Source organism: Portunus trituberculatus, chromosome 21, assembly GCF_017591435.1.
Source record: "Portunus trituberculatus isolate SZX2019 chromosome 21, ASM1759143v1, whole genome shotgun sequence".
In the NCBI taxonomy this organism is placed as follows: domain Eukaryota; kingdom Metazoa; phylum Arthropoda; class Malacostraca; order Decapoda; family Portunidae; genus Portunus; species Portunus trituberculatus.
Genome location: NC_059275.1, coordinates 5,352,403 through 5,419,374, shown reverse-complemented (window position 1 = coordinate 5,419,374; position 66,972 = coordinate 5,352,403). Strand labels below are relative to the sequence as shown.

The window sequence follows — 66,972 nt, the reverse complement described above, 5'->3', positions numbered from 1 at the left end:
CTCTCTCTCTCTCTCTCTCTCTCTCTCTCTCTCTCTCTCTCTTTAAAAATTTCACTGCGCAAAAGAAAAAAAAACAGAAAAAAAGACGAAATTTCTGAGAGAAAACTTTAAAGAAAACAAAGAAACAAAAAGTGGACAGAAGAGAGAAAGAAAGAATAAGAGAGATTGAAGATAAATGAAGGAAAAGGAGAGGAACAGATAATTTGAAAGTATCAGTGATAAATGCAAGAGAGTGGTAGATAACATAAGCGTTTGTACGTGGTATTGATATTATTAGAAGTAGTAGTAGTAGTAGTAATAGTAGTAGTAGTAGTAGAAGTAATAGTAGATATAATAGTAGTAGTAGTAGTAGTAGTAGATGTAGTAGTAGATATAGTATTAGTATTATCGTTAGTAGTAGTAGTAGTTATTGTAAAAGTAATTGTAAAAGTAGTATTGATAGTAATAGCAGTAGTAACAGCAATAGTACCAGAAGCAGCAGTAGTAGTAGTAGTAGTAGTAGTAGTAGTAAATATAAACTTTTGATGGAGAAAATACAAATGGAAAGAAATTGTTTTGCGCAAACTATAAAAAGAGACGAAAAAAGAGGAGGAGGAGGAGGAGGAGGAGGAGGAGGAGGAAGAGGAGGAGAGGGAGGGGAAGAGGAGGAGGAGGAAGGGAAGAGGAGTTTCTGCTACTGATGGCGGGGAAGGAAGAAAAAATAAAGCTGGAGGGGAGAGAGAGAGAGAGAGAGTACAAAATGGTGCAGGATGGAGAAGATCAAAATGAATGAAAATAGAGAATGGATAATAGAAAGTGTGGGATAGGAAGAGGAAACAAAGAATAACAAAGATAAATGAATAAGATAAATGAAACAAAAGAAAGAAAGTGAAAAGGAAGAACACCAAATTATGAAAAATGAAGAGAAAAATAAGAAGTAGGATTTGGAAGAGGAAGGGGAAGAGGAAGAGGAAAGAAGAAGAAGAAGGAGAAAAAGAAGAAGAAAAAGAAAGAAGACAAATGGACATAATGTAAATGAAGAAGACTGGAAAGAGAAGCGAGGAGGAAAAAGAGGAGAAGGAAGAAGACAAGAAGGAAGAGGAGAAGGAGGTGGAGGAGGAGGAGAAGAAAGAAGACAAATGGCTACAAATGTGAAGGAAGAACTATTTAAAGATTGAGCGGAAAAAAAAATGAAGAATGAAGATGGAGAGAAAAAAAAAAAAGAAGTTGTAGAATAAGGAGGAGGAGGAGGAGGAGGAGGAGGAGGAGGAGGTGCTTAAAGGGTGACTGGTGTAAACAATAGAAGGAAGTGCTTAAAGGGTGACTGGTGTAAACAATAGAAGGAAGTGATTATTGTGTGTGTGTGTGTGTGTGTGTGTGTGTGTGTGTGTGTGTGTGTGTGTGTGTGTGTGTGTGTGTGTGTTCTTTAGGTTAACTGTAAATTTATTTGATATGCTCTATGCTATTTCAACTTTACTTTTTACTATTTGTCTGTTTGTTGTATTTTATTATTGTTTTATTGAGCTTTATAATCATTTTTTCGTGTGTTGTTTTTTATTGTACTTGTTTATTTATTTATTTATTTGTTTTTTTTTTTATATCTTTAACCTTCTTCACATATTTATTCATTCATCTTTGTTTATTCCGTTTTTATTTCATCTGTGTATATTTGCATGCCTTTCACCATTTATCTATTTCTGTTTATCTCTGTCTGTCTGTCTGTCTGTCAATCTATCTATCCGTCTCTTTCTCAATGTATCTTTTTGTCTGTTCTTTACATTTCTTCACATACTATTGAAATTTCCTTCTCGTTATAGTAAAACACACACACACACACACACACACACACACACACACACACACACACACACACACACACACACACACACACACACACACACACACACACACACACACACAGTCACATTTTTTCCCCAGTGACTGTATCAAGAAGGAAATGCTTTCTCTCTCTCTCTCTCTCTCTCTCTCTCTCTCTCTCTCTCTCTCTCTCTCCGTCCAATACGTTCATTTCTTCCCATGAGAGAGAGAGAGAGAGAGAGAGAGAGAGAGAGAGAGAGAGAGAGAGAGAGAGATGGGAAGAGTTGCAGAATGGGAAAATAACGGAAAAGGAGAAGGAAGAGGAAGAGGAGAATGAGATATTGAAGAATAGATGAGAAAAATTGAGCAAGTGAAAAGAGAAGGAAAGAAAGAAGGAAGAAATGCTGAAAAGAGACAGACAATAATGGAAATGGGCAAAACAATGGAGAGATAATCAAAATGAATCACTGTGCGCTCTCTCTCTCTCTCTCTCTCTCTCTCTCTCTCTCTCTCTCTCTCTCTCTCTCTCTCTCTCTCTCTCTCTTACAAAGACTGTGAGAGAAAAAAGAGGGAGAGAAAAAGAAAAGAGAATAATAGGAAATGAAGAGAGGGATTAGGAAGAAGTAGAAAAGAAGAAGAAGAAGAAGAAGAAGATAGAGAGGAATGGAAGGAAGAGAAAGAGGTGAAGAAAGGATGAATAAATGAGTAATAAGAAAACAAGAAACGGAGGCGTTAGAATTAAAAAAAAAAAAAGGATAGAAGGAGAAAGAATGGGATAGAAAGAAGAAGAAGAAGAAGAAGAAGAAGAAGAGGGGGAGAGAAGTGGAGGGGGAGGAGAAGAGGGAGGGGAAGGCTCATGACGTCAGCTGATCAATTCCTGGGTGGACCAGATGGAGGGGCGGCTCTCCCCTCCCCATTCTTCCTCCCCTTATTTTTCCTTCTCCCTCTTCCCCTCCTTGTGTTTGCCTTATTGTATCTACTTCATCTCCCCTTTTCTCTTTCTCCCTCTCTCCCCTTTTATTTTGTCTCCCATATCTCATTCCCCTGCCTCCATCCTCTCCTCCCTCCTGGCTCTCCTTATTCACCTCTCCCTTCCCCTTCTGTCCATCTCTCCCTCCCCTACTCCCTCCCTCCTTCCTTACTTCTTTCTCTCCCTCCCTTTTTCTTTCCTCCTTCTACCCTTCTCAGAATAGTTGTCTCCTCTTTCCCCTCATTTTCCTCAGCAATTTCCTTTCCCCTCTCTCTGTTTGTTCCCTCGTCTCTCTCTCTCTCTCTCTCTCTCTCTCAACCTTTCGTTCTTTTCTTTTCTTCTTTTCTTCTATCCCTACTCTTTCTTTCTCTTTTACACTCTGTTAACGTTATCTCTCTTATTCTTCCTTTATCTCTTATTCTTTCTTTTTTTCTTGTTACGTTCTTTCCTCCATTATCTTTCTGCCTTTTCGTTTTCCTTCTTTGCCTTCCTTCTCTTCCTCTTCCTATTTTATATATTTTTTTCTATCTTGCACGTTTCATGATTTCTTTTAATTTACCCCCCTCCTCTCTCTCTCTCTCTCTCTCTCTCTCTCTCTCTCTCTCTCTCTCTCTCTCTCTCTCTCTCTCTCTCTCTCTCTCTCATTTGTCATATAAGTGTTCAATTAATAAATAAATAAATCTACTTATAGTTGAATTTTCTTTTACCTCTGAATTTTTATTAGTTTATTTAATTGATGTTCATTTAGAAAGCTAGCTACTCTCTCTCTCTCTCTCTCTCTCTCTCTCTCTCTCTCTCTCTCTCTCTCTCTCTCTCTCTCTCTCTCTCTCTCTCTCTCTCTCTCTCTCTCTCTCTCTCTCAACAGTCCTCAGTGCCTCTCTCACCACCGTGGCGAACGCTCCCACTCTCCCACGCTCTCTCTCCCTCTCTCCCACAATGTTCCACCACCCCCCATCGCCTCCCTGATCCCCCTTCACTCTCCCCTCTCCCCCTGACCTGCCCCACCTCTTGGATTCTGCATCAGGGTGTCCAAGAAATGCAGAGAGGGGGCGCAAGTGTATGTGTGCTGAAGGGGTGAGTGAAGGACGAGGAGAGCGAGAAGGAAGGAGAGGTAGTGTGTTAAAGATTGGGACATGGTGAAGGAAGAGGAGGAAAGGAGGAGGAAGTAAAGGACGAGGAGTAGGAGGAGGAGGAGGAGGAGAAGGTGGTGGTGGTGATGGAGATAAAGGAAAGAGTGATAAAGAGTGGAGAGGTAATACTCGAGAAGTGGTGAAGGAAGAGGAGGAAGTGAAGGAGGTAGTGAAGGAAGGAAGTGAAGGAGAGAAGGGATGACTAGGAGTGAAGGAGGAGATAATGAAATAAAAATAGACAATGATGAAGGAGGAGGGGAAAAAAATGATGGATAAAAGAATGAAGGAAGACCATCATAGTATTCTTTCGTGTCCTTTTTTTTCCTTCACATTTTTCTTTAGTAGTGAATGAAAGAAGAAATGAAGGAAGAAAATATGAGGAGAGAAAAATGAAATAAACAGAAGAAGGAAGCTAATTAAAGAGGAGGAAGGGAAGAAGGAAATGCAAGAAAGGATAACTAAATGAAGGAAGAAGGAAAAAAATGAAGGAAATAAACAGTGAACTCTATATTTTTCTTGTTTTTTTCATGTTTCCTTTGATGTAAAATAAAGAATAAGTAAAAAAAGATAGAAATATGAAGTGATGAAGGAAAGAAGAAAGAAAAGAAGGAAGGAAAGAAGACTATTATGAATCATATCTTTTCTTCGTTGGAGTGAGTGAAGGAACATGAGGTGACTGAAGTAAAGAAAATATAGAGAGAAGGAAAATGAAGGAAAAAATGTAGGAAAATGCACGTACATGTATTTTCCCGTCTTATTTTTCCTTCATTTTAATTAAAGAAGAAATAAAATCATGAAGATAGGAAGGAGAGATACAAATTTGCGGTGAATGAAGGAACTGAAGGAAAATAGAATAGAGAATGAAACGATGAATGAAAGAAATGAAGGAAGGAAGGAAATTATTTTGTGAATTGCTTGAGAGAGAGAGAGAGAGAGAGAGAGAGAGAGAATGATTCACTAAGGAATTATTTTGCGGTGTCTACGTCGATACTCTCCCTCTCTCTCTCTCTCTCTCTCTCTCTCTCTCTCTCTCTCTCTCTCACGTTCCTGGCTACTTTCTACAGCACTGACCAAACCAGACACTTTCAAATTACTGTGTAGAAAAAAGAAAGCAAGAAAAGAGAAAGAAAGAAAGAAAAACAAGATATTTATGTTTCCCCAACCCGTCAAAAAAATTGCTGTAAAAAAACAAATAGAAAACGAATTGTAATCTTAATGTGAAAAAAAACAGGAATTTATTGAGTGTATTTATCTATTTATCTATCTATACTGCTGGTTGTGGTGGTGGTTGCGGTGGTGATGGTGGTTGCGGCGGTGATGGTGGTGGACATCAGCTGATTGTTGTTGACATTTTGACTCCTCCCTAGAACTCGATCCCTCTCACTCTCTTCCTCTCCTTCTCACATTTCCTCTCCCTTACTCTCCCTCCTTCCTCTCTCTCTCTCTCTTTTCTCTCCCTTCCTGCTCTCTTACGTCACTTCCTCCTCTCCTTTCCCTTTTCCCTTCTCTTCTCAATCTTCCATATTCTCTCTCTCTCTCTCTCTCTCTCTCTCTCTCTCTCTCTCTCTCTCTCTCTCTTCAATTATTCATTTTCTCCTTTCTCTTCTCTTTGTGTATTTTCTTCCCTTTTTTTGTCTCCTCTCTTCACCTTTCATCTTCCATTTTTCTCCTTCCTCTTTCGTAATTTTTATCTATCTTCATCCTCCTTTTCACTTCTTCCTCTTTAATATTCTATTTTTCCCTCTTTCTCTCTCTGTATAGTATATGTGCCTTTAATCTCCTCCTCCTCCTCCTCTCCTCCTCCTCCTCCTCCTCCTCCTCCTCCTCCTCGTATTTCCCTATGCAGACTGTTGCGTGTTATTGATTCTATTTTATTTATATCTCATTTATTTTAATTTCTCTACATTCTTTCTCTCATTCCTCGTTTCATCTGTCTATCTGTCTCTCTATTTGTCTGTCTGTTTGTTCACTTCATCTCCATCTTCATTAGTGTTTTCATGTTTATTTTTCCTCCATTCTATTGCCTTATCCCTCCTCTCCCTCCCCTTCTTCTTCCTCTTCCTCCTCTTTCTCCTCCTCCTCCCCCCACTCCTGGTTTCACCGTTCAATATGGAAGGAGATGGAGGTAAGGAGGAGGGACTGGAGGAAAGAGAGATGAGAAGCACTCCTTCCTCCATTGTTATCAATTTCCTCTTGGTTGCCTCCTGCCGTCTGGTCTTCTCCTCCTCTTCTTCCTCCTCCATCTTCTCCTTGACTTCATCTTCCGTGTCTCCACATATGCTTTTATCTTCCTCTTTCTTTTTCTTATCTTTCAATTTTTTTCTCTTTTGTATTTAGTTAAGTTCTTTCCACCTTTTCTGCTATAGTACTTTCCTTGTTTATTAACTTCTCCTCTGCCTCCTCCTCCTCCTCCTCCTCCTCCTCCTCCTCCTCCTCCTCGTATTCATCTCTCGCCTCCCCCTCTTCCTCTCACTAACTCAGTTTGCCTTTAATTCATTCATAAGCCCCTCCCACCCTCCCTTCCTCCTCCTCGTCGTCCTCCTCCTCCCACCTTCAATATGACACACCAGCCACCCGCTAGTGTTGGCAACGATGCTCCCTGCTTACTGGAGGCCGGCTCTCTGCTGCACGGGTGAGTTGGTAACACTGGTCATCTCTGTGGACTTTTGCATTTTTCTTTCATTTCGTTACTTTTTTCGCATCTATCTTGTCTTTTTTCGTACTCACAGTAATTGAGTTTCCTTTTTTTCTTATTTTCTTTTTCCTTTTATTTTTTTTACCTGGGGAACTGATGGTGTGTCCTGTAGTTTTGTCTCTTTTTTTTTTTTTTTTTTTACCCTACTCGTGTTTCGTTTTAGTCTACTGGATGAGTAACTGAGTGATGTGATGTGAGAATGCCCCGTGTGATGCTGCGTGCGGTGGTGTGGTGTGGTGGTGGTATAGTGTGATAGAAGAGTGTTGTGTGATACTGTGCCATTAACGTAGTGTGGTGTTTGGTGTGGTGTGGTGTGGTGAGTGGTGGTGTGGTGTGTGGTGGTGAGGTGTTTGGTGTGTAGTGGTCAAGTAGTGTTGTGTGGTGTGGGAGTGTGGTAGATCTAAATGTGGTAGTGTAGGAACAGTGGTGTTGTGTTGTGGTGGTGTGTGGTGTGAGGCGTGGAGGTTGTGTCTAGTCTGGAATGGTGATGTATGGTGGTGGTGGTGGTGGTGTGTGTGTGTGTGTGTGTGTGTGTGTGTGTGTGTGTGTGTTGTGGTTATGCACTGAATAATATGGAAATTAATTATGCCATATAGTTTTTTATTCATTCATTTTTTTGTATAATGTAAGAGAAACTGTTGTTTTTGTTGTTATTATTATTATTGTTATTATTATTTTCACGTTTAATATTGATGTTTTGTTGTCGCCATTGTAGTAGTAGTGATAGTAGTGATAGTAGTAGTAGTAGTAGTAGTAGTAGTAGTAGAGTCATAGTAATTTACATCATCAGCTCTATCATGACAGTCACCAGCATATTCATCATCAGAGTCACCATCATATTATCACCACCACCATCACCATCACATGACATCTACACATGAATGGCGTTATTGATTTTGTAATTAGTAGTACCGGCGCTACGATCGCTCAAACTGATTACCCATTAAAAGTATAGAACTGGAAAAAAAGAAGTTAGTTTGCTGGCACTAATTTCCCGCGCTGGCCACATGAGGATAACGAGCACCGCCGACCCGAGCATTGTAGACATTTATATTTGATTACGTATTACTAAAAAGTTTGAATTAGAATAAATGCATAGTAAAACAGGAATTAGTTGACGCATCCATACATTATATCGTAAAAAAAAAAAAAAGAAAACTCATAAAAGAATTACCTTATCATCACGAATTGTTTTGGGAATTGAGCTTTTGGTGGGAAAAGAAAAGAGTGAAAAGGTGAAGGTCATAAAACTTAATATTCTCGTTCTGTGGATTTCTTATTTTAATGATATCAATAGAAAAATTAATACGAAGTGAGTAATAAATCACGTAACATTATGAACATTATACTTGGATGGTTACCGAAACAATTGGATGAATGAATGTGTATTGAATGATGTTAAGATAGAATTATATTTACATAACCAGAAAACTGTCATCCTGAAATATAAATGTAAAGAAAATACTACACAAATATACCGAAAAGAAAAAGAAAATGTGTAGCGTTCAACTTACTCAAAAAGATTCCATAAAAAGTGTCAAAAGAAAATGAGTATACAATAAATATTAATCGCGAAATATTACTGAAACTCAACTTCCAAAACTTCCAAAACAAATAAACAAATAATTAGAAAGTGCAGGATATCAAAATGCGAAATATTTGGACACTGCCACAAAACTCGTAACGTACAATTGAAAAATATACGTAAAACAAACTAGAGATGAACGAAACAATTTGGGACGTAACACATCACGAAACATTACGAAAATCACACAATAACCAGTACAACCGAACGAATGAATATAATAAAAAAAATACACTATTAAAACCCGAAATATTTTGGCATGTACAATAAATAATCTCAAAACTCGTATCGCACAATTCAAAAATATATACATTACAAAATATCAAGAGAGAGAGAGAGAGAGAGAGAGAGAGAGAGAGAGAGAGAGACGAAACAATTTGGGAAGTGACGGACCGGCCTGCTAATTAGTCCTCTCGTGTCCGCTTAATTCGGCAAGAGAGCGAAACTTTGTGAAAATAATAGTTCATCGTTAAATATACGTGTGTGTGACAAATATTTTAAGTACTACGAATATTTTTTAGGCAGGGCGATGAGTGGTGGAACTTTTAGGCACGTATCTCATTTAAATCAAGGCAAAAAAATGTAATGACGCAATGAAATAACAACGTAACTAGGAACACGACAAGCGAACGAAGCAAAAAGGAGAGAAGCGAGGAAAAGTGAGGAGCTAAAGTGATTAGTGTGACGAAGGGAGGGAAAAGGGAAAAGCGAAAACAGAATAAAGTGAAAGGAAACAAAATAGAAAAGGGAAAACGAAATAAGAATTTTTAAATGTTGAGAGAAGAGACCGGCAGACAGAAACGTCGACGGAAAAGATGAAAATAGGTAGGAAAGGAAAGGAATAAACAGAAATGCACACAGTAGGAAATAAATAGATAGGAACATCTAAGAGAAAGAAATGATTGAAACATATAAGAGAAAGAAACGATTGAAGCATATGAGGAAAGAAATTATTGAAACAGGTAAGAGGTAAAAAAAAAAAAAAAGATTATTGAAACATAAGGGAGAGAAATTATTGAAACATATAAAGGAAAGAGATGGAAACATGTAAGAGAGAGAGAGAAATAGATTGAAACATATAAGGGAAAGAAATAGATTAAATACACGTAAGAAAGAAGAGAATAGATAAATCAGAACATTATCGCAAACAAAGGCATCGTAGAAAAAAAAACGTAAAAAAAGCACAACTATTGTAAAAAAAATAAGTTACCATAAAAAACAATCGTAGAAAAACATATATATAAAAAAGAATTTGCAATAGATAGATAAAATAAATAGGAATATCGCAAAGGAAGAGTGAAAAATAGAAAATCGTAAAAAACAACTATTGTAAAAAAAAATAAGGTACCGTTGAAACAACTATCACATAAAAACATAACAATCGCATAACACAATAGTTCCAGGAGTATCGCAAAGAGTGAAAAATAGTTAGTGAAAAGTGAACAATATGAAAAAAACTAAAAAAAAAAAAAACTGAACACGTAGGTACAAACAATCTCGCAGTGAACGATTCCTTCTACAGGTGGAAGATCAGGTAACTAGGTAATTACGTCTGTCTATCTACCTTTTATGAATATCTTGGCGCAGGTGAGACGAGTAGCAAGTGTGCATGTCTCCCCCCTCTCCCCCATCATCCCTCCTGTTACCTCCTCTCTCCTTTTTCTCCTCTCTTCTTGACTTTCCTCCTTACCCTTTACCCCTTTCCTTCTTCCACTCTCCTCTCTATTCATTTTCCTTCATCTCTTTCCTCCCTTTAACTTCATTTATGTTTCCATCACATCCCTTTTATCCCTGTTCTTCCTCCTCTTTCTCCTCTTTGTTCCCTCCTTTCAGTTTTCCCTCTTTCCTTTTTTTCATTTTCCCTTCTCTTTGTTCCCTTTCTATCCTTTCTCCTTTACATACCTCTCTCTCTCTCTCTCTCTCTCTCTCTCTCTCTCTCTCTCTCTCTCTCTCTCTCTCTCTCTCTCTCTCTCTCTCTCTCTCTGCATTATTATTCATCTCTCTTATGCCTTCTTTCTATTCCTCTTTCCCATTCCTTCCCCTCACTCTCTACTGTTCTCCCCCTTATCTTTCCTCTCCCTCACTCACCCCCCCCCTTCATACTTACGTCACACCACTGTCACACCTGTTCTCTCAGCGGCAGGTGTGTGTGCTGGGGGTAGTTAAGGGGGGTTAGGGAATGATGTGGATGTAAATACTAGTGTGATGTTTGGAGGTGGTGGTGATGTGTAGTGTGGTGGTGATATGGTGGAGGTGGTGGTGGTGATGTGTCGGTGATGTGGTGGTAAAGGAAAAGGAGGGAGTGAGGCGGCGTGTTATATGGTGGTGTGTGTAAGAGAGAAAGAAAGAGAGAGAGAGAGAGAGAGAGAGAGAGAGAGAGAGAGAGAGAGAGAGAGTTATGTATTCCTTCTCTCCGTCTTCCTTTACCTCTCCCTCCTCAGTTTCCTCTTCCTCCAGCTTCTCCCCCTCCTCCTCCTCCTCCTTTTCTCCTTCCTCACGTTACTCTTCCACCTCATCTTCCATTCCTTTCTTTCATTTCTCTTCCTTCATTCCTTCATCCAACTTCTCCTCCTCCCCTTCCTCATTTTCCAATCCTTCCTATCTCTCCTCTTCCTTTTCCTCATCTTCCACTCGTTTCTCAGCCTTCTCCTATTCCAGCCCCTCTATCTCTTCCTTCCCTACTTCTTCCTTCCATTCTTCATCTTCCACATCTTTCTCCCGTTCTCCCACTTCCTTCTCTTCATCCTCCCCTTCCTCTTCTTCCTCTTCCTTTTTGACGTGGAGGAAACCTTGCTGGAGGCTTTTCTCTCTCTTCCGCCGTCTCTCTCCATCTCTCTCCCTACGTCGCATTTTCTCTCCCTTCGAAACCTTTACCCCACATGCACATCCTGCCCCTCCTCCCCTCCCTGCCCTTCCCCTCCCGCCACACCACATGAGGGCCTTACTTTCGCCCCTTGCTGTGCTTGTGGCCGCTGTAAAAGGTGTTGTTCCTGCTGTTTCTGCTGCGATAGGAGGAGGCAGAGGGCCCGTCACGCTGCCTGGTACACCTGGTTCAGTAGGTGAGAGATACGTGTGAAGGTCAGGTCAGGTTAGGTTAGATCAGGTGTTGTTCGGGAAACCTTGTCTTTGTATCGGCGCTTCCCTGATGCTGTTTGATTTTTCTATTCTGCTCTGTCCAACAAGTTCTTTCCGAAACACCTCTGCTCCGTATCTCCACTTCACGGGTTTGTACGTATGGTTATTTACGGTTCTAGTGACATACTGATAACATTTCGAGATTATTAAGGCGGAATACTATTCAGAACTTCGGGTAATCGTCTTTGTAGCCTTTGAAAATAGTCATTAACACCTTCAATACCGAGACGCATTTTTTCCATGAGTTTCGGGTGTGATTAGACTATTTTATTTACATATGAAGGGTCTATGTGGGTCAAAAAATTAATGGCCACAGTCTTCACTATCTTAATCTCCCCACATAAGTTTCTGAAGCTGTAGAAAATCACCAAATAATAAGCAGAGTAAATATGGAAACGCGTCATGGTACTGAAGGGGATAAAGAGGAATAATCTTCAGAACTTGGGCAATCGTCTCTGTGGCCCTTGAAGATAGACAATAACCCCTTCAGTATTGGGACACATTTTCACCGTGAGATTTGTGTGTGATTAGACCACTTTATTGACATTAAGAAGTGTCTATGGAGGTCAGAAGGTTGATGGCCACAGTCTTCACTATTTTAATCCCCCACATAAGTTTCTGAAGCTATAGAAAATCGCCAAATAGTAAGCAGAAAGAATATGGAAACACGTCACGGTACTGAAAAAGATCAAAAGAGCATAGCATTTCTAAATACGAGCCATTGATAGGTGAAGAGATAGAACATGACATAAGGGAAGAGGGGCAAATTCATGAGGCCTAAACGTGGCAGTCCATGTGTGATAAGATAGGGATGGGTGAGCATTCTGTATAGTAGGATAGAATATGTTAGCATTAAGAGACGCTGCAAAAAATGTAGTAGGCTATACGCGACAATCTGTAGCTGTATCGTAAGGCTTAGAGTGAGGAGGATTATATACAGACGGTAGGATAAGGAAAGAAAAGGCAAGAAAGAAAAAAAATGAACTGAAGAGAAGCAAAAAAAAAAAAAAAAAGAGAAAGCTTATACAAGACAACCCCTGTATATAAAGACTTAGATTGAAGATTATGAAATACAGGATGAAGAAGGAATGGTGATAAGGAGCAATAGCGTTAACCCCTTCAATACTGGGACGCATTTTTACCTTGAGCGTTTGGTATAATTAGACGATCTTATTTACATTAGGAAAGCGTCTATGGAGGTCAGAAGATTAATGGCCCAGAGTCTTCATATTAAAAACACCAAATAGTAAGCAGAATAAATAAGAAAACGTGTCATTGTACTGAAGAGGCCAAATGAAGCTACAGAAACCCAACAGTCCAACAGGTGGGAGTCCTAGTATGTAATATATTAGTGAGCATCGCAAAGAGCAGGAAAGGGACAGGAAGAGAGAGTCGCGATAAGGGAGGTTGCAGAAAAAGCATTAGGCCTATACACGCTGTCCCTGTATGGTAGAGGAGGACTGGGAAAGGCAGGGTAGGGAAGGGAAGGTTGGCATGAAGGGTGGCAGTGAGGGAAGGTGTAAAAAATGACAAAGGTTAGATATGAAAGGACAGGGAGAGTTGAATAAGGGAGAAAGGAAGAGTAGTATAAAGAAAGAAAGGGAGAGTAGGATAGAAAAAGAGAAGGGTAAGATAGGAAGGAGAAAAAGAATGGGATAAAGAAGGAGAGGAAGGGTAGGATAAGAAAAGGAAAGGAAGAGGAGGATAAGAAAGGAGAGAGAGTGTAGGATAGGAAAAGATGGAAAGAGTAGAATAAGGAAGGAAAGGAATAGCAGGATAGGGAGGAGAGAAAAAGTAGGATAAAGAAGGAATAGGGAAAGGTAGGAATAAAAAAAAGTTACGAGAATAAATACTCAAGAATAGAAATGATAAGCAAGAATTAGAGGAAGTTTAAGGAAAAAAAAGACGAAGATGAAGATGAAAATATAACTAAGGAAAGACATAACAAATCATACAAAAAGAAATCATCAAGAAGAGGAAAAATTATTAGTAACATGAAGGAAACGAACAACAGATGAAAGATGAGGAAAATGAACAAGTATTAAGGGGAAAAGAATTTAATTAAGAACAAAATATGAAAAAAAAGGAATTATAATGTTATAGGGTGCGGCACTTGTTGGGAGAGGGAGGGAGAGAGAGGGAGAGTGTAGGTGTGTTAAGGGAGAGGGAGGGAGAGGAGAGGGAGAGAGAGTGGGAGTGTGTTTGGGAGCCTTGGTGTGTGTTAAAGCTGACTGCTAGTGGCTCTCTCTCTCTCTCTCTCTCTCTCTCTCTCTCTCTCTCTCTCTCTCTCTCTCTCTCTCTCTCTCTCTCTCTCTCTCCACCTTTCATTCCTTTTGCATTATTGTCTCGCTTCTCTTTTGTTTTCATCCTATTGCTTCCGTCATAATGTTGAGAGAGAGAGAGAGAGAGAGAGAGAGAGAGAGAGAGAGAACTAGCAGGTTTGGCCTCAGGATATGTATCTAAAACACACCCACCACCTTTAACCTGCAAAAAAAATAAATAAATAAATAAGATAAAAAAAATAAATAGAAAAATAAAAAAGCATTGTTATTATGTTTCGTGAGAGAGAGAGAGAGAGAGAGAGAGAGAGAGAGAGAGAGAGAGAGAGAGAGTGAGGCAACATGGTTTCTTAAGTAATAACCACACATGATCTTTAAGACACGCACAGGTAAACCACAAATACCTTTCCCTTAATTGATCAACAGGTGAGATTACTTCCCTTTTCTTCCTCTCTTCCCATTTTCTTCTGCTTTTGCTTCCCCTTTCTTCCCTTTTCCTTTCTTTCCCATTTTCTTCTATTTTTCCTTTCTTTTTGCTTTTCCTCTCATTCTCTTCCATTTTTTCTTTCACTGTATATTTTCTACATTTTCTTTATTTTCATTTTCTTCCTTCCTTTCTCTTCCAGTTATTTTTTTCCTCGTTATCTTCTCTTCATTTCTTCTTTTATTTACCTTTCATTTCTCCTTATTTTTATACATTTTGCTTCCTCCCTTCCACCTTCCTTTGCTTCTTCCTTTACCTTCTTGCTTCTTCCTTTCCTTTCTCTTACCTATACTCTTATCACTCCGCTCTTTTCCTCCCTTTCCAACTCTCTCATCATATTTTTTCCCTTTCTTTTTCTCCATCGTAACCCGTTCTCCCTTTCAAATTCCTCTTAATCTTTCTTTCCCCTTTCTTTATCCTCTAATTCCTCCACTGGTTTCGCTTATGTTCACAGCATACCTGCCCTCACCTGCCCACAGCCTTGCACACCTGTACACACCTGCTCTCACCACACCTTTGTACACGTGATGGTGGTGCAAGATTTATTCCCTTTGTTCATTTATGTGGGAAAGTATGGCAGTGTGTGTGTGTGTGTGTGTGTGTGTGTGTGTGTGTGTGTGTGTGTGTGTGTGTGTGTGTGTGTGTGTGTGTGTGTGTGTGTGTGTGTGTGTGTGTGTGTGTGTGTGTGTGTGTGTGTGTGTGTTGTATCTCTATTTCACTTCTTCATCTCCCCTTCTCCTTTCTCCTTCTCAATATCCTCTTCCTCCTCCTCCTCCTCCTCCTCCTATTCCTCCTCCTTCAGTCACAAACACAGTCTCGTTAAGGCCAGTACGGCTGTTGTTTGTTTATTTTTATTTTTTTTATTCTTTTGTAATCTTCCTCCTCTTCCTTCTCCTCATCCTTCTCTTCCATTTTTCTTTTCTTTTTCTTTTCCTCTTTATATCTTTTTGTTTTGTTGTTGTTTGTTGTTCTTGTTATTGATGATGTTGGTGTTGGTCCTTTTTTATTCCCTCCTCCTCCTCCTCCTCCTCCTCCTAGTTTTCACAAACAGCCTAGTAAGGACCTAAGGGTCTGTTGCTGTTTGTCTTCCTTTGTATTGTATTCCTCCTCCTCCTCCTCCTTCTCCCCCTAATCTTCACACCACACCCCTACCCTCACTATCCCCTCTCTCCCTCCCCAACTTTTCATTTCCTCACCTCTTTACCTTTAAAACACCCCACCACCACCACCACCACCACCACCACCCCTCACCCTCTCACCCTCTCTCTCTCTCTCTCCCTTACAGAAGTGTCAGCGGGGGTCCAGAGGGGGGCGGGGAGAGGTGTGGCAGATGCGGGGGCGGGTTCTCCCTCTTCTTTAATAAGAGGGTGGTGTGTGGCGGTCCTTGTCAAGTCACCGTCTGCAGGAGGTGCGCGCCCTGGTCACCCGCGGCTAAGGCTTATGTCTGTGGCGTGTGCTGCGCCGCCCGCCACGCCCACCACGCCCGTCACGCCCGTCACGCCCTCCACGCCGCAGGGAACGCACAGTAAAGGTAGGGCCGTGGGGAGTTTTGCACGCTTGTTGTGTGTGTGTGTGTGTGTGTGTGTGTGTGTGTGTGTGTGTGGTGAGGCAGAGAGAGAGAGAGAGAGAGAGAGAGAGAGAGAGAGAGAGAGAGAGAGAGAGAGAAGGAAGGGAGACTGTGTGTGTGTGTGTGTGTGTGTGTGTGTTTGTGTATGTGTGTGTCCGCTACTGTATCTATGTCATTAACACGTCTGTATCTTTGTTTGTTTTTTATAATGTGTGTGTGTGTGTGTGTGTGTGTGTGTGTGTGTGGAGAGAGAGAGAGAGAGAGAGAGAGAGAGAGAGAGAGAGAGAGAGAGAGAGAGAGAGAGAGATTGTGTGTGTGTGTGAATAAACAGAATACTTTACCTTGTGTCTTCAACTCAATGACACAACCTGTACTTAACCATAATTTTCTCCTCCATAACCTGCCTTCCTTCCTCCTCTTCTTCCTTCCCTCCATCCTTCCCTCCATCCTTCTCTTCCCTCTCTTCCTCCCTTCACCATTCACCCACTGACTGACTGACTGACTGACTGGCTTGAGACGCGCCCTCCCATCACCTCTCCCATCCCTCCCTCTCTCACTCTCTATTTACCTAACCACATTCTCTCTCTCTCTCTCTCTCTCTCTCTCTCTCTCTCTCTCTCTCTCTCTCTCTCTCTCCTTGAGTGACTTGCAGCTGCTCTCCCATTTCCTTTATCAATTTCCTTCCTTCCTTCCTTCCTTCCTTCCTTCCTTCCTTCCTTCCTTCCTTCCTTCCTTCCTTCCTTCCTTCCTTCCTTCCTTCCTTCGTCACCTCCATTCACTCACTTACATCTTTCTGCTCACTCGCCCATCTTCTTCCTTCCTCTCTTTTTTCCCTTTTCTCGTCAACATCTTTTCTTTTTCTTATGCTCCATTCCTCATCCTTCTTTCTTTTCTTTTTTACCCTTTCATCACATACTACCATGTCCCTCACTCCTTCTCTCCCTCCATCCATTCATCCATCCATCCATCCACCCATTCATCCATCTATCCCTTCCATCCCTACATCCTTTCTTCTCTTCTTCTCCATCTCTTTTTATTCTCCATCTTTCTCTCCTTCCTTTCTTTCCTTCGTCAGTATGGAATCACTGTGAGCGTTTGGTTAGGTTTGGTTTGTTTAGGTTAGGTTAACTTAGGTTAGGTTAGATTAAGTCAAGTTAGGTGAAATTAAGTTAGGATAAGTAATGTTAGATTAAGTTAGGTTTGATTTGTTTGCGATATTAAAAAAAGACATTTTATTCAGAAATAGTCTTAAAATTAAATGATTTACAATATTTCAGTTTTCCGTTTTCCTTCACCCTATCCATTCACTCTCCTCTTCCACTCATCCACTCACTTATACTCTTACACCTTTTTTATCCATCCATCCAGCCACTTCTACCCCTCCACTCTCTTCATTCACCCTTCCTCACCCTCCAACCTCTCATTATTTCAATTTCACGTTTTCCTCCACCATTTAACTCACTCTCTTCTTCCACTCATCCATTTACTCATACTCTTACACCCTCTTCATCCACACATTCACCCACTACTACTTTTCCAATCTTTTCACCCACCTTTCCACTCCCTCCTTCACTATCTTATCTATTTCACCACTATTTTCTCTAAACTGTCGCTATTCTGATCTATTTTGTCCCTATTCGTTACTATCTTGTCACTATCCACTACCATTTCTCACTATTTCCTACTGATGAGTACCTATTTTTCACTATTTTTATGCTATCTTGAACTAGTCCACTTCCTCCATTCACTCTACACACTCCTCTTCCACCTACAGAGTGCAAGGAGGTGGAGGCTGGCGTCCGCTCCCACATAGAAGCTTTGGTGGAGGGGCAAGTTGGAGGGCCTCTAGATTCTGTCAGTGCCTCGCCCACCGCCGCCCATCCCCTTCGTGAGTACCTAAGGCTGTTGAGAAGCATTGGGTGGGTAGGGCGTGAGGGAAGTGATGGTGAAGGGGGAGAGTTGTGAAATGGTAAGTTTGTGCTCATTTTCAAAGGCCAGAGAGGGGGAAGTGGTGGAGGAAGGAAGTGGTGGAGGGAGTGGAGGTGAGTGGTATGTTTGGGGTAATGGTGGAATGAGGAATAGAGGGAGGGTAGAGAGGGAAAGGGGAGAAAAAAAGGGGAATATTGGATAATGGGAGAATGAAAAAAATGGTAAAAACAAAACTGTGAAAGGGGAGAAAGATGGAAGAAAGAGAACAGGGGAAAGAAACGTAGATAGAAACAAAAGAAGAAAAAAATAGTGAATGGGAAGAAGTAAGAGAAAAAAGAGAAAAGAAGAGAAAAGAATGCAGTAAATGAGGAGGAAAAGAAAAAGAGAGGTGATAGAAGAGAAATTAGATGATGGAAGGAAAAAGAATATAGAAACAGGGAGGAGAGAGGAGATGGATGAGAAGAGAGGAAGGAGGAAGACTGAGGGAGAGAGAAGAAATGGAGATGGAATGGAGGAGGATGATGGGGTGAGTGAGGAGGAGGAGGAGGAGGAGGAGGAGGAGGAGGAGGAGGAGGAGGAGGAGGAGGAGAGAGAGAGAGAGAGAGAGAGAGAGAGAGAGAGAGAGAGAGAGAGAGAGAGAGAGAGAGAGAGAGAGAGAGAGGGTAACCTGGAATGTCTGGAAATGAGTGCAATTACTGGAAGAAAATTAGCTACATGATGCAATTTCTATTTCTCTCTCTCTCTCTCTCTCTCTCTCTCTCTCTCTCTCTCTCTCTCTCTCTCTCTCTCTCTCTCTCTCTCTCTCTCTCTCTCTCTCTCTCTCTCTCTCTCTCTCTCTCTCTCTCTCTCTCTCTCATTTCTCTCACTTCTCACCTCGGAACTTTCAAAATCTTTCAAGGTCTCACTCATATTCAGGTCTCCATAAGTCTTACACCATACTCAAGAGTCACCAAGATTAGTCTAAGGTGGATTTGGTACTGTGGATGACCGAAATACACCGTGTCACTTTGCTTTGGTTAGGTTAGGTTAGTTCGCGTAGGGTTGGATGGGGTCAGGAGGTAGTGAGACTTGAACCTTGCACAAGACTCAAGGTTAGCGTAAGTTGGGCTGGGTGAGTCAGGTTAAGGTGGAAAGTTACATCTCACTTACCTTAGGTCAGGTTAGGTTTAGATTGGGGGAAGGTTAGAGATTGTGGAACGTAACACCTATATTAAAGTTTAGGTTTGGCTTGCGTCGAGTTGATTGGTTAAGTAAAAGGAAGGTTAATGAAAGAGGTTTGTATGAGAATAGAAACGTTGGCTAGGTAGATAAGTCGTGTTAATTAATTAGGTTTATACAAGAAAGGTAACGGTGCTGGGTACTGGTAGGTAAGTCAGGATAATTCAAATTGGTTGGCTGAATGAAATATTGTAAAGTTGGGTTATGTAGGTGTGAGTTATTCTTTAAAAAAAAAAAACATCCTTAACTTGTACCTGAGAACTGCATTAGATTAAAAAGTCGTACCACTGTTTCAGCTTCTCAATATTCTGTAATGTTTTTAATTTGAATATTTACACTATTCATTACCTCACTTCCTTTCACTTTTAATGTGCAAGTGGTATTTTGCTTATACTTGTATTTATCACTTGAGTCTCGTCTCCTTTTCTCATCTAACCTTAATTTTGTTACTTTGAATTTACATTTATTATTATTCATTACTTATATCTACTTTCTTATTTTCACATCATTTCATCATCTTATATATGTATTTTTTTTTAGGTATTTTTCATATGAGTTTCCTCTTTTCTCTTATGTAAAAAATATTTCGTTCCCTTTTATAATTCTTGTGGCATTTATCACTCCTTTCTTTCTTCTCCCTTACGTCAGCAGTATTTTGTTTAATCTTGTTGCATTTCTTACCCTCGTCAAGTCACTCTTCTCATCTAACCGGTATTTTCGTTATTTATCGAACACACCTCACGACATTTATTACTTCAGTTTCCTCTCATCTCTTTTTTAAACAGTATTTCATCATCCCTTATAAGTGTTCATGTATTTATCACTTCATTTCCTTTTCCTCTCTTGCGTAAGAAATATTTCGTTAACTTATATACATCACTACTTTCCTTTCGTCCTACGTTTTATTATTATGATATTTCCTTTATTTTTCTTTCGTCTTATGCCTTATTCTTATTATATTTCTTTGATTTCTCTTGCGTCTTATGCCTTATTGTTATCATATTTCTTTGATTTCTCTTGCGTCTTATGCCTTATTGTTATTATTTTTCCTTTATGTACAAATGAGGAAGACCAAGGCCAAGGGCAAATTCAGCCAAAGAAAAAGGGAAAAAAGAAAAAGAGCCTGGTAATTGCGTCTCCCAAGAAGGAAGGGAGAGGGGAAAAAAAAGCAGAACCAATTCAATCTTACGTTAATCTTTTTACCGTATCATTTTTCACTTGGCATTGACTCTAATTGAGACGTGGACAAATATGGAGCCACGTTGTTAAGTCCTTGTGTTCTTCTGTTCCTTTCTCAACTTTTATCAATATTCGACTACGTTTTAAGCATCATTTATCGGTTTTTCAGCACCAATGGTAAGTGTGTAAGTAATTATGTAAGTAGTGGGTAAATATGAAGTTTAGTCGTAAATTCTTTGTGTAATCTCTCATTTGTTTAATTCTACCATTTACCCAATTCTTATTCACTACCGTAGTATTAATTTGTTCAGTATCGACAGTAAGTACGAAGTAAGTAAGTGACTGAGTAAATGAGGAAATAAGTAAAGAATGGACTGGTATTGGTCTTGAATCTCCTGTGCTTTTCATTTTCTTTTCAACCTTTTTAACATTTACCTTTCAACATGCACTACATGGAGTATCATTTCCTCGGTATCATACTAAGTTAGTAAGCAAATAAATTAGTAATAGACAAACATGGACGTAAATTTCCCTTGTTTTCCTTATCCTTTTAAAGTCTCATCAACCTTTACAAACTTTTCATACACTACAACGTAACATGATTTCCCAATATCGACTGTAAATTAGTGAACAATTCAGTAAATACGAATCAAATATGAACTTGAGTCATAAATTCCTTGTTTTTTTTTTCAATCTTATTAACATTAACTCAATTTTTTACACTACTACGCTTATCATTTTGTCAGTATTGCTTGAATGTGAGTGAATAAGTGGTTATGGCAGTTTAGATGAGTAATTAAGTGGTAAATGGATGGGTAGGCGTGTCTATCAGAGATGTAGATAAGTAAAAACTCTTCATTTTCTCAACAATAACTCACTCTTATACACTACCATGCTTATCACTCTGTCAATATTGCTTCAAAGAAAGTGAATAAGTAGTTACGTTAGGTTAGGTTATTAAAGATGTAAATAAGTAAAAGCTCTTTATTCTCTCAAAAATAACTCGCCTTTATATACCATACTTATCATTTAGTCAATATTGCTTCAGAGTAAATGAATAAGTAAATGCGTTGGGTTAGATTGGTAAGTAATAAAAGGATAGGTAGGCGTGTCTATTAAAGCTGTAGATAAACAAAAACTAAGCATTTTCTCAACAATAAATCACTTTTATATACTACCATGCTTCCCACTCTGTCAATATTGCTTCAAAGTAAGTGAATAAATGGTTACGTTAGATTCGGATAGTAAATGGATAGGTAGGCGTGACTGTTAACCCCTTCAGTACTGGGACGCATTTCTAACTGGAGTTTTGTGTACGATAAGATCATTTTATTGACATTAGCAAGGGTGTATGGAGGTCAGAAGATTAATGGTCACAGTCTTCACTATTTTAATCCCCTACATGAATTCCTGAGGCTGTGTAAAATCACCAAATAGTTATCAGAAGGAATATGGAAACGCGTCCTGGTACTGAAGGGGGAGAGCGGTTAAGCAGGCAGGTAAGTAAACTGAACCATTTTCTTTCCAAGCTGCCCCCGAGGATATTAGCAAGATATCTGAGCAGGCCAAGTGGGAGCTGCTTCTTAACTACTACTGCTACTGCCATGGTGAGGGTGGTGAGAGAGAGAGAGAGAGAGAGAGAGAGAGAGAGAGAGAGCGAGAGAGAGAGATTAGGGGTGGGCGTGGGCGTGTCAGGGCGTTGGGCGGAGAAGTGTCGTGGGTGGAGGGTTTTGTCTGTCTAATTGTGGCGGTGATGAGGTGTGTGGCCTTGCGCGCTTTCCTCCTCCTCCTCCTCCTCCTCCTCCTCCTCCTCCTCCTCCTCCTCCTGCTTTTCCTCTTCCTCCTCCTCTTCGGTTTTCCACTCTCATTTTTTCACCTTCTTTTCTCTTGTCCTTCTCTTCCTCTTCCTTTGACTTAAACATTTTCTCAGCTTTTTTCCCTCCTTTTTCCTTTTCTTGTGTTCTCTTCTTCTTCTTCTTATTATTATTATTATTATTATTATTATTATTATTATTATTATTATTATTATTATTATTATTATTATTATTATTATTCTTTTCTTTTCTTTTTCTTCTTTTCTTTTTCTTCTTTTCTTTTCTTTTCTTTTCTTCTTCTTCTTCTTATTATTATTATTATTATTATTATTATTATTATTATTATTATTATTATTATTATTATTATTATTATTATTATTATTATTATTTTTTTCTTCTTTTCTTCTCCCTTTTTCTAGGAAGAACCAGTAGCTTTATTGTTCTTTGTAATCCTTGGTAATTCTATGTAATCCTCCTCCTCCTCTTCCTCCTCCTCTTCCTCCTCCGCCTCCAGCATCCTTTATCCACTTTTTCCTGTTTCATATTCTCATTGCTCTTTCTTACTCTTATCATTTTGTTCTTATTCTTTCTTCATTCACTCCTTTACTTCCTTTTTTCCTCTTCCCCAACTTGGTTTCCATCCTTCTCTTTCCTCCACCCCTCCTCACCCACGCTTCTCTTCCTCTTCTTACTTCTTATCATTGCCCTCCACCTCTTCTTCCTCCTTTTATCCTTATTTTCTTTGTTCTTTTTCTCTTTCTGTTTTCGTTTTCTTTTCGTCTCTAGATTATTTTTTCAAATGGCTTATGCGCTGACCTTTAATCTCTCTCTCTCTCTCTCTCTCTCTCTCTCTCTCTCTCTCTCTCTCTCTCTCTCTCTCTCTCTCTCTCTCTCTGATATGGTTCCCGTCACCTTGGTACCGTCTCACTCGGCTGCCTTTCCCTCTTTTTGCTTGGCTTTTTCTCGTCCTACTGGGGGGTTTCAAGTTCCGCCGCCAACACTGTACGCCTGATAATTCTCTATTTCCGCCAACTCCCCAGGTGGCGCCGTGAGAACTGCCTCTGGGCCCCCTCGCTGGAGTTAATCAAATAGATGTTAGGGAGGATCAGGTTCTCAAGTGTCTGGGTGTCATTTCTTTAATACTATTAACAGGTTCTTGTGGGAGTTGGTGGGAGTTTTCAAGGGTGGTTTTAGGATTAATGATTGTTTGTTATGGGTTTTGTATTGCTCAGCGGGTGTAGTGGAAGGTATTGGTGGTTTTCATGGGTGTTTTTATGATGGTAGTGACAGTTTGACCAAGATTTCGCTTCTATGATAACCTGCAGTGGGAGTTGTTAGGAAATTTCAAGGGTGATTTCGTGATTTTAATGGTTGTTTAATAACATAGGTGGAAAGAGAATCAGGATAGAATTATTCATCTCTGTGGCCCTTGAAAGTAATTACAAAAAGAACAAAGCGTTTCAAAATTACTTGAAAAGATTAGCTTATGGAAATTATTGTAGTACGACGCTTTTTCCTGTTGCATTGGATATCTGAAGGGTTGCCTGGCGTATGATTTAAAGTGGATGTATGTCAAGAAAAAAAATGCGTCAGAGGAGTAAGGTAATGCATGTTGGATGAGCATGTTTCTTTTTTTTTTTTTTTATGTTTTGTTTACCACTGTACGATACTTTTTCCTGTTTGTGTTCGACCCGTGAAAGCTTGCCAAGGGTGTGATGCACGGTGAACAGGTGAATGACAGGTTAATGAATGTTGGGAGGATTTAAAAATGATACTTTAGGAGAGCACGCTTTGAGTTTACTGGAGTACGATACTTTTTCCCTTTTTTTGCAAGACGCCTCTAAGTTTGCCTGACGTATGATGCAGCATAAATAAATAAATACCTAACCTTCCACGGAGAAATAACTGTAGTATCCAAGACTTCCATTTACGCATGGCTGTTTTATAGTATATTTGCATGGCTCAGTGTTAAATATAGGCTATGTTATTTAGTGTTACTCGCAGTGTTGCCAACCTGTCAGCACTGTTGCTATACTAACACACGTACCTTTACTCACCCCTGACAGAAATTTGTTATTGATTTACGTAGGTTAATGCATTCCAGCGGTACGATGAGGGTGTCTCCGTGGTGTGGCAACGATGTCTGGCTGGCTACACGATGCTCTTTTGTTGCCCTGCCCAATGTTTTCGCTTTACTGTTTTTTCGTTGTTTTCGTTGTTCTTTTATTTTGTTTTTGTTGATATTGTTTTTGTCTTTATTCTACCAGTTGTGTTACTAATAGTTTTGTTTTTTTCCTTTCTCTCTCTCTCTCTCTCTCTCTCTCTCTCTCTCTCTCTCTCTCTCTCTCTCTCTCTCTCTCTCTCTCTCTCTCTCTCTCTCTCTCTCTCTCTCTCTCTCTCTCTCATTATCATTATTATTATTATTATTATTATTATTATTATTATTATTATTATTATTATTATTATTATTATTATTATTATTATTATTATTATTATTATTATTATTATTATTATCATCATTAATATTAGCACTATTGTTGTTAGCATCTATGAATATCATCACCACCATCACCATCATTAACATCACCACCACCGTCAGCATGTATCCCGTAGTAGATTGGCAGCAGCATTAGTAGTCCGTAAGTGTTTAGTGCATGATGGCAGCATATAATAGCACGCAGCATTGCATGTTACAGAGCGGCGGCTGTTCAGCACACACCACGCTGCCCTCAGCACCACCATTGCCAAGCTGTCCTACTCCCTGCAGATGTCCATTCTTAGTAAGTGTCCCACAGAGAGAGAGAGAGAGAGAGAGAGAGAGAGAGAGAGAGAGAGAGAGAGAGAGAGAATATAAGACAATGTGGCGAATTCCAGCATAGATGTAATATGATAGAATGAGGGTTAAGCATTGAAATAGGATGAATTTGGCTAAATAATAGGATAATATACACTAAGCTGAAACAATGTGACAGGATGAAATAGGCTAGAATAATTGGATAGGATGGTCTAAGATGGTAAAGGTAATGAAATATGATGAACTTAAGTTAAGCTGTACAAAGGAAATGAACAATGATGATGTCAATGAAGATGAAGAAATAGAACAGAAAAAAGTAAAGAAGTAAAAAAAATAGAAAAGCAAATGAAGAAGTAGAAGAGTGGAATAGATTGAATTGTCTAAACAGTATGGAAAAGATGAACAAGGCTTGAAACTGGAAAAGGATGGACAAGAATAAAGCAGTGAGGCAGGATGAAATAGGATGAATTAGTAATACAAGGATACAATGAACAGCATAAATGGCAAGTACTTCATGCATATCCCCACTAATGCTACGCAGCAATACACAACTTTTAGTGAAATTTTGGACTTGTTCTGTTTAGACATGTATTGAAAATTGAAGTGCCATTTCCATAGACATAGTGAAATGTGACAAGGCTTCCCCGTAGACTTAATGAAGAGAGGCAAGAAAAATCAGGACGATCCTTAAATTCTTCTCAGTTGCCTTGGTGAAATATGGGATTAATTTTCCTTATCCTTAGGGGAATGTGGTAAAAGATAGATAAAATAAAATAAGAGAGATAAAATGAATCTCTTGGGCGTCGATGAATGAAAATATGCAATATTTCTTATTAGTCTATATGGAATTTGGGACTTATCACCCGTAGACTTGTTGAATCGTGGCAACCCTTCCTTTTAATTTTCAATAGAATGTTGAGAGAACCTTACATGTCTACTCAACTCTCAGGCCGCTATTTGGTACATCTTTCCTCTATTACTTATCACTCTGAGACATCTTTACTTCTCTACACCCCGCCTCCAATCTTCAAACTGTGTAAAAACTGCAAATTCTATTCTTTCAGTCAGTATTCTCTTATCGTAGATGCTTATAAAGATTCTGTCTTTAAATTGTTTTGTATCGCAGTGAAAACATTAAATTATATCAAATGTTGGGATTCGTTTCTTAAAGCTTGTGTAATGTAATAATGATATGCACATTTGGAAACATAAACCTGAATGCGCTTACATATCAAGATCCGGTTAAGAAAAATAATAGCTATAAAAAGAGAACAAAAATGTTTACCAGTTTCAAACCATAAGACTCACAAATCGTAAAAAAAAAAAAAGGGGATATATGCTATCATAGATATGCAGAGACAGACACAATTGAGGTAAAAAGACAAACAAACGCAACATAGACAAAAAACAGACAGGTAGATAGACATAAGGTAACCAAACAGAAATAAGGTACAGATAGACAAAACGTTAGATAGACAAACAGAAATAAGGTAGGCAGAAAGACACTACAAAGGATAAACAAACAACAAGGTAGAGAGCCAAGAGAGACAAATAGACTGTCACGAGAGGATGCATAGACTGGAAAGCCAACATACAAGGAGTGTGGCAAGGAACACACACCCACTGGGCTGGCTTGAGTCTGGATTAGTTGTGGAGTTACAGGATTACAAAGTGACGACTCGCGACTTGCCTTTTAAAGGAGAATAAATAAATAGGCAAATGAATGATGGTAATTGAGAAAGAAAGACAGACTTCGAAATAATAAAGACTAAAAGAAATGAAAAGAGAAGTGAACTATATATGATAACGTTAAGTGATGGAGTACTTGAGGGAATAGGCCAGACTATCACCACACCGCTACTTAACACTCATTACCATGCCTACTACGTCGTTTTTGCCCAGTAGACCTTGGCGCTGAGTGACATTACGTTATATAAGCCACAACCAGGGACGTATGGAACTAAGTTTAACTCTCCAACTGGATAAACTAGATAAACTGGCTTAACCGGCTAAAACTATGTCACAGTATGATCTACGCTATGCCAATGTGAACCAACGAACTAGGTTACACCATTGCCACAGGGGTGTTTATATAATGGACAGGATGAACAAGGCTAAACAAGTGTACTGCCCGGAGCTGTACTGGGAGAGAGGTGTATAAGAGCAACCGAATCAGGCACGACAGGATGAACGAGGCAGGCATTACTTTTTTAACGGTGGCGATCAAGGTGGACGAGTCAGACAGGATGAACTAGGTCGAGGGGTCGAGGCAGAGGGGTGGAAGGGGAAGAGATCTAAAAAGTTGCTAGGTTTGTGAGAATCTAATAAGTGTTCATCAGGAAGCATGAGAGAGAGAGAGAGAGAGAGAGAGAGAGAGAGAGAGAGAGAGAGAGAGAGAGAGAGAGAGAGAGAGATTGAGATTGAAATTTGCTTGTTTCTTTAAGGGAGGCGGTGGCGTAGTGGATAAGGTGGTCAGCGTGGGATCGGGCAGACGTCCACGCGTAGGTTCGAATCCCACCACGTACAGCCTTAAACACTTTGCCATTTGTCGAGTGGTTTAAAGTTACCTACATGTCACCATGATGCCCAGGTTCTAGGTGGTTACACCCAAGATGAGCTTCGGGGGTGATATGCGCCCTAATATGGGTACCACTATAAATAAAATTGCCTGCACCACTAATGGGCGGAAGCTGAACAGCGAAAAAAAAAAAAAAACTATGATAAAAAGACGTGTGTTGGGAATGAGTTTTCTATCTGTCTGTCTGTCTGTCTGTCTGTATCTGTAAAAAATAAAAGAACAAGTACATGATATAAAAGACCACGTATGAAGAACAGATAGAATTCAAAGTAGACAGAGAACAGGAATGTGTGTGTGTGTGTGTGTGTGTGTGTGTGTGTGTGTGTGTGTGTGTATGGATGGAGGCTGGACAGGTATGACAAGCACGTTTTTTTGTTGCCTGGATGTGCAGTGGCATTTAAAGTGAGTAGTTGAAGTTCATTTGTTTTGATTAAGGAATGTTAAAGCTGGTCTAAGAATGTGAGAAGTAGTAGTAGTAGTAGTAGTAGTAGTAGTAGTAGTAGTAGTAGTAGTAGTAGTAGTAGTAGTAGTAGTAGTAGTAGTAGTAGTAGTAGTAGTAGTAGTAGTAGTAGTAGTAGTAGTAGTAGTAGTAGTAGTGGTGGTGGTGGTGGCAGTAGTAGTAGTGGTGGTGGTGGCAGTGTGGTAGGCAGTAGTAGTAGTAGTAGTAGTAGTAGTAGTAGTAGTAGTAGTAGTAGCAGTGTAGTAGTAGTAGTAGTAGTAGTAGTAGTAGTAGTAGTAGTAGTAGTAGTAGTAGTAGTAGTAGTAGTAGTGGTAGTAGTAGTAGTAGTAATGTTGATAATATGTTGTTATGCATGCTTATCTTACTATTCTTATTCATCATCATTATCATCATCATCATCATCATCATCATCATCATCATTATCTTCATCATCTTCATATCTATCATTCTTCTTGTTTGTTGTTGTTGTAAACTCATGACTATAATGAATTAAAAAGAATCAAGATGAGGAAAACGGGGAGGAAGATGAAAAACAAGAGGAGGAGGAAGAGGAGGAGGAGGAGGAAGAACAGGAAAATATAAAAGAAAAAAAAGAGAAACAGGAAATAAAATATAGAAAAATAAGAAAATTAACCTTGAAACAACACCACACCACCACTGCCAACAACAACAACAACAACAACAACAACAACAACAAACAAATATTACTAACCCCTGCTCACTGCCCTCCTTCCCTCACCCCCCACAGACCAGCCGCTGCCCCCAGAAGACCTGCCCACAACACGCCACACCCACTTGACCGACCGTGTCACTCAGGTTCTCCGCGACGCCATGATTCTGCCGCGCCAGGTGAGGAGGAAGGGGGGTGGGGGAAAGAAGAGGAGGAAGAGGAGAAAGAGAAGAAGAAAAAAAAAAGAAACGGAGGAGGAGAAGGAGAGGAGGAGAAGTAGGAGGACAGTAAGAAGGAGAATGAAAATGAGAATGAGATTGAAAAGAAGAATGAGAAGGAGGAGGAGGAGAAAAAGAAGAAAAAGGACAAGGACAAGGAGTAGGAGGGGGGAGGAGGAGAGGAGGAGAGGAAGAAGGAGAATGAAAAGAAGAAGAATGAGGAGGAGGAGGAGAAAGAGGAGGAGGACATGGACAAGGAGTAGGAGGGGGATGAGGAGAAGGAGAGTAGAATAAGGAAGAGGAGAAGGAGGACAATGAAAATAAGTAGAATGAAGAGGATAAGCAAAAAAAGAATGAGGATGTGGAGGAGGAACGGGAGGAGGAGGAGGAGGAGGAGGAGGAGGAGTTCATATAATAGAATAGAAGGTGAAAGGATATGAGTTGAAATTAAGATCGGTTAGTGGATAGCAATCGTGAGAGGAGAAAGAAGAGGAGGAGGAGGAGAAGGAGGAGGAGGAGGAGGAGGAGGAGGAGGTGGAGGAGGAGGAGGAGGAGGAGGAGAAGGAGGAGGAGGAAGGGTGGGAGGAGGAGGAGGAGGAGGAGAAGGTGAAGGAAGAGGAGGCATTATTATTTTTATTATTATTATTATGAGGTCAATGAAGGCGACCCACTGGAAAGCATAACTGCATAAACCCAAAGGCCCAGTGGGCGGCACCTCACCGATAAGTGAAAGGAAGTAACAGGAATGAACAACAGAATAGGAAGATTGGTAGAGATCTAAGAGGTAGTGAGTTCAGAGAGAAGAAAGGTATTCACACGTTTTTTAAATGCTTCAATGTTACTAGAATTAACAATCTCGTTGGGAATTGTATTCCAGAGTCTAGCAGATACTGGGATAAAACACCGGGAAAATTGTGAAGTATTACATCGATTCACAGACAAGGAACGGTCATTCATGATCAAGGATTGTCTTGTAGCACGTGCTGGTAGTGAAGGGGCAGGCAAATGACAATGCAACGGGTGGTTGGAATTAGACATGATTTTGAAGAAATAGGACAATGATCCAACCAAACGACGATGCCGAAGATTAATCTCAAGATTAGGAAGAAGAAATTTAATCTGGTTGAATGCTCTATCTAAAAGCTTTAAGTGAGACTCTGCTGCAGAGATCCACACAGAGTGACAATATTCAAAATGAGGCAGTATGAAAGAGTAAAAGCAATTTCTTACAATATCATCAGAGGAATATATCCGCCTACATTTGCGTAACAAACCAACTTTACATGAGATCTAACTTTCGATAAAAGGGCTCTATGATTAACACGATCAAATGCAGAACTAAAATCAAGTGAAATTACTCTAGATTCATGACCAGCATCAAGGGCAGCTTGCATGTCGTGCGTTATGCAAACGAGAGCATCAGAAGTACTGAGACCTTTTCTAAAACCAAACTGACTAGATGGCAACAAATTATTAATATCTAAAAAACGATTGAGACGCTTGGCCAGCAGGCGCTCAAAAATCTTAGATAACACCGGGGTTATGGAAATGGGTCTATAGTCACCGGGGTGAATGGAGGATGAAGATCCCTTTGGAATAGGGGTAACATTTGCAGTACGCCAGCATACCGGAAAAGAACCCTTACGAAAAAGAGCTCTAAAAATAACTGCCAATTTTGGAGCGAGAGGAGAAGCAATCTTTTTGTAAAAAAGAGGCAGAAAACCCAAAGGATCACAACCCCCGAATGAGTCTAACTCATTAAGATATCTTAAGATTTCGGAGGACTTAAAGGCAATGGAGTGTAATTTAATGTCCTGGGGACAAGACGGCAGATCAAACTCTTCATCACTTTGTTTCGAGTTAAAACGGAAGCTAAAAGATTGGCTTTGTCCTTAGAATTATGGCAGATTGAACCGTCAGTACATGACAGAGGAGGTAAACTTGAGTCCACACCAAAGAGTGATTGCTTTAAAGCTGACCACCATGAGTGTGGTTGGGAGGTGCCAATCAGAACATTTTTAAGGTGTTCATTGTACTCATCCTGTGCGCTAGAATATGTACGTTGGGCAAATAAACGCAGACGAACGTAATTTTCCCATGATTCAGGTGAACGCAGTCGGGACCATTCACAATAAGCAACCTGTTTTCCACGCTGAGCACGCCTGCAGTCATCATTAAACCAGGCACTGTCCTTGCGACGACTTCGAATTATTTTAGAAGGAATTCTTCTTTCACTAATGTTAAGTAAAACACTGTTAAGGGAATCAATTGGACTATCAGAATGTAAAATTTCCCGCCATACAATGTTGTTAAAATCGGCAATGACACCAGTCCAATTGGCTCGTGACTTTAGAAATACTTTCCGCGATATTGGCTCGTCCGGAATAGGAAATGAAGTTTGAATATTGAAAGACAAGCCAGAGTGGTCTGTGCTACCAAGGGGAGGGACGACCTGCAAAGTTACTGCAGAGGGGCGTCTGTAAAAGAAGATCAAGGCAATTACCCGAGACGTGAGTTGGGCTATGAACGATCTGCTCACAACCGGTGAGGTTACTAAAATCTAGAGCAGCCCGACCATGTTGATTTGTTTGAGAAACGGAGTTCAACCAATCCTGATGATGTGCATTAACATCACCAACAAAAACAAAGGAAGCTTTAGGGTCTGATTCTTGAATAGATGCCATAGAATTTAGCAAACAGTCATAAATAGAATCATCAAGATCGGGATTTCTATATACAGAGAAGATATAGTAGTTATTAAAACGACTGCAAATTTTAACCAGCATCATTTCATGACAGCCACACTCAAATTTGGTAATGCGTGAAGCGCTGCATGCTGGACGTAAGTATATACACATCCCCCGATCTCTAGGGATAGAATCACGCCTCAGAAGAAGAGGCCTCTTGAAATTAGGAATCAGAATTTACTCTATATGTGCCCTTGGGAATGGAGAGTGAGAGGAAAATGAGTAGTAAGAGGAGGAGGAGGAACATAAAATAAAGAATGGATGGAGTAAAGCAGGAGAGAGAGAGAGAGAGAGAGAGAGAGAGAGAGAGAGAGAGAGAGAGAGAGAGAGAGAGAGAGAGAGAGAGAGAGAGAGAGAGAGAGAGAGGCTGTAAGGAACCGGGGAATTACCAATATGATAATAATAATTAACTCCACTCACTACCATTATTTTAAAACCTGTTCCTTGTTTCCCTTTCCCCTTCCCCCCTTCCCCCTTCTATCCTACCCTTCCTCTCCGGTCCTCTCTCCCCTCTCCCTTTCTCTGCCACTTCCTCCTCACTCTCCTCTTCTTCCATCTCCCCTCCTCTTTCTCTCTTCCTACTTCTGCTTCTATCCCTTTTCTCTTCCTCCTCTTTCTCTTTTCCCTTTTCCTCTTCCTCCCTCTGTTCATCTCATCTTCCTTCCCTTTTCTGTCCCTTTCCCTCTCTCCACATCTCCGTCTCCCTCTCTCCTCATCCCACCCCCTTCCCGTAACACGCAGATGGAGAGTTACGACCCGGCGATGTCTCCAGAAACCCCCGTGGAAGATTTCAATTCCCACACGTACGAGGACATCCTGGCCACGGCAATACTGAACAAGGTAGGGGGCGATCTTGGTCTTGATCTTGAAGGTACAATTAGCTTACCGTTTGTCTGTCCTTTAGTCGTTCTTTCTACGTACTCACATTTCCAATGATAAAAAAAAAAACTGAGAATTGTAGTGTTTTTTTTTCGTTTTTGGTTTTAATTTGATAACTTAGTTTTTATTAGTCCGATGAGGAAATTATATGCAAGATTTTCTGAATATTACTCTGGGAAAAGCAAAGAGAACAAGTAGAAGAGAATCCACCACATCATTAGTCTTTACATCCAGTACACCACAGTCTCTCCAGGAACTCCCGCACTGTCTTAACCCCTTCAGTACCATGTCGAGCTTTCATATTCATTTTGCTTAGTATTCGGTGATTTTATACAGCTTCAGAAACTTGTGTGGGGATCGAAATAGTAAAGGCCATTAATCTTCTGACCTTCATAGATCCTTCCTAATGTAAATAAAATCATCTAATCACACCCCAAAACTTAAGGTTAAAAATACGTCTCAGTACTGAAGGGAGTGGTATGAGTAATCTTGACCTTGATCTTGGAAGTTACAGGTGGTTTATTGTTATTCCCGAGTCATGTCAGAGAGATAGATAGATATACGTATAGACAAATAGATAGATAGATAGATAGATAGATAGATAGAGAAAGTAAATGTCCCTCCATTATTTTCTTGGTGACATTATCCCTAAGATTATCAGTAGTTTCTCTTCATATCCTTTATTCATTACCAGTTACTTCTTACTTCTTTACACTGGACTTGACTTTCATTTATTTAATTTCTTTATTTATCTTTCACTTTGTCTTTTTCTTCACTATATTGCTTCGTTTTATTTCATTTGATTTCGTTAGGTGTTCAGTTGCAATGAGAGAGAGAGAGAGAGAGAGAGAGAGAGAGAGAGAGAGAGAGAGAGAGAGAGAAGCCAGGTGTGTCAAGGGAGAAGTGTCTTACCTAACTAAAGAGTCTCGTTGTCACTTATCTTGTTCTCTCTCTCTCTCTCTCTCTCTCTCTCTCTCTCTCTCTCTCTCTCTCTCTCTCTCTCTCTCTCTCTCTCTCTCTCTCTCTCTGTGTGTGTGTATATATATATATATATATATATATATATATATATATATATATATATATATATATATATATATATATATATATATATATATACACACATATGAAACCGGTACCACATTATGAAGATACGGACAGTGATATAGAGACAGACAGACAGGCAGACAGACAGACAGACAGACAGACAGACAGACAGACACCACTCACCACCACTCACCACTCCAGGAAAGATCAACAATTCCAGTGACCGAGTGACACAAGTACTGGAGCATGTATGGATGTGTGTCACTGGAGGGAGGGATGGGGGGGATAGATGGGGAGACGAGTGAGAAACGCCCCTTAATGATCCTTACCGGAGAGCACAGCAGGGGTCAGGGGGCGGCGGGGAGGAAGAGGAAGGAAACCCATCATATGCAGCTCACCTGGGAACACTTTAGCCATGGCAGTGTGTTAGGCGGCTGTGGTGGTGGTGATTGTTGTGGCGGCGGCGGCGGTGGTGGTGGTGATGGTGATTCTGCTTACATAGGGAAGGAATAGGGAAGGTGTGGGTAAGGTTAAATTCTCTCTACATATCTTTCTTGTTTATTCGTGTGTATTTAGTGGTTTGCTATGAGAGAGACGCTTGGTTTCGTAATGTGAATGTCTGGTGTATTTTTACGTGGCCTGACTGTTATAAGCCTTCCCAGCTGTTCATCAGAGAGAGAGAGAGAGAGAGAGAGAGAGAGAGAGAGAGAGTGATTAAATATTGATTTGCCTGGCGCCTCAACAACTAAGGTCATATGGCGCTGATTTATAAAACTACACAAAAAAAATACCAACTGAGTAAAAATGAATAGCAAAAATTAAAAAAAGAGTATAGTTCTAATTTAAAGCAAAAGAATCTACAAATAAACGGTCTGGAATTTCAGAGAGAGAGAGAGAGAGAGAGAGAGAGAGAGAGAGATCTAGCTATACATAGTTAATAACGCCTCCTTTGTATTACCTATGGGATAATTTATGATAACACTATGACGTCACAGTGTTGGTGGTGTACTGAAGGACTGGATTGATTACTGAGTTTCCATTGGTGCTTGGTGTCCTTCCTGATAATGATAGTGATAATAATGATGATAATGACGGTAATAATAACTAGCTATTTTCATCATCTTCCTCCTCTTTCTCCTTATCTTTAGTGTTTTCCTTCGCCTTCTCCTACCTTTCTGTTCTTTCCAGTGGTGTGACTTCAAGACATTCTCCTCCTCCTCCTCCTCCTCCTCCTCCTCCTCCTCCTCCTCCTCCTCATCATCATCATCATCATCATCATCATCATCATCATCATCATCATCATCATCATCATCATCATCATCATCATCCCTTCCTCCTCCTCCTCCTTCTCCCCTTCCTCCTCCTCCTCCTCTCCTTCCTCCTCTTCTTCTCCTTCCTTCTCTTCCTCCTCCTCTCCTCCTCCTCCTCCTCCTCCTCCTCCTCCTCCTCCTCCTCCTCCTCCTCCTCCTCTTCCTCCTCCTCTTCATCCTCCTCCTCCTTCTCTCCCTCCTCCTTCTCCTTTATCCTCTGATGTAATATGATTCTCCAGACGTCATTTGAAAGTCATTTATTTTTTTCTACATTACACCTCCACCTCCATAACATTGCTTCCTTCCCGCGTGTCTGTAACTGATCGCAAATGAAGGTAAAGATAGTTGTTATATTTGTAGTGATACATGACGCCCATCGTAATATCAAGAACTTGTACCTTACTTTCTATAGCTCTTACTTCTTTATCTGTTCTCCCTCCCTCTCGTTTTCTTTCTCTTTATATCTATCTTCCTTCTCTTTAACTGCCTTTCCGTCCTTTTTTGTTGCTGTTTTTTCTTGTCTTTCCTCGTGGTTATGATTAAAATCTCTTACTTTCTATATTTTCCTAGTTTTATTTCTCTTCAGTTTTGTCCTCATCCTTTTCCCTCTTTTTTCTATATTTTTTCTCCTCTTTCCTTGTGTCTATAGTTTGAAGCAACTTCTTTCTATTTATATCCTCTTTCTGCCTCTCTTTCCTTTCGGGTCTATAGTCTTGGCCTCCTTATCTTTTCTTCTTTCCCTCTTATCGTTCTTTTCTTTCTTCTCTTATCGTGTCTGTATGGTTGAAAGAAAAAACTCCCATCGTTTTTTTCTATCTTCATTTTTCTTTTCGTTCCTTTCGTCTCAAGTCTTGCCTTTCTCATCTTTCTCTTCTTTTGTCCTTTCCTGATTTTTCTGTTCTTTCTCTTCCTTTCCTTGTGCTTGAGATTGAAGAAATAAACGAATAAATAAACATGAATTCCACGTACAAATTTTCGTGACAAAGTTAGTGAAGTTAAAAAGAAACTAAATGAAAATGCAGATGAACTTTTTTTTATTTTTCATCTCGCCAGCATTAGGAAAACTAATAAAGTCGGAACATTTACCTGAAATTTCCCCGTTGCGTAAAGACGTTTTCCAGAAAGAGAGAGAGAGAGAGAGAGAGAGAGAGAGAGAGAGAGAGAGAGAGAGAGAGAGAGAGAGAGAGAGAGAGAGAGAGAGAGAGAGAGAGAGAGAGAGGGAGGGAGAGAGAATTGAGAGGTGGTGTGACGTGACGGTGGGAAAAATTAAGTGTGTGAATTCTGACAAGGCTCAATTTTATAAACCACCGCGTGACTTTATTTCCTGGAAGATGTTACACGACAGAGAGAGAGAGAGAGAGAGAGAGAGAGAGAGAGAGAGAGAGAGAGAGAGAGAGAGAGAGAGAGAGAGAGAGAGAGAGAGAGAGAGAGAGAGAGAGAGTGAGTAAGTGAGATGGACGAGATGGACACAGTGTCATTTAGCACGCAAAGTTTTACAAGCAGGTTTCCTTTCTTCCAACAATTAGCTTTGTCATTTCAGCCTCCCTGCCGTCGCCTCCCACGCCGCCTGTGATTCACGTGATGGGGCAGGGAATGCCGACTTCACTTTTTCCAGAAAGAGAGAGAGAGAGAGAGAGAGAGAGAGAGAGAGAGAGAACTGAGTGTGCATTTATATACTTGTATTGGAATTATGTTTGTAATGTTGTTTTTTTTATATCCAAATCATCATGTTTCCTTTAATATTACGTATAATATTTGTGTGTGTGTGTGTGTGTGTGTGTGTGTGTGTGTGTGTGTGTGTGTGTGTGTGTGTGTGTGTGTGTGTGTGTGTGTGTGTGTGTGTGTTGTGTGTGAGTGAGGGGGCTAACTATGTGAGTGTCTGTGTCTATGCATGTCTGACTACGTGTGCGTGTTTGACTGCATGTGCGTGTGTTGCAGGTGCTGGAGTCGTGTGAAGGGAAGCGGCCTGACGAAGTGACCATAGAAGTGAGTCACGATGTTGCCAGCACGGACACGGACAGTGGCATGTCAGGTAAGGGACCAGCACGCTACACCTCACCTCACCACTACTTCACCATACCCCATTTTCCATTACTTATCCCTCTTAACCACTTCAGTGCTGTGCTTCTGCTTACCATTTGGCGATTTTATGCAGCTTCAGAAACTCATGTGAAGATTACGATGTTGAAGACTGTGGCCATTAATCTTCTGACCTCATAGACCCTTCCTAATGTCAATAAAATCGTCTAATCATATTCAAAACTCGTGGTGAAAATGCGTCCCAGTAATGAAGGGGTTAAAAATAGTCCTGTTCATTGTCATACTGGGTTCTATTTGTTATTTATCTATTATTCTTTCATTCTTTGGGTGTATGTATTATGAATAAAATAAAATAATATTCTCTCCCGTGTTTTCACTTTCAGGAGGGGCGAAGGAGAGCCGGCGAGGACGTCACAAGAGCGAAGCTGGGTCAGAGGGTAGCGAGGAGAGATCACTAACGCCCCCAGCCCGCCACACCCCGGCCCACCGCCCACCCACCGCCAGTCCAGACCAAGGCGTGGTGACGGACGAGTGCTGGGGCCCCGCCTACACCGCCCACGACGCGCCTCTGCAGTTCAAGGTGAGGCTGACGGGTTGAGTGTGATAGGGGGTGAGGGGCGTGAGGTGTGAGCCATACACTGCCCATTCATTTACGATATGGTTTGATTGTATGGTAGGATATGCGTATTTGAATTTGTGTGATAAGCAAGAGCATTACCAAATAAGAAAACGAGAAAATGATCGGGTATTTAAATGTGTTATTATGTTTAATTTTCACTTAGAAGTTTTTATCATTTCATTTCTGTATTTATGTATTCTATTTATTTATCTATTTTTATTTTATTTATTTTTTTTTTCCCGAGCCACTTTCACACTTCTAAAATTTTGTTCTAAATTTTCCCGAATCGACTAGCCGCTGTATATAATGATTGTATTATAGAAGTCCTTATTAGTTCTGAAACTGTATGGACTCTCATAAGAACCAATTTCAAAAGCTTTTACCCATTAAATACCATGACGCGTTTTCATATTCCTTCTGCTTACTATCTGGTGATTTTATACAGCTTCAAAAACTTCAGTGGGAGATTAAAAGAGTGAAGACTGTGGCCATTAACCTTTTGTCCTCCACAGACTCTTTCTAATGTCAATAGAATGGTCTAATGACTCTAATCGTACAGTAATCTCAAGATAAAAATGTGTTTTAGTACTGAAGGGGTTAAAGATTATTACTTGGATTTTGAAAAGTTTCTCTCTCTCTCTCTCTCTCTCTCTCTCTCTCTCTCTCTCTCTCTCTCTCTCTCTCTCTCTCCTTAATGCTACAGAATACTAGATAAAATACATCTAAAACTATGTAAACGGACTTCAGAGCCCCAACAACTTCACTAGATCCTGTAGAAAGTAGTTGGGATAAAAGAGCGATACCTTTTGAGAATACGTTCCTTCACTTATACGTTGATACACTCATAATTGGCGCCTAGATAATGAATGAAGCGAAGGTTGGGAGTCTATAGTTTTAATATTCCCTAAATAATACCAGTAATAATATATTCTTGAAATAGATACATATACCCAGCAAATTTAATACAAAAATGAAGGAATAACCCAACAATAAATCAGACACAATGCCAGAAAGTGTTATACCAATTTATCAATTGACTACACACGCCAATGACTCAGCCAAAGCCAAACCAACATGGTAGATGGGACGGCAGATCGTGAACCCGTGGCATCACAGCTACAATTAATGATCCATTGCTGTGATACTAAGTAGCGTGGTGATCTAGTAACGTCTGGGTGATGTGGTCCGGCAGTGGGAGGCATTGTGGGGCAGTAAAACTGTATTTCCTGTATCATGATGTGGATTGGCGGAGCTGTCTTCCTGTTTCGGAGCATTGAGACGTGTAGTGAAACATGAATCAGGTAAATATAAAGGAAATTACAGATTTTCTCTTAAGCTTCCTTGGAGGGTTTTAGTGGGAAATCATTATATCAGAAAACCTATGGACCAAGTGAAGCCAAAGTGATCACAAGGCCTTGACTCATAACTAGCAATGGGATAAAGCTTGCTTCATTACGTGTGTGTTCGTATGCATGTTGTGTAGATCGAGGAGCACGTGGAGGAAGTCACCACCCACCACGTGACTGACGAGGACGAGGACGAGGACGAGGGTGATGCCAGTGACTCAGGGTCGTGGCGCGGCTCCCGTGGGTCCCTGGAGGATCGCAGGAGGACGCGGCGCCACAAGAAGGTGACGCAGCATTCCGTGACGCAGGACCCTCTTGTCTCCTGCCTGCCCGTCGCCTTGCCGGACCCCACCCAGGTCACCTCCAGGCGGGTGTCCTTCCCCGAGCTGGGGCGGGATATTATACAAGGTGTGTCTCAGTGTCTTGTGTCCCGCCCATGCCTGCCCATCCCCGTCATGTTCCCTTTCTCCCATATATCATAGTCTAGGTAAGATTAGTATCCCTGAGAGAAATTGTCAAGGCTGCGCCCCTGTCTAGGATTTGTGCTTACTCCCAATAAAATAACTAACTGAACTAATATTTTGTAACCTAACCAAGGAGCAAAGCTTCCCTGCTTAGGTAGGCTTTTTGTCAATATCCAACAGATTAAAATGTTGCTAAAAATTATTTAAATGGTGAGAAGTAGACCTGTAAAGGGCTATAATTAATGTTCAATGTATTGTTGTAAACAGCTACAAAACCATTCTTTCTCCCTTAAATATCCCTAATGAATCATCACTACCTTGTGAGTTATATCATAATGTATAATATTTTTGTTCCTCATACTTTCACTCTTTTTTTGTCTTTCTTGGCTTTATGTTTTTGCCGTATGATTGTGTTTTTCAGGATTTTGCCTACACTGACTATAACATGCCATGACTGCTACCCTTCACTTAACACACCATCACTTTGCTTTATTCACCACACATTCATTTCCTTACCTTCCCGTGCACAGACTCTTGTTCTGACACTGAGTGCTGCACGGTCAGTCCCAGCGACATGGTGGTTGAGGCGGATTCGTGGGAGGAGAATTGGCTCTTCCGCCGGCAACGTCTGGCGGGGGGCAAAAACTCTGATCCCATTACCATGCTCATCCCCAACCCTGAGGCTCATGTCACTGCTACAGTGGGGAACAGGTCAGCCTTGTCTGCTTGTGATGTGAGAAACACATGTCTTTTCTCATGCTAGACAGGTAGAAGTATTGGTTTAAGAGAATTTTGAAATCCAATTAAATTTTTTATTTTTTTTCCGAGAGTGGAGCAATATCAGAAAGAGCTTGAAAGAGTGTAATCAGTCAGAATAATGAAATTGTATACACTTTTTGAATAGTGAAGGAGTCTTAATAAGCTGGATTGTAATGTGGTTAAATAGTATTTATCTGCTTTCTAATTTGAATATATTTATTCCTTCACTACTGGTGTTGCAGAGATGTGGATGAGCTGTCAGAGCTATCAGAGCAGAGGTCAGTGTGCAGCAGTGAGCCATGGAGTGACAGCGATGGGGAGGGGGAGGGTCTGTACTCAGGTTCCCCCAATGCTGCTTCACGGGAACTGTCCTTGCTGGCAGGTGAGCTGACACATACTTAAGGCTTTGCAGAGAATGTTTACCTGGAAGTTTTATTCACATTCCTCATTGTGGAGTATTTTACTGATAGTCATCTAGGCCAAGATGATGTGCAAAATGTTGTCTTCATCAGATTGACTAACTTGAGTCTTTCAGTGATGTTGTCATTTGTGTTTTCTCAATCATTAAGTCTTGATCTGGTGACAGTCTGTATATCTTTACTTTTGATAGATTCTTGGTCTAAGGATTTCATAGTGGGAATAAGTGTGGTAGATACTCACTATTGACTAAAAGTCAGACTAATGATTTGTCTTTCATATTACTTTATAACATTTCTTAATTCCTCACTGTGGCTGCTACATCACCCTCAGGAGAAATTGTAGCTGAGTTTGGGCAGCAGGACCAAGAATACACAGTGGACTACAGTGCAGCAAGCAGGATGGCTGCAAGGAGAACCCCACCGCCACACTCCCCCTCCTACAGCAAGCCCTCCCGGCCCCACTCCCTCCTGCAGCACACCCGACATCCTATGGAGCCATCCAGGGAGTACCACAATGGAAGGCCAGCAAGAGGGACACCTCGAGACTCTGAATCGGTGTCGGACAATGAGCGGCCAGTGCCCAAGCCAAGGTGAGATTGTTGGTTTGAGTGTTGTGCTGCTTGTGAGTTCATGTAGCTCATCTTGCCTGGAGTATCTATGTATTAAGAACATGAGATAGCTGCAATCTTGAGTCACTTGTCAGTCTTTTTATTCATTTCTCATACCTATCCATGAATTTATATCTTTCAAAGCATCCTGTTGACTTGGAACAAAAAATTTGATTACCAAGTCTATTTACTTAATCACTTTAAAAGTCAGTTTGGAAACAAGTTTTTCATCTTGAGATACAACTTTATCAAGCTAGAATCATACAATTGCTCAACAGAAGTAGTTATTATCCTTTAGTTCATCACTCCAGTATTGCTACTCGGTTGAATAATCTTACAACCATCATCTAATGGCTGCAAACTGAACCTTCATTTCAACATATACAAAAACTTTGTGGCAGTAAAAGATATTTAATTTATTTACTTGGTCCTGTAAGTGATGTAGGTATATTGCAAACTTCTTCAGTTTATCTCAATATTTCATGAAATTTCATCATCCAGGAAACTATCCTTAGCCACCACACCATCCTCCAAGGCCTCAGACAAATCCCCAGGCAAGCCTTTCTTGTCCCCAATGGAGGACCTCACCATCCTGAGTCCACCTCTCAATGTGCCACTGCCAAGTGAGGCAAAGAGTAGTAGTGAAACAGTGTGGTTTGTGGAGACACCCCAGGACTGCGTTGTGCTTCAGGGGCGCACCCTCAGGCTGTCCTGCGTCCTCAACACCAAGAGGCCCATGGGTGAGGCAGAGAGGGCAACTTTCTTAAGTGAAGGCTTGTATAGATACAAAATCTTAAGGTCCTTAATGCATGCATTCTCCATTTGTTTTCTTAACAGGATGTATCACTGTTCATCCACTTTATTTTTCTTAGTTGGCAAGTGTTATGTAGAGATACTCAGTGTGTTGCTTCACATCACTTTTGTATAAATTATATCAAGCTGAAATCAAGTGAATTGGTCTTTGAATTACTACTATAATAGTGTTTTTTTCATAAGCATCCTTTCTGACTCTCATCAGTTTCTATTATCAGTATTGGCACTGACCAATTTGTGTATGTTGCTCTGCCATAGATTACTTACTTTCTCGTATTTGGATATTCAGGGTAATTACATAAAGGTGATAATGTATCTTGTGTTGCTTTGACGTTTTTATCTATGAGCCTCATCTTGGTGTTCTATTGTGAGTTGTCTTGGCCTCACAGGACTGACCTGGTACCACAATGGGTCACTAGTACAGTCAGGTGGGCAGGAGGTGTGGGCCTGGCGACGAGGACCCACCCACCACCTCCACATGTACAATATGACTCCAGCTGCTGCAGGAGTGTATGCTGCTGCTGCTTACACAGCCTCACACTGTGTGTGGGCCTTTTGCAGGGTGCATTACAAAGGTTGTCATCCACCGTTCTGAAGCATTATGTTTATGTGTTTTTATACTTCATGATAGATTACCTTTACATTTTGCTTAATAGAGAAAGTAACATCATATAGAGACTGAAAGTTTGCTTTGTTAATTTTCAATACAACATTGAATCCCTTATAATAAGGTTGTATTCAAACCATGCACCACATCCTCTTCTCTCCAACAGCCAGTGCCCGGCCAGCAAAGCAACCAACCTTCACCAAGGGCCTTACAAATGCTGCTGTGGAGGAGTGTGGGGAGCTAACCCTCCAATGCCAGGTCCAGGGCCACCCAGAGCCCAGGGTCACCTTCTCCCGAGGCACACAGCAGCTGCAGCCTTCCTCGCGCTTGGCCATAGGTGTGTAGCTGATTAGCTGCCACTCAGCAAGAGAAACTCAAAACATCTTATGATAACATAATCAACATTAATTTTGATTTTTGTAAAATAAATGTAATGTGTAATTAATTTATATGATGAGAGTAGTTTTTTAATTCCTTATTTAGTGTTCTATGTTTTATCTCTTTTACAGAGAGTGACCAGTATGGGACATGGACCTTGCGTCTCAGTGACTGCGCTCTGGTCGATGCAGGAGAGGTCACTGCCACTGCCAACAACACACTTGCCTCAGCTACTTGCAGGTGCCAAGTGAAGGTATTCCCAGAGGGCACCCCACTTCCCTGCCAAGATGCCTCCCGTTCTTCCAGGCAACAGAAGTCCCAGAACAACCAACAGGTCAGTCTTACTATAGATATTTGAAATAGCTGCTGAGGCCCCTGTGAGGCTCAGGAATGTACATTTACTAATCATGTGTTTTACTTATTAGAAAATGGACTATAGTACAGTCTTACCAACCTGTCATGCCAATGCTACTGATTCATGTGAATCTGTTTGATGCAGACATGTGCTGCAGCCTGTTAAACTATAACGTGCCTTAGTAACATGACTAAATTACCCTTGCTAATAACTGAAAAAATTGAAATATTTACAAGATAGTGTTATTACATTTACTGATTTAAAGAGTGAATGTATACACAACAGTAACCTGAAGAGCAGAGTGAACCATTGTTGAGAAGCAATGTTTGATCATGAGCTTAGCACAAAAGTAAATGTGCAAGCAGCATTGCATTCCCACATGTTTGTGTTGATGCAATATGAAGATGGTGTGGTGTAGTGATCCGTACAACTGATCTACCTACATTTATAGAATGGGAAACAGAATTTGCAGATTTGAGTGAAAATGCCTTTACTAACGTGGAGTCCTTCTACTTAGTCACTAAGTAGAAGGATTGATTTGTCTGGCAACATGCATATTTGGAATTACGAAAAAGTTCATGTAATAAGAAATGGAGAGGCTGGAAAAAGTTAATTGAGATGTCCAGCCAGATTTTAAAGGTTGTAGAAATAGAGGACAAACCATGTCTGTAGGTGGGATTAAGATACATTAGGGTTAGTAACTGACAGCCCTCCCACCCATGACCCAGAGGGGTGAAGGGACTCCTGGCTCTTGCACAAAGCTCCTGCAGCGCTACCTCTTTTGCTGCTGGGGACGAGTGCGTGTGGACGACTCGACTCCTCTTCTCCTTCAGCCCTGAGAGAAGCACCAGTAACATCTCCAGTACTCTGTTTCTCTTTACTGTGCTTCCCATTCTCTCACAGCTCATTCATCAATATTCAAGCACAATTTTTATTATTTTTTTTCAGTTACTTTGAACTAGTTGACTCTCCTTTGCTTAAAGGTCTCTTGTATGTGGGTTGTTAATGTGAGTGATGTTCCATTATGTTAAATATAAGTGATAATTATTCTAATAAAGTTGTGTATCATTGTAGCTACATTTAAAAACAGGAAGGAGCAGAAAGGGTAAAACCTCAGGGCTGCCACCAACAGAGTGTGATAGCAATACAGAATATTAATTTGAAATAATATGATATTGGCTGTTTTCATAAATGTCCTTGAATATGCTTGCAGTATATGGTGGAAAGAAAAATTGGAGAGTCAACACAATTGAAATATAAAATATATATATATATATATATATATATATATATATATATATATATATATATATATATATATATATATATATATATACTATATGATTTTTTAATACTCGATTTTTAGAGTTGTGTTTATGTTCCAAGCTTAATTTTGTTTGGCATGCCCATATTCCACCAATATGTGATACTGATGTTTTATTACAAATATAATTGCATGTGTGTATGGCAAGTTTTTAGTATATGCATCAATAATCTTTGGTAGAAATAGTCACATTTATGGATTGCTTGATATGTGAGAAGTTTAACTTTATAAAATGCTATATTAATTGTAGTGTTTCTAATTATAGATATAATATGCCTTTAACATATGCCTAATATATGTGGTTTATTCGTTAGTAGAGTAATAGATCACTAAATGTGTGTAAAAGCTTGATTATTAATAAAAAAAAAGACATTAACCTTTCAAAGCATTGACATAACATTTTCTAAGCAAGGAGGTTGATGGTGAACTACCTGAGGCAACTAACTTGATGTGGTATTTCCCTCAGCTCAAGGGGAGGTCAGGCAGCAAGCTCACCCAGAAGACATCCCACCCTGGTCCTCACCTCTCTGACAACACAGCCCGCACACCTTCCACTGCTGCATTAATCACACCATCTCACCTCCAGCTTGAGGACTCATTAACCACATCCTCAGATGCAAAACGTGGTGGTAGAGAGCAGGAAGACATTCAGCAGGTGCCCACCAAGCCAGGTACTGCTTCAGGGAAGCCTGAGGACCTCAGTGGGGCCTTGGAAGAGTTGCATGATACTACTCTTGAGGAGACCCAGAGAAGCCCACTGCTCCTGCTGTCTAATACTGCCAGTGCTTCAGAAGCTAGTGTGCATGAGGAATTAGATGCAATAGCCGGTGATGTTGGTGGTGGTGGTAGTGGTGTTGGAGCTGCAGCAGTCTCAGTCAGGCATTCAGGCCAGGGATCCAATAAGCATCTGCATAATTTTTCCGCTATTGCTGAGGAAACCAGTGACCTTGCTGCTTGTGTTGGTGAAAGCTTTCCCTCTGCTCCTGTACATGGTGCTAGTCTGGACCTGGACTACTATCCCTCAAGCCATGATGACCATACCTCCTCCTCCTCTGATACTGATAATAATGAGGATGGGAAGGAACTAACCTTGATGAGACCCACTGATTACCTCCACTCTACATCCTCAACACATCAGACCTCCCAGACTAACCCCCCAGCCCTTCCTTCCTCCCTCCCTCCTAACCAGCTGCATGCCTCTAGCTCCCTTGAGGACCCCTGCCTCCAGAAGCATGAAGGCTGCCTTCGGGATTCTCCATCCTCTGCCTCCCCATCTGGTGCACCTCAGTCAGTCACAGGTAATGCCAGTCACAGATCATAGAATTGAAAGAGGAATGTCATGCTCTGCTCTTCTGTATTTTTAAGGTTATTAGAAATTTGTCCTATTTTAAGGGCACATGATAACAGAATTATATCACTATGTATTTATACTTGTGGGGATATATTTGCCATCACAACTCTCCAAAGCATGAGGCTGGGCTGTGCTGGACTAGAGCTCTTGCAAATGCTAATGTTTATACGTGTAAAGAGACAGGTAAGTGAAGTCTTGTATAAAATATGTGGAATGGTATTGAAAGGTTTGGGAGTATGGTATCACTACAGATTATGAAAAATAAGAAATTTTAAGATTTTTATATGCATGTTTGTAGATGGTAGAAAAGCTACTTCAATGAATTATAATACTAATATTTAGTAATATAGCTACATGTTGCAAGCCTAGAAAAGTGGGGTTGATGTTAATAAGTTATTAATTGAAGATGCAATAAATAACTAGTCCTACACTGCCACATTACGAGAAGAGAGAGACACAATAATGCATGGAAAATGACATTTGAGGCATGGTATATGAGAGGGGAATAACCCTCATATGTGGAGGCTTAGAGTTAAAGGCTTTAATTTTTGTGAAAGAGTATAATTATCATGTTAAACGGTCAGGCAGAGAAAATCTGACCATTCTTGTGGTTAAACTAAAGCACAAAGTAACTTGATTTGTGCCATAGTGTGGATCAAACACTCTCTCTCTCTCCTGTATGCAAGAGAGGGACAAGCCCCACACCATGCTCAGACATGCATGGCCCAATGAAAACAGAGCATTTAGCTGTGCCCCATGCGCTTGGCCAATCACAGCCCGGCATGGTGTGTTATTGTTGTCATTCTCCCACCACATGTGATGCATCATACCAGTGCCTCTGCCTTCACCACACATGCTACTCTTCTGATCCTCAGCACTTTTGTGTTGTTTATAACAACAGGTTGTTGCCTCAACCTGACGCTAATGTGGATATCTGGCGTGATGAGAAGACTACTAGGTAGTGCCTGTCATTAAGTGTCACAGCATATTCTATCACTATTGTGACCACCAACCTTTTTCACAGGTGGAAGGATGGAGAATAAATCCCCAGTCAACCCTTATTATTGGGTTGCATGGAGATTTATTGGGTTGTTAAATCTGTGAAGGGCATTGTTAGGAACATAATGAACTTAAATGTCTCAAGCCAGTATAAAGGATGAGAGTGAACCTAAGACATAATTTTTCAACATAATACCTCTTGTACCGTACACTCTTTATAAAACTGAGGAGTAGGGTGAATAGAATTCGTGGCCGTATCTCCCATGGCATGACAGGACTACCGTAGACCTTTCATTAATGCTTAATTGTAATACATTTTGACCATTTTCATATTAGTAATCAGTGATAAACTTTAAACACAATTATTTCAAAAGTAGGGTCGTGTGGGTTGTCTCTATCTTGCATACTGTGCGCCATCTTGCTGTATGCAAATATAATGTTGAGTGGAGGGTTGTGGGTTGGTATGTAATCATATTAAATTAATTGTATTTATCTGTTGTAAAAATAGATAATACTGTTCCCAGAACTAGGTTGGAAGGTGGTTTGTTACTCCAGCTACAGTAAATCTTGACTGAATAAAGTAATTCTTGTGTGAGACAGTTGGGTTAACAGGAAGTAATTCTCTGATAAAACTTACTGGATAGGGTTAACTGATAAGGTTGTTTTCATATAGTGCCTCAGGCTTTGGAAATCTACCTGATATCTAGGAAGAAGTGGCAGCAGCAGCCAAGAGATGCCAGGGAAGTTATGTAATATGATGGATTGAGGTGCTATCAGAACCCATATAGACTAAGCTTACTGACTTGAAACTCTTACCTGCTGGAGTGAATACCATTAATCCCTCACCTCATTAAATTGTGCTTTGAAATGCTGCTGCCTCAAGTGTAACATTCTTGTCAGTGTCACAGATAATTAAGGGATTTGGATTTTGTAATTACTAAAGTGTACTAATCACCATTTTTTACCCCATATCATTAATGAATGCCACTTCCTTGCCAGGAACCATAGCTGAGCGTGAGCACCGCAAGTGGGAGGCTGCAGTGCCACTCCCCAACAACCCCTACTCCCCAGAGCGCCTAGCACACCGCCTGTCACACTCCCGCCCCCCTGACCACGCCATCTACACCCGATCTTCCTCTGTGTGAGTGTTTTGCTCTGGGTGTGCAGTGGTGATGGAAGGTTCAAAGTGATGTACAGCCAATTTGTTAGTGTGACTGATGTTTGGGTGAAGTCTTATTTTCACAATAATACAGAGTGGATGTTTTGCTTTTCTTTGTTGGTCTTAGTGCTTGGCATTGGTACTCTTTTCTGTACATATGTTGTTCACTGTGTGTGTGTTATTGTTTCCTGGATATTCATTTGATTAGTAGGAGGCTTGTTGGAGATTAGATTTCGTGCCTTGATTGTTGTCTAACTTCTAATTCTTAATAGTATATGTAGATTTATATACATTGCTAATCAGCAAACATTTATATTAATTTCATGTTTAGCATAATGAGTGCATCTGAAGAGGTTTGAGTGTACATGAGAAATCTCCATCATTTGTCACTTATAATTTCACAGAGATTTTTCTGGGGGCAGTGAGGTTGACCTGGATCCGAGCCTGCAGGACGGCTTACCATGCAGGGCAGACCTCAACAGATACAGCCGGGACTACTATGTGGCAGGCAGCACTAATGGCACTGCTGCTGCACGGAGCAGGAGTAACTTTGTTAACCACCAAAAACATGGTCAGGAGAACTACCAGACCCCCAAGCCACAACCTCTGACCAATGGATGCCACACACCACCCAACACCTCACAGCAGGTCACAAGAAATGGCCAGGTATGCCACACTCTTCCCCAGATGCATGTTGCAGCACCTTGCATGTCTGTTGATGGAATTCAGGCTTTAAAGGTACCTTTTTCATATCAATCCCCCACTCATGATTGTGACCCCACTTTACACCATCCATCCCCTGTATTGTCTCCTCCTTCAAATTGCAGTGCATTCCATGTTTCTGATAACACAAGTAGAACAGTAAGCAGATCCAAAGGCAGGAAGACTTTATCAGCTGAGCCAGGTAAGCTGCATATCTCCATCATAGACAGGCTTGACAAAAGCAGAGTATCATTGCCAAGCTCACAAGTGACTTTGGGACCAAACAGAGGGCTTAAGCAAGAAGGCATATTATCCACTGCTACTCCAGTCACTCAACCTGACTCACATAACTCTCTTTATGAAAAGACCAGACAATCAGTTAGTATTTCTTCTTCCTCCACCACGTCATCTCCTGTCTCCAGCCTAGTGACTCCTCTCTTCCCTGAATCACCAGGCATAAGAGAGTTGGAGGGTAACTTCATCCACCACAATTTGGCCCGTCTGTCATTCAGATCATGGAAGACTACCCGGGAATTCAGTCTTAATCCTCTCTTTGAGGATGAGGACAGAGTGCAGGGAGGTGATAGTGTAGAAACTCATTCCAATAGGGCTGTCTTACAATCTGTAGAGCCTTTATCAGACTACTACAGCTCCTATGAGTCTCTCCCCTACCTCTCCTCTTTCAGCCGGGAGGGAAGCCTGAAACTTCCAAAGCCCCAGGTGACAGAGGAAGTTTTTGAAAGCTTGTCTGACATTGGTGGTTCCCTCAGACTCTCAAAGAGAAAGTCTTCCCTTAAGGCTTGGGGTAGCTTTAAGCATAAAAGAAACATGATGTTTTGAGAAGGTGTTATTTATTTAAAGTTTTATTTTGCTCATGCCAAAATTAAGTATTCATTTGGAAAAAAAAAAATACTTCTGAATTCCTTTTCTCTATAACTAAAGAATTGTATGATTTTGTTAGTAAATATGTCATGCTGTAATTGTTTACAAAACTTTGAAATGCTTGTAGTTTAAATGAAAAGTAGTGTTGCTGTGAATGACTAAATTGCATAAGAAAATTATCTGACAAGGGAGTTACGAAATGCTTCCTTATCAGACGTGAGACTATGGATGAAAGTTACTACTTCCTGGTGGAGCTAGGCTTTGATTTTCTCAGTGACAGCTTCAGGAAGATATTACACAGTGTTTACATTTTAAACAAATGTGCTTAGTCAGTTTGTGTAATATTTTGTCTAAAAGAGACCAGTGTTGTTTGCGCTTAGTGTCTTTATGTGATTGTTGGTGGCTAAACTTTTGAAAAAACAAAAGCGTTAGTATCAAAAGCGACAAAAGTGATATCAGATAAAGTGACTTGTGTGGTTTGAGATTCAGTATCCATTTATATAAGACAGTGTTTTGAAGTATTCATATTTTTATTAGTAAGAAATATATGACAAGTTGCCCTTAGATGTGCACTGTTGTGAAACGTGAACAATGTGTAATGGATGTGTGTCAAAAATCTTAGTGCTGGGAATGACCTTGAGGAAGGCTGTAGGTATGAGAAGAGTGGAAATTCATGATCGCACTGAAGTATATGACATGAAGATAAAGAGACTGGCTATAGGATTCAAGTGCAGAGCTGTAAAAAAGAGGAAGGTGGCATATTCTGAAATGATATTGACATGCACAGATAACAAGTGAAGACATTGTTTCAGTAAGATGCTCAGTATAAATGTAGGGACAAAGTGAGAGCAAGAAACCTCTTTTAATGTTAGGAAGAAGAACAAAGCAGCATACCAGACAGCAGTTTAAGATACGGATTATGATGTGAGAGGAATGAAGGAGTTTTCATAGAGGATTCCTTGACAAATTTTACCATGATCATCTTTCAGTAATACTAAAGACTCAAAGATCATTAACGTATGCCTAATTTTTTTAATGCTGTCATCCTTTTTTCATCCTATCACATACCTGTGCTATGTAGTGACAATTTTCAGTTTTCTTCACCCACACCTTGGTTTTTCATTCCACCATCACTTTCGTTTACCTCCTTAGTGAATCTAACTGGCAGGATATGAGTTCTGGTCTCATGATAACTTATCACTGTGAGAGCATACCATGAGTGATAAAAATGTGCAGGCCTCTTGGCTCCCTTGCCCTCCCAATGGCCTTTTTAGTCAACTACTGATAAGGAGAGATAACACTAGATCAGAGTGGGTGGTCTGATCTTTGGTGCAGCCCAGGGTAGAACAGGCAGTGGAAGCTCAGTCCTCATGGTGGCAGGCTGTGAAGTTTGTGTTCCCTAGTTGTCCAGAAATAGCCAAGGTTGGAAGGTGTCACACTATCAGGTGAGCTGTGTTGATAGAGAGCTTTGTTTGAGGTGCACAGTGGTTATTGTTATCTTCATTAAAAGGGTAGAGCGGTGAGAGGGAGAAAAAAAAGAGTGCAGCAGCAGTAGTGGTTTTTATAGGGTATTAGTAATTTGTTCATAGTGTAATATGCTGAACTATACCTCCAGAGAAATAATGACAGCTTCAGATTTTGGTACTGTGTGTGGCAAAGATGTGTATAATGATTAGGGAACCAGTGTCCCAAAGTAATGGTGATAAGTGAGGCTTGAGTAAGTAAGAAGATAAGAAATGTTGAAAAGCAATATTACACAAGTGCATGCACACACACACAGGATAGTGTAGTGGTTAGAACACTTGGTCCACAACTGAGAATACTGGGTTTGAGTCCTGGTTATGGCAAAAGAAATGGGCAAGCTTGTTAGTGTGTAACCTCTGTTCTCCTACCAGCAAGTAGGTATGAGATGTAAACCAAGGGATTGTAATTGCAACCTCGTTGTCTCAATGTATGTTGTGAGAGTGGTCTCGGTCTTACCCAAAGATCAGTCTCTATGAGCTGTTGAACTTGCTGAGTGAGCAACAGATGATCGTAGATAATACACATGCAGTCATATTGACAATTGAATGCATTGCATATAGTGTAGCTTAGTAACTTTTCCATCCACAGCATTATGAAATCATATAAATTAGTTATTCTTAATATGGGTGTTGAAGGCATAACTTGAGTTATTAAGCATATGAGAGAGAGGGGGGGAGGGGTAGGACTGTTCATTCCCTAATTTCTCTTCACATTTTTTTCCTACAGTATTAAGAGACCTCGTACCTTTGATGAGCACATTATTCTTCTGCGGTGAACAAAATATGTAATGTGAGAACGTTATGATTCATTTTGGAAGGTGGTGAAGGAAATAGGCTAATAAACATTTTCTTCCTGACTAGTATCATTCATGGGGCTTCTTCACAGGAATCCTCCGAAAATTCCAATGGGTGAAACTAGTCAGGAAGAAAATGTTCCTTTACCAGCCCATGTTTCCTTAACCACCTTCCACAAAATATGTAATCTTAAACCATAATTTTAGTGTCTGAAAAGTGTGCTACTCATTGCCAAGGCATTCTTTACCTATGATTCCACTTAGGTTGCAGCGACACTGTGCGTGATTTGTTGAGAGGATAGGGGGATGCTTAGTGGGTAGAGGTGAGCAAGGCTGTGTCCTCATCAAAAGATGGAAACTCACTATGCAATAGTCATTGCACAGTATATGTGCTGATCATGATCACATCTATCAGTGCAATCATTGTCACTTTAAAAATTCTCAAGAAAATTGCTTTTAAGAATGTGTTTCTAAAATTAGATGATCTGGATGTTAACATATCTTGCTGGATTCATGACTTTACCAGTGATGAATTCAACAACATGTATTGTCAAGCTTGCATGTATAACTTAGAGTTATCTATGCTAACCTATAGGATAGTCTAATCCTTTCATACTGAGTTATCTATGCTAACCTATAGGATAGTCTGATCCTTTCATACTGCTCATGCTTTCTACTAGTGTAAGTGCAGGTCACCTGGCGTCTCACAACCTATTGAGCTGTTTTAATCAACATCTGAGTTTACATAGTGGCAAGGATAGCAGGTAAGCTTGGAGGGAACCTATTATGCATGTCTGTCAGATATGTGTTTATTTTGGCCTTTAACCTGCTAGACATCCCACTAGCCTTTATCCTCCTAGCAAATTGCATGCAATGTGGCCACACCCTTATGCTTGCTATCAAGATTTTAGACTTCAGCTTGCCTGTTATTAAAGAAAGGATATTCCATGGTAACTTTATAGTCTCCTCTGGCCTTCACATTGTTTTTGTGGATGTAGTCTTAGCCTTGTACTAATGTAAATTTTGTATTTAATTTTTATCACCATTGTAATATGGTTGCCCTAGCATGACACATGGCCTAGTAGTCAGCATGTCTGTACTAGTTAACTATGTGGAATAATAAATCTAACTCTATATGGTTATGCTTTGTATTACTAACCAAATAAATCAATCCCTTGCATTTTGTGCCTGAAACTTGGTTGCTAGTATATCATTATTAACAAAAGTTGATGCAGCACTACTTATAAGAAGTGGTTTGATTTTATTCTCCATTTTGGACAGCTGAATCATTTGATTTCAAACCACAAGTATTATTATTTTAAATGTTATATTTAATTTTCTTGTAATGCCATTGCTGGTAGTAAATTGGTGACGTAGATCCATAAGTCAGAAACCTTTTTCAAAACTTCTCAATCTTTTCTGATGGTTATCAGTTAGTGTGTGTGTGTGTATGTGTGTGTGTGTGTGTGTGTTTGTGTTTGTTTGTTTGTTTACCTAGTTGTATATTACAGGGTTCGAGGGGGATTCCTAGTGTCCTGTCTCCATATCTACTTTTATCCAGCTTTTCCTTAAATTTATGCACACTTTCTGCTATTACAATCTCTTTGCTCGATCTGTTCCAGATGTCCACCGTTCTATGTGGAAAACTAAACTTTTTAATGTTCCTCAAACATTAACTTTTCATGATCTTAGGGTGTCCTCTTGTCTTTCTATCTCCATCTTCCATCAGTGATACCAGGTCTTGTCTGTAATCTTTTCCATATGGTTTACTATCTTATATATCATTATTAGATCTCTCTCCATCTATTTTTCAAATTTGGTAGTCCCATTCTTTCTTCATAAGTAAGGTCCTTCATCTCTGGCACCATCTTTGTAGTTGTCCTTTAATTTTTCTTTCTAATTTCTTGATAACCTTTTGTAAATGTGCAGACCACACTACTGCTGCATATTTAAGTCTGGGTCTTATCATGGTGGTTATGTTTTTTTTTTTTTTTTTTTTTTTTTTTTCATATACTCGAATCCATGTAATAAAGTGCCACCATGATATTTGTTAGTGTCTTATATGTTGAGTAAATATCCCATTTATGTGTCCTTCTGGGATCAGGGTGTCTTGTATAACCACTCCTAGGTCTTTCTCTTCCTTCCTCGTTATTAAAATCTCTCCTCCCATTTTGTATTCCCACGTGGGTCTTTCATTACTTTTACCTATTTCCATCACATGACATTTCTTAGCATTAAATTTCAGTGTGTGTGTGTGTGTGTTCATTTGGCGGAGGTGCATTGGCATGGATACCTTCACAGTAGGTGTCAATCTGGTATGCAGCTTGATAAACATGTCAGGAGAGTGATGAATGGGTGTATTAGAGCAGCAAGTCTGTTCAGGATAAGGTGCTGCTGCAGGTTTGAACAGTGTATTCAGCTGTATGTTGTGTTTACTTCAGGTTGTAAAGTAAACTATCATATAAATCATAGTCAACTAATCATTTTTAGCAACGTATATAATATTGTTATGGATTGTGTACATTCTTTATATATCAGGATTTAACTTATAATGCATTTATTATACCAGCTGTAAATCAAATACTGAGACTGTCATGATTTTTATATTCCCATGGGCTGAGAGATTACTGGTCTGTCTTCTTATCTGTGAGAAGTGCTGAAGTTGATAACCTGTTCTTCAGCAAGTGTTCTTAGACTTCCTTTTCACCCCTTCAACACTGGGACACCTTTTTACCTTGAGATTTATGTATGATTAGACCATTTCATTTACATTAGGAGGGATCTATGGACGTCAGAAGATTATTGGCCAGTCTTCACTATTTTAATCCTGACATAATTTTCTGAAGCTATATAAAATCACCAAATAGTAAGCAGAATGAATATGGAAAGGCATCATGGTACTCAAGGGGTTAATGAAGGAAGTGAGTTAGGCTCCTCTAGATACATTTACTCATAATTTCTTCCTCATGCCTTTCTCCCACCAGATACCTTTGCTCATAGCTTCTCACATTTCCTTCCTGTATCTATGTCTACAGCTCATATATCACTTCACTAACATCTCCTTTTGCTGTTTCTCCGGAGTGTCAGATTGGTGCCATGTACAAGTCTCATCCAGTTGTTTTTATCCTTCACATCTTCCTCTGACGTCCATCCTGTGCAATTTTATCATTATTCCAACCCTTGTTTTACTCTGCATCTTTACAGTCTTTTCCCCTCAACTGGTTTTTTTCATAGTCTTTATCAGTTCAGTTCATTTTACTAACTTCCATTGTAGTAAATAGTATTCTCAAAGTAGGCAAAATGAATGTTTTAAGAACACATGCCTTTTCCTTGACTTTTCAGTCATAATAGTTCTATTCCTGCTTATTTTCCTGTATTTAGTTTGTTACACTTCTTTCTTTCACATAACTTCAATTCTCTCTCTCTCTCTCTCTCTCTCTCTCTCTCTCTCTCTCTCTCTCTCTCTCTCTCTCTCTCTCTCTCTCTCTCTCTCAACTCTCCACTTAAGTTCCTCTTTCCTCACATCCTTTCCTCCCGAGCTGCTATCTGTGCCCCCTCCACTCTGAGCTTCCCACTTCACCTCATTCCTGGAAAAGATTGCAGAGACAGTTGAAAACATATCAGATAAGTCACCTGCCAGGCTGGTGAAGTATTGTCATTACTTTCATTACATCTACTGAAATGAGTGAGATTTTAAAAGTTGGATGAGTTGATGATTTGGAAGACTTTGTGATGTTTTGGTTATTTGATTCTTGATTGGTAATGACCAGGAAGGCCTAAATCAAATAGGAAAGTTGCCAGTTATGGTATGCATCAGGGAAGTGGACATGAGATTACACATATTAGATAGCATCATGATAAGATAACACAAGCTTACAACCTGTATACACAAAGGGTGACAAAAAATCTAAGAATGAATCCTTGGAAGTGTACCAGACATAGTAATACAATAATAACAGTTTTTGGTGGTGTCATATGCATGTACACAGTTTGTTGATGGGATGACAGAAAGGTGATGAAAGATATAACAATGGGCTCTGAAACACTCTGCACCAAAAGTAACGAAACAAGAACTTCTATAATTTGCAGTGATATTTTGTGCACGGTATGTTTTTAATTCTGTTGTTCAAGATAGTCTGGAAGGTTTAATCCCTTGACTACCATGATGCATTTCCATATTCATTCTCTTTATTATTTGGTGATTTTATACAGCTTCAGAAATTTATGTGGGGAATTATAGAATAGTGACGACTGTGTCCATTAATCTTTTGACCTCCATTGACCCTTGCTAATATCAATAAAATGGTCTAATGGTACAGAAATGTCTCCCAGTATTGAAGCAGTTAAAGTGAATGGTGGAATGCAGTCTTGAGGAAAGGAAGTCTTGTGATTTATCTTGTTTGATAAGACTTTTGTTCCTTTACTCTATAACCTCAAAGCTGCTCATATCTCATGCTCCACTGACTCCTTTGCTTCCTTTTTTCTTTTTTTTTTCTTTTGTTGGTTTATATGTCTTATATGTCTCTCTGTCATCATTTCTGTGTCATTTATGTTGATTGTAGTGAAATGTTACTACAACTAACGTCACATACGATGAAGTATTTATTAATCTCAATGTCTGCTGCTAATGATGGATAAATATCTTCATTAACTGCTGCATTTTGGTATTGTCTAATCTAGCAACCATAGGAATATATACGGCATTCACAACTTTTATCTGCAAATATGATAATGCAGTTAATTTAGCTGTGAGTACACAAAAGCAGTGAAATAAGATGAACTTTTCCAAATGATAACATAGCAATTAGAATCTCTCTCTCTCTCTCTCTCTCTCTCTCTCTCTCTCTCTCTCTCTCTCTCTCTCTCTCTCTCTCTCTCTCTCTCTCTCATAATAATGATAATCCCTTCCTTTAACATCATCTCTTGTGTCAGTGCCATTCCTCTTGTCATGGTGTCACATGATTGTAGTTGTCTGACATTTCTTTTTTCTTGCACTTAGCTTCTATACAGCATTATCTCATAGTTGATGAAAAAAAGAGCTGATTTGTAACGAGGAATACATATACTATTCTTTGAACTAATTATCTAATCAGAAATGTACTTAATGGTATTTTATCTACTTTTGAACTTTTGATTTGTTTGTTTTTCCAATAGGATATCAGGATTGCATTAGGAGGCAACCAAAACAGTACCACCAGCAAGATACAGAACCTAAGGGACATCCAAGGCAAGAGTGAGGTGGAAGGGGAAGCTTTGAGGTGGTGGACTCTTGCAAGGCTGTGGATTGGAAGGACGAACTGAAAGATATTCAGGTAGTAAAGCCTGAAGTACACTGTAGTCTTAGTTATCTTTTGATCATTATAAATTGTTAGTTTAGTGTGAATAATTTAGTTTCAGTCTTGTAATACCTGCATTCAGTGTATTAATGTACCTCTTATGGAAGTACTTAGTGCATATATATATATATATATATATATATATATATATATATATATATATATATATATATATATATATATATATATATATGTACAATTTAGTTTTTTGGGCCATGTTACAGCCTTCAATTTTGTTTGTATATACAAGACTTATCACTAATAGTAACAAAGAATATTGTGAAGTGTCATGAGAATGTTTCCATATATATGTAGCTATTATTCAAATAACTGTTTAAAATTGTGATATGTGGCATACATATGAGGAGCTTTACCTGACATAATTCAAAGTCTCATGAATCTCAATGTCAATAGTGGAAAAATACTGGCTGTAAATGAAGGCACAGAGAACTAGACTCTGATTTTGTCCCTTGCACTGTTGACAGGCGGCACGTGTGGAGCAGGAGGTGGCCCGGCTGCAGCGGACCATTGATGAGAAGCAGCGGCGTTGGGAAATATATGCCAGACATGCTCCGGGGCGGGGCATCTCCACTCTGTCTGACGGCTCCACTGAACACCTCCACCACCCACACTCTGGTTGGTCTGGGCAGGGAAGGGGGGGGCATTGTGTGAGAGGAGGAAGGAAAGGACCATATAAGATTCTTTTTGGTTTTTCAGTTTGTTATTAAGTTGAAAGAGCCAAAATGTTGAGTCGACTTGTCGTGTTCATTACAAATCTATTATATTATCCTTGTGACATTAAATAGAATTTATAGAAGTTTGGAAGCTTCAGTTCAGTCATATCTTAGGGAAGGTTTCTGTGAGTGTGCTTGTATATGCATGCAAGTGTACATGTGTTTGTGTATGCAATGGCATAGAGGTACATAACCAAAGTAATTGTTAAAGGACTTTTTTTTTATTAATCACTTCATAGAATTTTTATAGATTTCAGTCAAAGCTTGAAGAAAGAAGTTTAGATAGGTAACAGAGGAATGATCTTGACTTATTTATTAAAATCAGACACGAATTTGTATATGAGACATCACATTCTCTTGGTATAGGCAGAACATACTTGTCATGTAGTTCCTACCACTAACCTGAGCATCTGGGACAGAGGCGTACCTTGTGCCACCTCGACATGATCTATGGAGGACAGTGAGTGAAGACACCATCTCAGTGCCCCTGAGAGAGGTGGCCCCTCAGCAGCCCCTCCTTCGCCACACAAGCATGGACAGTCTCCGCCCCACCACCAAAGTCTCCAACATCCAGTCTCTTGCTCACCAGCCCCAGCAAAGCACTACTAGCATCAATTCAGTAGGCAGTAGTAGCATTGATGGGCAGCCACCTAACCACTCTACCTTGAGCCACTTGGGAAGGTCTTTGGATAGTGTTGGTGGAGACAGTGATCGAGAAGTCATGGACAGTGATGGCTCCCACCACACCCCAGACTCACCTGCTCTGCCCTCTGTCAAGAAGTTGGCCTCCAGGTTTGATACAGGTTCCCAGAAAGTGAACAACTTGGACAAGCTTGGCAAAAATGTGAGTTTGTTATACTTATGATGTGTTATTGCTGGGTGTCAATCAGATAGATTAATAGTTTATTTTTTGTATACCTTAATAGGATATGTGAATGGAATTTTTGCTTGATTTACCAATGCAGCAGCTTCTCATGAAGTTACACATCAAATCTCTTAACTCCTTCCTGCTTAACATTTTTGCTCCACAAACAGAATTCTCACTCCCACTCCGGCAAGAACATCCACAGCATTGGACGAGTTCCCCAGACTGACCGAGCCACATACACCAACAACTTCAACAAGCGCAATGAGAAGCCCTACGTCATGAAGGAGGTAAGGTCTCCGACCAAGGTATCGCCTCTCCCAGACCCTGACACATACAGCAGTGATAATTGGGAGTCTGATGACGCAGAGACAGTGACCAGCATGAGTTTGCCCCCAACTCCAGTCTCCCTCAGTAACAATTACAGCTATAGTACCTCTAGTCTCATTGACACAGACTCATCCCACTTTGACTCCAAGGACACAGATACACAAGCCCCCAGGACTTTCTTTGGGGTGACCCTCCGCAGGACAAACAGAAGTTCCCCTGTTCATGTGTATAGCAGAAAACGGGACTCCCTCTCAAGTGAGTCCTCCCATGCGGACCAGAAAGATATGAACTTCAGGCGGCTGTCAAGTACAAGTCTGGCAAGTGTGGAGCAAGTGCAGACGCCTTCCAGTGTGGGACAGCTGCAGACGCCCTCCAGTAGTGAAGAGGATGCACCTGCCACCCTGCGACAGTCCACGATCATCAAGGTGGATCAAAATCCACATTTCAGTTTTAGTGGTCATCAGAATTCCGTTCCTATCAGAAAGTTTACAAAATCCCAAAGCCTGGCAGATCTGTATCAACCTGAGGACCAGAGCCCTCCACCTTCTTACTCCAGACAGCAGCACAACTCGCCAAATATTATGGGTTATGCATTTGCACCAAAAGGGAAAAGAAGCATGTCTAACTTCTTGAGAGCATATACAAGGCAGAAGTCCCTTCATGATATTCATCAAATTGATGAAAAGGCTGAGGAAAATTTCAGCATTCAGGAAGCAGATGATGACTACATTCAGCAGAGGTTCTTAAATCAGAGAAAGGAGCCTGCATCACTGCCTACCACTCTCAGGAAAGCCAAGAGTGAAAAGATTCTTACAAGTATTGGTAATGATTCAAAGAACTTACTAGATTTAAATATCATTACAAGTAGTAAGAAACCACAACTCCCTAAGAGAATGTATGAACCATCAACCACAGATGACTCCATAAAGAAAGAAATCACTCATGAAAACATCAGCACAATCTCAACAACATCTAAAGACTCTGTCCAGGCCAGTGTTGCAGGAGTGACAACACCCAGCCAAGAGACAAAGCCTAGTGTTGTGGAAGTGACAACACCAAGTCAGGAGACAAAGGCCAATGTTACAGTAGTGACAACACCAAGTCAGGAGACAAAGGGTTGTGTTGAAGTAGTGACAACACCTAGCCAAGAGACAAATAGTGCTGATGAAAAGATTGCACATGTGAAGAAAAGTGTGCCAGAAGTGACTAGTCATTCTTCTGAAGGGACCGAGTATCCTTTAGAATCTCAAGAGAATGACGAACTTGTTGCTGCTACAATTGTCTATTGCTCTGGAGAAGATCCTTCTGAAATAGTTTTAAATGAGGCTCATGTTTCTGCATTCCAGGAGCACCTCAAGAAGGAGGTTCAGCATGTGTCAGAGGAGTCTTCCTCCAGTGATGGACAGGCATCAAGTGGAGGCAACACAATGCGTCGACACAAGAGTGTAGGAGATTTGCTGAAAGACTATTCTAATATAAAATCAATTGACAAGAAGAAACATTCTGCACCCATCATTCTTCCTCAGAAAAAAAACAATACTGATAGTACAGAACCTTACAAGACAATTATTGCAGTTGAACACAATCCTACACAAGCCCCCTCAAAGACTTCCCATGCTTCCCAAACTAAAACTTCAAGCCTCACCAGACCAAAGCCTAACCCTGCACCAATGCCTATGAAGAAAAGTTTGAGTCATTCCTACTTCAGGAATGTAAACAAAGAGACAGGGAACTCTCAGACAGTTATTAGTTTGTCTGATAAAAAATCATCTGATGATAGTAGTAACGATGTGTTCCATGCAAGCACCATCTATGTTGGTGGTAAAAGTGACTCTAATACAGATTATTCAACTAAAATTACTCTCAATGGCAGAGCTTCACCACCATTCAAAGAGGAAGTTACTGCTATGAATGACAAACATTTTATTGTACCAACAGAAACACAGCCTTTCACTTCTGTTGGGCAATATGGGTCTATGGTACCTAAGGATGCTAGGAAAGAAGAAAGGGATAAAGATACCAGTGATATGCCGGATTCAATGATAACAACAGTTGAAGTGAATGATACTTTCATCAAAATTAAAGGAAAGGAAACAAGTGACAGCTCCCATGTCAAAGTGGTAAATGTCACAAAGAAAGTTAATGATGTAGATGACTCAGCAGAGGAGCTTGAACAAGAAGATCCCAGGATCCTCAAGGAATTGATCATGATGGAGTCTCGTACGGGTAAAAGTGGCATTGGTACAAAAATTATAGCAAGAAAAGAAAAAATTAAGGATGCGTCTGTTCCCCTCAATTCCCCATTTTCTCCTCTAAGATCTCAGCCCAGGAAAAAGTCGTCCTCCTCTTTGTCTCCCAGTGAGGAGACTCCAACCAAGCTGACCAGCCAGGAGTCGCAGGATGAAGGTGTGGACTTACCCAGTGATACTGCTCCGTCAGCCAGTAGTCAGGACCCAGCAGGGCCTGAGGGGGACCAGCCCAGGGTATAGTGCTACAGATCCTCGTGCATGGTGCCCAGGATGAGGTACTGCACTTGAAGGTCACACTTGGCTATCTTTTTGACAGTTTCTCTCTGAAAATTCATACATTGTCAAATTCAACTATTTAGAATCCTTTTGTTTTTCTTAAAATGCAGAAAAAGAGGAGAGAAACTGTCATTAAAACTGTCTGGTGTTTCAAGCTCTCGTGGATTCCTGAAGCTGATTCTTCCACTGATGATTCTTTTAGCAAATCCTAAGCCATCCATGGAAGCTACTCTTGTTTGGGTGTGACTGCAAAGGTGTCCGGGAAGTGTTTTGTTTTCTTGTCTTGTGTGGTGCGACTGACTTTACATTGGGTGCTGCCTTGACTGTTTTGGACTGTTACTCGTCCTCTTGTTTCTTTACCTGTGTGGACTATTGCTAAGTTGCATCTGACTTTACTTGCTTTTTTGGGAACAACACTTGACTGACTTGTCAAATGAAAATTATGTACCAATATGTTTCTTATCTATTTTGAGCCTATATTTAATTTATGAAGATTTCATTTTTTCATTTGTTTCTTGTGCAGCCCATGCACTTTTTAAGTGTAAATTAATTTCATACTGTGTTTTCACATTTATAGAAATGCTATTCACTCTTCTTTGTTATAAAGCTTTTCTTGTTTGCTCACAGAAATAAATAACTTTAATTGCACTATTTCTATGGGGATTTTTTATTTATTTTAAAGAATTCTGACTGACAAATTATTAGCATGACTTTTTTTTCTTTTCTTTTCATCAACCATGCCTTCAAAATGACTGCAGTGACTGATCACAAAATCTATAGATAATACATTTATGCAGACAACACAGTTGGAATTACAGATTATTTAATAAACCATTTCACCTTTTAAGACAAAAGACATAGTCTAAAACTATTCAGATATAATATAAGTATACTCCACACACACACATACCAGCCTACCAAGGCTGACTGGCTGTCATTCAACTGCCTTGCTTACGTCAGATTTATTTTTTCACATGCAGCTTCTGTTTTTAAAAAATGGAGAGTGGTGTAGAAAGAAGTTTACACTGGAACTGTAAATATTGTAAGTTTTGTTTTTGTAATTCACTTTCCAGACAAACTGTGTTACTGATTTTGCATTAAAAGATTCCTTTTGTGAATATTGACCAAGATACTTAGTTTTTTATAAATGTATCTTCACTTTTGATTAATATTGATGATAATTATAATAGATGTAGTTATTGTCTCACTTTGCTTTATAGTTTGCTGTAGATCTACAATTATTATTACTTAGAAAATTGTTTTGCTTAATGTTTGTGTGTGTGTGTGTGTGTGTGTGTGTGTGTGTGTCAAGCAGGACAGCTTTGTTTGCATTCTTTGTTCCCAGTTATTCCCCCCTAGAAATATTATGATCTTTATTACTAAGTATATCCTTTGCCCATCAAGTAAATTGTCTTAGGTCCAGTACTTAACAATTCAGTTAGGATGTCTCAATGAGTACAGCAATATGCATCATCATTTGAGAAAGTCTAACTAACTTCATCCTGCAGGTACACAGCCTCACTGCCCGCAGCATGCCACTCCGTATTAGGGAAGGTCTGCGTGCTGGTCCTGCCTGTGTCACACTCCAGGGTCAGTCTTCCCCCAGCAGGGATGCCCCTTCCCCAGAACACCTTGGCATTCCCTGGGGACCTGCAGCCATTCCTGCACGCCCCACCCAAATACCTGGAGACACCAGCGATGACTCTTCTGCCCCCTCAGGCTCACCTCGTCGGGTGCCACGTAGGAGAAGTGGAGGTCGGCGGGAACACCCTGGTTGGTGTGCACGTCCAGAGTGTGGTTCTCTTACTGATCCTGCTTTACAGGTAGCCACAGACAGCTATTGCTGAATATCTCTGTCTCATATTTCTAAGAACTAACTTGCTAAACATTGTGGAGGAGTCTTCAGGAAAACATGTGAAAAAGTGGTAGTTTGTGTGGGTTTTAAAGAACTGCTGTGATAATGTGATGGAGATGGCCTTTGATGCTTTACATGCTGACACTTGAGCAGCCAGTGTTTGTTGTCTTAAGGTAAATGACGATCAAAGTAGTTGATCAGATAGTTAAGATGATGAAATGAAGACTGCCTTATTGTAGCTCTACAGTAGGCCCTTTTAAGTGTCGTGATACTGATGCCTTAGAGAGCTTTGGTGAGGTTAATATTGGCAAACTCCCAAGTACTACTTAAATGTGTGTACAAGTTTCCCTTGAAGGTGGGAATTATTACTGAATTAGACACTCCACCATAACTTTGTGGTGTAGAATTGTTGAAAACAAAGGTGCGTATATAGGTAATAATGACTAAAAGAAAAGTGATGGGGCCAAACTATACTCTTCTGTAATTAGATGCTAATGACTTTAAAATAACATTGTTCCTTATCATTGGCCAGTCATCATAATGTGTTCTGGTACCTGGTGCTCAGTAAGGTCCATGAAACATTAAGAGACTCTTATTGCCCTAAAGTTTGCAGATATAGTGATTAGTACATACAGCTTCGTGATGAAAATGTATGTTTTCACAAATGTGGGTATCTGTCTCAACTCTTGAGTTGAGTGACGGCAATCATTGGTGGTAGAGATTACTTGAAATGTCATCATAATTGAATTGGCAATATATCTGACTTGTTAATAGTGTATTGTATATGTATGTGTATTGAATATTGACTTCAAGTTGACCTTGTCAAAATTTTCTATAAAAAAAATTTTACAGCCACCCAAAACACTGGCAGTGCAGTGGCATAAAAAGTGAGTGAGGTTGCCATGTTCCCATTAGTATGTTGCTATCAACACTGAAAGCAAAACACCACATCTTTCATAAAAAAGAAAAAAGCTCTGCTGGTGTAAATTTTAAGAATTAAGTTAATCAAAGAAAATGTGTACTATACCAATCAAAGGATTGTTATCCAGCATACCAGATATATAATGGCTGGCTGTCTGATATTCAGACCACGTTTAGTTTCAGCCTTCTTGCTTGCTTCTTTCATGAGACTTTTTTTTCTTTAAAATAAATAAATTTTTTGTCTCAACAATGAAGCAGTCTTGGCCAAGACCCAGACCTGTATGGCAGTGCGCCACTCCAGCATACACACCTAATGGAGGCCTGCCCCCTCTTGTCATTATTAATGGTTGTCAGTTTTTGGAGTACATGCTATGTGACTTAATCATCTCTGTAATTGTAGTTTCTTTTTTCCTCCAAGCATTTTTTGACATATGGCATCTGGTTTGTGAAGGAAAGGTAGTGCATGAGTTGGCCTATATCACCGAGATATACCTGTATATTGAACATATCAAAGAACAAAGCTCCTAATTATTATGTGCACAAACACAATAATGTTAGCATTAGCATCTCTACTCTTGGAGTACCAGAAAATACTTCTAAGCTCAGTAATCTGTTGATAAGCTTACTTAAGGCTTGCACTTGAATAATTTCAAAACCACATTCAGTAAATCCATAGCATACATGTTACACAGTTACTTACTGCCATGCTGTTTTCCTCTTAGGACTTGTAGTCTTTTTTGTAAATTATGTAATTTAGTATCACTATGCTTTAAACAGATTACTGTTTGTGAGTGTTATTTAAGGACATTGTGGGTATGTTGCTTGTGTCTCAAGATATCTGTAGCACAGAGAAGTAAGGTAACTGTCATACAACATTTTGAGCTAATACTGCTGAGGCATCAGGCAGTCTGCAGGTCTGCATGTACAGGTGCCTTTCATAAGTTTTATGTAAACAAACTGCCTTAAGTATAGATAAATCTTGATATTCATAGCTGTGTGTAAAATGTATTATATTAGAAGTTGAGTACTGTAAAAAGGAGGTCGCAGGAGAATTTTGAGGTTTATGAAATGGAATAGGAATGGCTTAATCTCCCATATTCAAATTGCAGTTGTGAGGTTAGAAAACTTAGGATAACAGAATATGGGCACATCAGGAGATAAGTAGAATCATGCACTCCTGCAACTGAAAATTGCATACTGAACTATGTGCTGCAAATGGAAGAATTCTACTGTCAAAGTGTGTCAGTACTTCTTAAATGCTGTAGTTAATCAAGGTGTTCAATGTTACAGGCTTGCAGCCCTTTCTACATTTTGTATATTTGTACATATCAAAATGTTTAGCATAATCATAAAATAGCTCCATTTTAGGCACACTTGAGTGCTGCCAAGTGAAAAAATTTATAGTTGTGGGACCTATATGTGAGTATAGTATTCCTTCAAGTGTAATTACTTGTACATGTGTAGATATATGTTTTGAAGTGGTGGTCTATTGGTGTGGATTGCCAAAACATTATATGCAACTTCTACATAATAATAATAATAGTTAGAAATACTTAGTGTCAAAATAGGATTGAAAATATCTTGGTTATTACTTTTCCAATAATTTTTTTTCTTATTTAATTTATACAAAATATGACAATGCAGACACATCCCACACATTGCAATGGATGTGATGGTAAATAACCTTCAATGACCAAGTATCCTATTAGGAATGATATAGATCAAAGCATCTGTGATTCTTATCCTCAAGATACCCTCTACTCACCCATGGGGCTCATTCAATCATAACTTGTAACTGGAGTCTAAGCCACTAATATATCCTTGTGGCTGATTGTTCTGCTACTTTGTTAGCTTATCTCACTTTTAAGATAGAGACTGGGCTTGCCATAGTGCAAGTTTACTCTTCCCTCCTCTTCATCGTTTTGAGCAAGAATTTATTACTAGATTTGTTTTTTTTAACACCTAGAGGATGGGTAAGTAGTGATCTCTGCTACACTTAAAAATATTTTGATATGCATTCTATTTCTCTCAATAAGCTAAGTTACTCCAGCTGTATCTTGGTAACCAAGGCATCCTGACTTTGTGTTACAGAGTTCAAATGAGACAGGAAGAGTGAGTGGTGGTTACAATGTATATACATTTTCATTCACTACTCTTCTCTGAAGTAGTTAATGTTGTGGAAAATTAAGTTTATCCAGTACTGCATGGCAGAGATATTCAGCCTATCCATCCTATAGGGGTTAAGGGATTCCCTTAATATTATCATAATGCTGTACATAATATAAAGTTTGCCTGATTATGATTCCATTACTGGCAGAAAGGAAGAGTGGTAATTAGCTTTTTATCCTGAGTTGCTCGCATGAGGCATGCTTCTTGTCATGATGCCAAACCATTGTCATGCACTTACAGCTCTAGCTGCATCATCTTGAGAATTTTAGAATGGAAATAGTGAAAATAGCAGCATTAAATTAACATTTTCAACTTGCATGATACTTTACCTTTGTTTATTAAGACCTTGGATTTTGTCAAGCATTCAACCATAAACATTCTTCTGTCCAACAATAAAGAAATGTTGGATTGGAGAGGCAAGTGATTATGCTAAACAGAAGATTGGGCTCAGTCAATCAGCAACAAGGTTAAAATAGTAGCTCAGGCTCTAGCTGTCCAACATTTTGCTCTTAAGGTCTGTCAAAAAGAAACTGACCTAACAGTGATTTAAGTGACTTTAAATATCTTAGTTTTAACTATGATTATTCTCTCAGTGTGCACCCTGGGTGGC

The 66,972-nt window shown here is 39.9% G+C and overlaps 2 protein-coding genes and 1 long non-coding RNA gene across 6 annotated transcripts in view; 2 read left to right on the top strand and 1 right to left on the bottom strand.

Moving 5' to 3' along the window:
- Positions 1-6,455: 6,455 nt before the first annotated feature.
- Positions 6,456-63,062, top strand: LOC123507270. The gene is given in 27 exon segments (XM_045260043.1): positions 6,456-6,529; positions 10,700-11,232; positions 14,530-14,593; positions 15,361-15,533; positions 17,369-17,530; positions 24,479-24,562; positions 28,363-28,463; positions 31,991-32,089; positions 36,424-36,517; positions 36,909-37,105; positions 38,628-38,898; positions 39,485-39,665; positions 39,956-40,095; positions 40,464-40,722; positions 41,242-41,480; positions 41,943-42,128; positions 42,327-42,497; positions 42,670-42,872; positions 44,684-45,515; positions 47,567-47,708; positions 48,131-48,392; positions 56,782-56,911; positions 56,914-56,939; positions 57,449-57,599; positions 58,117-58,541; positions 58,733-61,416; positions 62,926-63,062. Coding segments are annotated over 26 exon segments (7,848 nt in total). The 3' UTR covers positions 61,382-61,416; positions 62,926-63,062.
- LOC123507155 lies at positions 49,896-52,769 on the top strand. The gene is made up of 2 exons (XR_006675607.1): positions 49,896-50,755; positions 51,561-52,769. It is a non-coding gene; the product is annotated as an uncharacterized LOC123507155 (long non-coding RNA).
- Positions 63,063-65,778: 2,716 nt separating the features above from the next.
- The window catches only part of LOC123507154 (trafficking protein particle complex subunit 4-like), a 31,257-nt gene continuing 30,063 nt past the window's right edge, over positions 65,779-66,972 (bottom strand). For all 4 annotated transcript variants that reach the window (XR_006675605.1, XR_006675606.1, XM_045259801.1 and 1 more), the window contains one exon: positions 65,779-66,972. This exon is cut by the window's right edge. The gene's annotated coding sequence lies outside the window, so the exon portion shown is untranslated.